This window comes from Pelophylax lessonae (genome assembly GCF_965119305.1).
Source record: "Pelophylax lessonae genome assembly, chromosome: 10".
Taxonomy (NCBI): domain Eukaryota; kingdom Metazoa; phylum Chordata; class Amphibia; order Anura; family Ranidae; genus Pelophylax; species Pelophylax lessonae.
Window position 1 is genome coordinate 82,122,851 of NC_138777.1, and position 72,089 is coordinate 82,194,939.

Here is a 72,089-nt window from a genome sequence, read left to right on the forward strand (position 1 = left end):
ATTGAATTGCGGGATAGTCTGTGTCGGTACGTGTGAGAGAGATCCACCTTTCCAAGTTGTTGGGGTTCATCTCATACTTCTGAAGGTTTGAGGGTGCTGCCTGTTCCATACTCCCCCTACTCCTCATCTAGCCTTTTAGGGGTACAAACAATAGTAATTGGGGCCTAGTGTGGTTGTGTACGTGTGATATACATACACTTTTTTTGGATCATATTTTCTATTCCGCTATTTAATCAAAAACCTTTGGGGATCAGTTAAATTGGGGGATAGTCTGTGTTGGTACGTGTGAGAGAGATCCACCTTTCCAAGTTGTTGGGGTTCATCTCATACTTCTGAAGGTTTGAGGGTGCTGCCTGTTCCATACTCCCCCTACTCCTAGCCTTTTAGGGGTACAAACAATAGTAATTGGGGCCTAGTGTGGTTGTGTACGTGTGATATACATACACTTTTTTGGGATCATATTTTCTATTCCGCTATTTAATCAAAAACCTTTGGGGATCAGTTAAATTGGGGGATAGTCTGTGTTGGTACGTGTGAGAGAGATCCACCTTTCCAAGTTGTTGGGGTTCATCTCATACTTCTGAAGGTTTGAGGGTGCTGCCTGTTCCATACTCCCCCTACTCCTAGCCTTTTAGGGGTACAAACAATAGTAATTGGGGCCTAGTGTGGTTGTGTACGTGTGATATACATACACTTTTTTGGGATCATATTTTCTATTCCGCTATTTAATCAAAAACCTTTGGGGATCAGTTAAATTGGGGGATAGTCTGTGTTGGTACGTGTGAGAGAGATCCACCTTTCCAAGTTGTTGGGGTTCATCTCATACTTCTGAAGGTTTGAGGGTGCTGCATGTTCCATACTCCCCCTACTCCTAGCCTTTTAGGGGTACAAACAATAGTAATTGGGGCCTAGTGTGGTTGTGTACGTGTGATATACATACACTTTTTTTGGATCATATTTTCTATTCCGCTATTTAATCAAAAACCTTTGGGGATCAGTTAAATTGGGGGATAGTCTGTGTTGGTACGTGTGAGAGAGATCCACCTTTCCAAGTTGTTGGGGTTCATCTCATACTTCTGAAGGTTTGAGGGTGCTGCCTGTTCCATACTCCCCCTACTCCTAGCCTTTTAGGGGTACAAACAATAGTAATTGGGGCCTAGTGTGGTTGTGTACGTGTGATATACATACACTTTTTTGGGATCATATTTTCTATTCCGCTATTTAATCAAAAACCTTTGGGGATCAGTTAAATTGGGGGATAGTCTGTGTTGGTACGTGTGAGAGAGATCCACCTTTCCAAGTTGTTGGGGTTCATCTCATACTTCTGAAGGTTTGAGGGTGCTGCCTGTTCCATACTCCCCCTACTCCTCATCTAGCCTTTTAGGGGTACAAACAATAGTAATTGGGGCCTAGTGTGGTTGTGTACGTGCGAGATACATACACTTTTTTTGATCATATTTCCTATTCCGCTATTCAATAAAAACCTTTGAGGATCAATTGAATTGCGGGATAGTCTGTGTCGGTACGTGTGAGAGAGATCCACCTTTCCAAGTTGTTGGGGTTCATCTCATACTTCTGAAGGTTTGAGGGTGCTGCCTGTTCCATACTCCCCCTACTCCTCATCTAGCCTTTTAGGGGTACAAACAATAGTAATTGGGGCCTAGTGTGGTTGTGTACGTGTGATATACATACACTTTTTTTGGATCATATTTTCTATTCCGCTATTTAATCAAAAACCTTTGGGGATCAGTTAAATTGGGGGATAGTCTGTGTTGGTACGTGTGAGAGAGATCCACCTTTCCAAGTTGTTGGGGTTCATCTCATACTTCTGAAGGTTTGAGGGTGCTGCCTGTTCCATACTCCCCCTACTCCTCATCTAGCCTTTTAGGTGTACAAACAATAGTAATTGGGGCCTAGTGTGGTTGTGTACGTGCGAGATACATACACTTTTTTTGATCATATTTCCTATTCCGCTATTCAATAAAAACCTTTGAGGATCAATTGAATTGCGGGATAGTCTGTGTCGGTACGTGTGAGAGAGATCCACCTTTCCAAGTTGTTGGGGTTCATCTCATACTTCTGAAGGTTTGAGGGTGCTGCCTGTTCCATACCCCCCCTACTCCTCATCTAGCCTTTTAGGGGTACAAACAATAGTAATTGGGGCCTAGTGTGGTTGTGTACGTGCGAGATACATACACTTTTTTTGATCATATTTCCTATTCCGCTATTCAATAAAAACCTTTGAGGATCAATTGAATTGCGGGATAGTCTGTGTCGGTACGTGTGAGAGAGATCCACCTTTCCAAGTTGTTGGGGTTCATCTCATACTTCTGAAGGTTTGAGGGTGCTGCCTGTTCCATACCCCCCCTACTCCTCATCTAGCCTTTTAGGGGTACAAACAATAGTAATTGGGGCCTAGTGTGGTTGTGTACGTGCGAGATACATACACTTTTTTTGATCATATTTCCTATTCCGCTATTCAATAAAAACCTTTGAGGATCAATTGAATTGCGGGATAGTCTGTGTCGGTACGTGTGAGAGAGATCCACCTTTCCAAGTTGTTGGGGTTCATCTCATACTTCTGAAGGTTTGAGGGTGCTGCCTGTTCCATACTCCCCCTACTCCTCATCTAGCCTTTTAGGGGTACAAACAATAGTAATTGGGGCCTAGTGTGGTTGTGTACGTGTGATATACATACACTTTTTTTGATCATATTTCCTATTCCGCTATTCAATAAAAACCTTTGAGGATCAATTGAATTGCGGGATAGTCTGTGTCGGTACGTGTGAGAGAGATCCACCTTTCCAAGTTGTTGGGGTTCATCTCATACTTCTGAAGGTTTGAGGGTGCTGCCTGTTCCATACCCCCCCTACTCCTCATCTAGCCTTTTAGGGGTACAAACAATAGTAATTGGGGCCTAGTGTGGTTGTGTACGTGCGAGATACATACACTTTTTTTGATCATATTTCCTATTCCGCTATTCAATAAAAACCTTTGAGGATCAATTGAATTGCGGGATAGTCTGTGTCGGTACGTGTGAGAGAGATCCACCTTTCCAAGTTGTTGGGGTTCATCTCATACTTCTGAAGGTTTGAGGGTGCTGCCTGTTCCATACCCCCCCTACTCCTCATCTAGCCTTTTAGGGGTACAAACAATAGTAATTGGGGCCTAGTGTGGTTGTGTACGTGCGAGATACATACACTTTTTTTGATCATATTTCCTATTCCGCTATTCAATAAAAACCTTTGAGGATCAATTGAATTGCGGGATAGTCTGTGTCGGTACGTGTGAGAGAGATCCACCTTTCCAAGTTGTTGGGGTTCATCTCATACTTCTGAAGGTTTGAGGGTGCTGCCTGTTCCATACTCCCCCTACTCCTCATCTAGCCTTTTAGGGGTACAAACAATAGTAATTGGGGCCTAGTGTGGTTGTGTACGTGTGATATACATACACTTTTTTTGGATCATATTTTCTATTCCGCTATTCAATAAAAACCTTTCTAGGGCAAGATCTTAAATTACAGAAATATGAGGAGACCGTCAAATAAGGGCCGTGGCCTGGGTCGTGGTGCTGCTGGTAGAGCTCCTGTTGCAAGGAGAGGACATGGTCGATCTGTGCCAGCTACACGCACAAGTGAAACACCTTCCTCAAGTGTGAGTAGGCGACAGAACCTGCATCAGTATTTGGTAGGGCATCAAACGCCCCTAGAAGTGATGAGGCCAGAACAAGTTGAGGCGATAGTAGATTGGTTTGCTGCTGACAGTGCCTCCAGTTCCTTCACATTGTCTCCCACCCAGTCTACTGCAGAAAGGTCAGAGTTGGCACCTGCAGCCAATGTCCAACCGTCTTTCACCTCACCCCCTTGCAAATCAGGCCAGCAGTCTGAGCCCCAAGCCATACAGCAGTCTCTTATTCTTTTTGAGGACTCTGTCAGCAGGGTTTCCCAGGGCCATCCACCTAGCCCTGCCCCAGAAGTGGAAGAGATTGAGTGCAGCGATGCCCAACCACTTATTTCTCAAGATGAGTACATGCAAGGATCATCGCAGCACGTCTCCGATGATGACGAAACGCAGGTGCCAACTGCTGCGGCGTTCAGCATTGTGGAGACCGACAAGGAGGGCAGGGGTGAAGACTGGGTGGAAGATGATGTGGAGGACGATGAGGTCCTCGACCCCACATGGAATGAACGTCATGCAGGTGACCTGAGTAGTTTGGAGGAAGAGGCGGTGGTCGCACAGAGCCACCAGCACAGCAGAAGAGGGAGCAGGGTGCAGAAGCGGAGCGGCCGTGCCCTAGACACTACGCCCGCTACTGCCCAACGCAGCAAGGGAACGAGCGCACCAAAGTCAGCTCAAAGGAGTTCTCTAGCGTGGAAGTTCTTTAGAAAATGTGCTGATGACAGGACACGAGTGGTTTGCACCCTGTGCAATCAGAGCTTGAAGCGAGGCATGAACCTTCTCAACCTGAGCACAACCTGCATGATCAGGCATCTAAGTGCAAAGCACGAGCTGCAGTGGAGTACACACCTTCAAAACCAAGAAACGTCTCTGGCTCATCCTGCTTCCTCTTCTGCTGCAGTCTCGGCCGCTCCAGCCACATCTGTAGTGATACCGGCACCTGCCACCCCGCAAACAGACGATCTGTCAGCAACACCACCACCTGGGTCACCAACAACCATCTCCACAATGTCCCGTGGAAGCGTTCAGCTTTCCATCTCCCAAACACTTGAGAGGAAGAGGAAGTACCCCCCTACCCACCCGCGATCCCTGGCCCTGAATGCCAGCATTTCAAAATTATTGGCCTTTGAAATGCTGTCATTCCGTCTGGTGGAGACGCACAGTTTTAAAAACCTTATGTCGGTGGCTGTCCCACAGTACGTCGTGCCCAGCCGCCACTACTTTTCCAGGCAAGCCATCCCTTCCCTGCACAACCAAGTGGGGGAAAATATCAGGTGTGCACTGCGCAACGCCATCTGTGCCAAGGTCCACCTAACTACGGATACGTGGACCAGTAAGCACGGTCAGGGGCGTTATATCTCCCTAACGGCACACTGGGTAAATGCAGTGGCGGATGGGCCTGAGGCGGATAGCAATTTGGCGCATGTCCTTCCACCACCGAGGATTGCAGGGCGCTTCAGTTTGCCTCCTGTTCGTAACTCCTCCTACTCCGCTTCCTCATCCTCTACCGCCTCCTCATCCGGACAGCGTAACACCTTCACCACCAACTTCAGCACGGCCAGGGGTAAACGACAGCAGGCAGTTTTACAACTTGCCTGTTTGGGGGACAAACCACACACCGCGCAGGAGTTGTGGAGGAGCATGGAACAGCAGACAAATGAGTGGTTGCTGCCAGCGAGCCTCAAGCCCGGCCTGGTGGTGTGTGATAACGGGCGAAATCTCATAGCAGCTCTGGGCCTAGCCGGTTTGACGCACATCCCTTGCCTGGCGCATGTGCTGAATTTGGTGGTGCAGAGGTTCCTTAAAAACTACCCCGATATGTCAGAGCTGCTGCAGAAAGTGCGGGCCGTTTGTGCGCACTTTCGGCGTTCTCACCCTGCTGCTGCTCGCCTGGCAGCGCTGCAGCGTAACTTCGGCCTTCCCGCTCACCGCCTCATATGTGACGTGCCCACAAGGTGGAACTCCACCTTGCACATGCTGGAAAGACTGTGCGAGCAGCAGCAGGCCATAGTGGAGTTTCAGCTGCAGCACGCACGCGTGAGTCGCTCTGCGGAACAGCACCACTTCACCACCAATAACTGGGCCTCCATGCGAGACCTGTGTGCCTTGTTGCGCTGTTTTGAGTACTCCACCAACATGGCCAGTGGCAATGACGCCGTTCTCAGCTTAACTATCCCACTTCTATGCCTCCTTGAAAAAACAATTCGGGCGATGATGGAAGAGGATGTGGCACAGGATGAGGAGGAGGAGGAGGATGAAGAGGTAACATTTCCAAGGCTTTCAGGGCAGTCATTCGCAAGGGGCTCCGAGGGTGGGTTCCTGCACACGCAAACGCCAGGGACGCAATTGTCCAGCAGGGGCACAGTTCTGGAGGATGAGGAGGATGAGGAGGAGGAGGAGCTGGAGGAGGAGATGGAACCATGTTCACAGCAGGGTGGCACCCAGGCCAGCTCATGGCCATCACTGGTGCGTGGCTGGGGGGATACAGAGGACACGGACGATACACCTCCCACAGAGGACAGCCTTTCGTCGCCTCTGGGCAGCCTGGCACACATGAGCGATTACATGCTGCAGTGTCTCCACAACGACCGCCGAGTTGCCCACATTCTAACTTGTGCTGATTACTGGGTGGCCACGCTGCTGGATCCCCGTTACAAGGACAACGTACCGTCCTTAATTCACTCACTGGAGCGCGATCGCAAGATGCGCGAGTACAAGCGCACGCTGGTAGACGCCATGCTGCTGGCATTCCCATCTGACAGCGGGGCCACAGTGGAAGCACAAGGCAGAGGAGGAGGAGGAGGAGGTCGCCAACGCAACCAGGGCACCGCCAGCACCTCAGAAGGCAGGGTTAGCATGGCCGAAATGTGGAAAAGCTTTGTCAGCACGCCACAACAAACAGCAGCACCAGCAGCTCAGATGGAACGTCTTAGCAGGAGGCAGCATTTTACCAACATGGTGGAGCAGTATGTGTGCACACGCCTACATGTAGTGAATGACGGGTCTGCCCCCTTCAACTTCTGGGTCTCCAAATTGGGCACATGGCCTGAGCTTGCCCTTTACGCCTTGGAGGTGCTGGCGTGCCCTGCAGCCAGTGTATTATCTGAACGGGTATTTAGCACGGCTGGGGGCGTTATAACAGACAAGCGCAGCCGCCTGTCCAGAGACAATGTGGACAAGCTCACGTTCATTAAAATGAACCAGGCATGGATCCCACGGGACTTTTCCGTACCTTATGCAGAATAGCAATGGATACCGACCTTACCCACCCATTGTTCCATTTTTGCTCTTTCTCACTCTTTTGGGGTGTACCCTCATTTAAAATTTTTGAAAAGAAGCAGTGTTGGCTACCTCGTCCTCCTCCTCAGGGCCAGATTAATGTAGGGGCTATTGGAGCTGCAGCTCCAGGCCCCTACCTTTTATATAGGCCCCGGGTTGGCCATATTCACTGTTACCGCTCTTCTGTCACTTGTAAACACAGAAGTCTGGCTTCTATGCTCGCTTCCCCAGGCAGCACCCTCAGAACCTCCCCACACAGCGTGAAGGCCGGACAAGGAGGGACAGTTGGCGATGCATGGATGTGTTTATGGGCTTCAGAGACAGCATCCCATGTTGAATTAGGCATGCATGGCTGCACCCTTCCTCCTCTGGGTGCATGGCAAGGCACGGCCCTTAAGGCCCTTCAAAATCCTCAGCACCAAGCCCATGATGCTGTTAATCCGGCCCTGGTCCTCCTCCACCGCCGCTTCCACCTACACCGCCCATAGGTGTGCGCAGCCTATTGCATTAAGGTGTGCACCCCAAAGTTGAAATACACATGCATGTGTTTGCCAGCAGGGAGAGTAATGTATCGGGGCCATGTACCTGTAGGCAAGGAGAAATAGAGCAGAGCAGGTCCCAGGGAGATCTTTCCCATCTCCTCACTGGCAATGCTATGTGCCCTAGGTGATTAGGGTGTGCCCAGGCACACCCAGCACACCCTGTGCGCACGCCTATGTCACCGCCACATCCACCACCACCTCAACCTCCCTCCTACTCCATATGGGCCTCGTCCTTCAGAGATGAAGAAGAACATTGTTTTATTTTTCTGTTTTTTTTTTGTTGTTTTAAGTTATTTCCCTATCCACATTTGTTTGCAGAGCACTTGCCATGCTCTTAATTACGTTTTGCTGCCATTTGCAGCACTCTAGCCCTTTCCTTTGGTGTTTTAGAGCCATTTTAGTGCCTTAAAGTTCGGGTCCCCATTGACTTCAATGGGGTTCGGTGTCCGGGAAAAGTTCGGTAAAAGTCCGGGACACGGACCCGGACTTTTTTTTAAAGTTCGGCCGAACCCGTCGAACACGGACATCTAGGTGTTCGCTCAACCCTAGTTACGATCAAATTCAATATTAAGTCCCTGAGGAGAAAGTGTCTGGATCTCAAAAATCCAACGGGATTCTGCTTGGCTAAGAGTTCTTATTCTATGACTCCCTCTCCAATGGGGTTTATATTTTTCAATTCCCAGAAAACTTAAAGAGGAGGGGTCTTTGTTATGCACTTCCAGAAAATGTTTCGATACGCTATGTTTCGGGAAACCTGTTTGAATATTCTGTATATGTTTCCATAACCGTTTCCACAGGGGTCTTTTAGTCCTGCTAAATGGAGCATGAACACATTGAATGGAGGATGAACATTCTAATATATAGACCGACCCCTTCGGTCCAACATGTGATAAAATTATCTATTTTATACACTTTTCCTGTACTTGATGATTTAAATTCATCTTTCCTCTTTTTATTCAATAGTGTCCAGTTTGAGCCCCTCTGAGATTTTCTCCCACTAGCGCCGACTCATTTTGCAATGTGAAATCGATATTGGTATTTAGTGAAAATACTAGAGCTGGATGCGTGTGGGATAGGATTTGATCCTAATCTCATAGCCGTATAAGTTTCTCTATCAGCTGCAATACATTATAGGAATCCCTCCTAATTGAATACCTAAGTGACAGCGCACATATCACCTCTTATCCTTACAACCCCAACAAGGCAGCCATCCTTGAAGAGTTAGAGAGCAGCCATCCTATTCCATCACATTGTGGAGCTGTTATCTCCAGACACCCTTCCCAAAGCTCAGCTATCTGGGCCTTTTTTTAGCACATGTGCAGCCAATCTCACTGTTTCAGTTTGCAAACTTTGTCTCAAGCACATCAAGTATGGCAAATAACACCAGCCATTTGGGTGCCACATACTTGACAAGGCATTTAACCCACCATTCAGCCCATTGGCAAGAGCACCTGAAAGCCACACAAAAGGGGCACAATTCTGTTCCTCTTCCTTACTCACCTCAGTCTACCCCTACTATACCTCATGACCTCTCAGCAGCCTCCAATGACAGAGATGATGGTATTGCACAGGGTGTCCCAGGTCCTTACAGCACATCTGCCAGTAGCACTCCACCAGCTGTAGACTATAACCAGAAAATGTCTCTGCCCCATCTGCTGCAGTGAAAAAAATAAATACAGTTACTGCCACCCATATGCCCAGCATCTAAATGCAAGCTTGTAAAAGCTGATGGCTTTACAACCTCTGCCTTTCCATCTGGTGTACCACAAAGGCAGGTTCTCAGTCGGTATTTCTCTTCACATAAGGCCATTCCAGCTCTGTACCATCACGTGGAAAGCAATGTTGTGGCAGTCAGCCGCAAAATCCACGTTACTGCTGACACGTGGTCCAGCAAGCACGGTCAGGGACGCTATATTTAGTTCACAATACACTGGTTATCTCTGCTTGCAATTCGGAAAGGATGCTTGACAGGGCTCAGTGCTGCAGCTTGTTTTGCCACCACGTCTCCATACAGCTAGTGATGAAGATGCGGGATTTGTCAGCTCTACCCCTTCTTCCTCCTCCATGCCCTCCTCTGATTTGTTGTAGGAACCAGAAGTATCCCCTAAGCATTCAAGGGGCTATTCAATGAGTCAGGCTAAAAGGTGCCATGATGAAGTGCTTCAGTGGGTGTGGGGCAGGCTCAAAAGTGGTTCACGCCAAGACAGCTGGAGCCAGGAATGGTGGTGTGCGATAATGGCACAAACTTCCTGTCTGCCCTTAGACAAGGAAAGTTGACAAATGTGCCATGCCTGGCACATGTCCTCATTCTAGTGCTGCAACATTTCCTACCTAGGTTTCGAAGATCTGCTAAAGCAGGCCAGAAGAGTCTGTAGCCATTTCAGGCAGTCAAACACAGCCAGTGCTCGGTTGGCTGAAATTCAATGGGAATTGCACCTGCTTGTAAACCACCAGATTTGTGACATGCCCACCAGGTGGAACTCAATTTTGGCAATGTTATAGCGGCTGCACATGCAGCAGAGAGTCATTAACAAGTACCGGTGTGAGTATGGCAAAACGACAGCCTAAGAACCCTCAGAACCCTTGGGAATAGTACGTGACTGGGAGGAGACAGTTCCAGATACTGTAATCCTCAGTGACCCTGAGGAGTCTGCTTCTCATGCCTCCACAAACTTGAGGTATATGGGCTACCTCATGCTTCAAAGGACCCAAGAATACGTGGCATCAAGGAGAAGGATCACTATTGGTTGGCAACCCTCCTTGACCACCGCTACAAGGGGAAAGTCTCAGAATTTATCCCATCCCCACAGAGGGTGTAGAAGATGAAATATCTTGAGGACACTTTAAAGAGGAGTTTATCTAATGCTTTTCCCGACTCTGATAGGTTAAAGTGTCGCAGAAAACATCGTTTTGAGGCTTCTGTTGGTCAAGAAAGTAGCAGTGGAGAAGAGTGCCACCTAAGTGATGCATTTCACTATTTTTCTTAGTCCTTGCCGCCCAGGGCTCTCAGCTTCCACATCCCATCGGCAGCATCAGCGTCATATGGTGGACAATTATCTAGGAGTGAAAACAGAGATGGGGAGTTTTCCATCTGACGATCCACTGGGTTACTGGGTCATGAGAATAGAGCACTGGCCAAAACATGCCCAGTATACAATTGAGCTGCTTGGCAGCCCTGCATCCAGCATGCTTTCTGAATGGGCATTCAGTGCTGCTGGAGTTTTTATTACTGATAATACAATGTGTCTGTTCACAGACTTCGTGGACCGTCTGACATTTATAAAAATGAATCATTCCTGGATTCCAGCAGCTATGAAACCCCCCGATGCCGATGTCACTGATTAGGTGTTTTTGGGATATTGATTGAATCTCTGCAAAACTTCTAGGCTGCCTAGTGTTGTGGGTGTTGATTTCATCTGGAAGAAGAAGTTTTTTGGTGTAGGTTTAATGGGTCCAATTAACACCCAAAGACCAATTTTTCTGCACCTGATTGAGAGATGCATATCATTTAAATATTTTGACAGCAAGGCCAATTATTGCTTTCATCAAGAGTACCTCTATAGGTTTATGGTGTGAAGGCGCCACAGACACCCAAAGACCAATTTCTCCGCACCTGTTTGACAGGTGCATATCTTTTCAATTTTTGACAGCAAGGCCAATTCTTGCTTTCATCAAGAGTACCTCTATAGGGTTATGGTGTGAGAGCCCCTCCAACACCCAAAGACCAATTTTTCCCCACCTGTTTTACAGGTGCATATCATTTATATTTTTGACAGCAAGGCAATTCTTGCTTTCATCAAGAGTACCTCTATAGGGATTATGCTGTAAAGGCACCTTTAACACCAAAAGACCAATTTTTTTCCGCACCTGTTACATCTATCCAAAGTCTGAAGAGACACAAGAATGTATCCAAAAAATCTCTAATCTAGTTCCCAGTGCACTACATTGTGGCCTCATCATACAGACTGACTCCCCAAGCTGTTTTTAAAATGTATATAAATGCAATTATTTCTGCAGCAGCGTCTTTACACAGTACAGATGTGCCACTTTACAGGTAGACTAAGGGAACCCCCACAGGCACTATATTGACAGAAATTATTCATTTTTATTGTTATTCCTCATTTTATTTTATATTTTTTAGTATTTAATCTTTTTATTATTGCTGGAAATTACAAGCACTGCATTACATATCATCAATACGTTCCAACAGTACAAAACAGTCACCTAGACTTCATATTTATCCTCGACAGTAATCAAAAAAAAAAACAATACAAGCAATAAACCCACCCAAATCCCTTTCTGTGTAAAAAAAAAAAAAAAGAAAACCACCCCAAAGGTCCCCCTTCAGGATCACCATGGAGGAAACCAGTTTCAAGTCTATACACTGTACTAACTATTAAGTAATAAGGCTCCTTCTTCCAATGCCATAAACCCATCCCAGCCCCCCCAAAGTAAAGTAAATTTCTCATGCTGATGTCTAGCTGCCCAAACTAAATCCTCCATCTTCCTGATAGCTTCTACTTTGCGCACCCAACTCGAGACCGTAGGGGGGGACTTCTGCTTCCAGTATAAAGGTATACAGGACTTAGCTGCACTGAGAAGATGGCCAATAATGCCTTTTTGGAAAACTGATACCGGAAAGTCCGCAATATTTAGTAAGAAAAGAGCTGGGTCATTTGGGATCATATGTTCAGTAAATGTTTGGGTAATCCTACGGACTTCTGACCAGAAGTGTGTTAATCGGGAACAAGCCCAAAAAATATGGAGCATAGTTCCCTCTGCACAATTGCAACGCCAACAACGCTCTGATACTTCTGGATAGCATTTGTGCAGCTTTACTGGTGTATAGTACCATCTAGACAGAATCTTAAAACTCGTTTCCTGCAATTTAGTACACCTTGAAGACTTTAATGTTAGTGCAAGCATACTCTTAATGTGGGCTGGCGAGAATGTTCTACCCATCTCAATCTCCCACTTACGGACCCAAGGTAGAGCAGGTTGTATCTGAGGAACAACTAGTAAACCATACATAAAGGACAGAGTGCCCTTCTTCGGGCCCTGTCTAGTACAATATTCCTCAAAAGCCGTAAGTGGTCGGATATAAGAGCTTGGTGGAGAGAGCGATCTTAAAAAGTGACGAAGTTGCAGATCCTGCCATAATGCTAAAGCATAGGGACCCTGTGCCTCTGTAAGCTCTGATACAGCGGGCCATTGATCCTCTATCAAGAAATGCATGCGTTATTCCTCATTTTGATACTTTCACTTTAAGCATCAGTAAATCACTGCTCATTTAAAAAAGGAAGTCTTTTACAAACTTTTTCTTTAATGATACATGTCCCCCAGGGCAGTACCGGACCCCCATTCCCATTGTATGCCCAATTACTTGCATATAAGCCTTCAAAATGGGCACTTTTGATTTTTACAGTGTGGGTCACATAGACTTCAATGGGGCTTGTTGTTTGGTTCTCAAATGTTCTGGTGTGAACCCGAACAGGTAGTCATTGTGCCCATTCCTAATACGGATTGATCAATTTTCAGATATATACCATAGTTTGTGGACACTATAACTTTCCTACAGACTAAATAAGATGCACTGACACAGCTACACCGGCCGAAGTCGGTGGGTTAACGCTTACTGTGGCACACAGGGCAGCCATCAGAAATGTTGGGGCCCCTTACACATCTTTAGGACTGGCCCCCCGGTGCTTGACCACCAATCTTCCCCATGGCCTGCCCACTGGCCATCCCACCAAATCTGCCCACTGGCCATCTTACCAAGTCCTTCAGTGCACCCACTTTTATTTTATATTATATTAATATATTATATATTTTAAGTCATAGGCACTGATCAGCCTGGGGTATCCTCTCCCTTTGATCTCAAGCCGGCAGCCGCTACCATGCTCACAGTGGACGGAGACTGAAGGTACTGCAGATCTGGAAGGAAGGCAGGAGCTGGCCAACTTAACAAATGGTTACTTATCCGCTTGTTAATTTTAAAAAGGCTCCCACACTCTCTGCAGATAGTCCTGCAGCACCTCCCACTCCCTGTGAGCATGGCAGTGGTGGCTGGCCGGAGACCTAGCAAAAAGGACACAGCTGCTAAGTGGTGCACTGTGGCCCTGACAGGACTTTCATTTGGCATGGACTGTGGCCCCATTTAGTGATTCCTGTGAGGTACCAAGAGCCTCTCATGGGGCCCCCCACTGAAATCGGGCCCTTGGGGCACCTCCCATGGGCCCAAATGTCAGTCCACCCCAATCCCTGTCCACAATGTATCCCCATCCCCACCCAGAATTATCCATCCCTCTCCAGGATTCTGGTCAGGGATGGGAATACATTGTTGAAAGGGATGGATGATTCTAGGTGGGGATGGGAATACATTGTGGAGCAGTGGCGGCTGGTGCTCCATGGGCTGGGGTGGGGCGGCAGATGGACTGCACAAAACCCCCCCCCATGACCACACCAGGTCGCACACCCCGGAACACTGCATGACAGTACAGGACCCCCCCAAGCATGACAGTACAGGACCCCCCTAGCATGACAGTACAGGACCCCCCCAGCATGACAGTACAGGACCCCTGGCTCACTCACCCATCTGCAGCAGCAGGCGACAGCGGCTTCTTCCCCATCATCTGCGTCTCCTCAATGGCATGGCTTCCCCTTTCGGCCAATCGGGAAACGGGTCCGCTTTTTGTATTATTCGGGTCCGTACCGGATAATTGGATTTTTGTTACGCGGACACGGACCCGAAAACTTTACTGTATATTTGGGTTTAAAATCCGTGTTTGGTAATTTTATTTCCTGTTTTGTATGTAATGACGCGGTTTTAATGGCGCGGTTTCAACAGCCAATCAACAAGCGTTTAACTGGTGTGCCATAGAAGCCATCACAGCCATGCCTACTAATGGCATGGCTGTGATTGGCCAGCTGAAGCATGTGACCCAGGTCTTTATAAGCTAGAGACACAACGCGGTGCACGTCAGTCTGTTCTAGTGTAGGGAGAGAGCACACACAACGGTGCTGGCTGCTGCTGATTAGGGACAGAGACAGGAAAAAAAAACATTGTGGCTGTTAGAAAAGAATGTAGGGACAGGTCGGAGTGTAGGCAGGGAAAGATAGAAAAGCATTTTAGGGACAGGCTGGAGAGAGTAGGCAGGGAGAGATTAGGAGACACACTCTCCGAACAATCGTCCGTTAGCGATCTACATCGATTTTGCTGTGTGGGGGGTGGTGCAGTGAACAATCTTTTTGCCCTCACTTGAGCCCACTGAGGAGGAGAAGGAGGAGGGAGAAAAAAAATATTTTTATCAGTCTGTTGTGTGCAGCGTTCAGCTATATTTTACTACACAGTGCTGTTCTAATCTGCTATTTAAAAATTACAAATCTAAAGGGGAATTTTTTTTTTCCCTTCATAGCCTGCTGCTGACCGTGACATAAAACAGAAGACACTGCTGTGTTCACATCTGCTATTGAAAAACCACCAATTAAAGTGAAAAATAATTATTCATTTTTTCATTCATATGTTACTGTGACATACAGCCTTTACACACAGTGCTGTTCTAATCTGCTATTTAAAAATTACAAATTTAAAGGGGAATTTTTTTTTTTTTACATTTTTTCCTTCATAGCCTGCTGACCGTGAGATAAAACATAAGACACTGCTGTGTTCACATCTGCTATTCAAAAATGAACAATTTAAGTAAAAAATAAAAAATATTTAATTCATACGTTCCTGTGAGATACACCCGTTGTATACTGTTGTTCTATTCCGCTATTTAATAAACACCCTTTTGAGGGTAAAAAAAATTAAATTGCGGCATAGTCTGTATCGGTACGTGTGATATACACCTTTTAAATTTGTTTGGCGCATCTCCTTCCACCGCCGAAGATAGCAGGGCCCTTAAGTTTGCCTCCTGTTCCGAACTCTTCCTACTCCTCTTCCTCATCTTCATCCTCCCTTTAGGGTACAAAAAATTGTAATCGGGGCCTAGTCTGTGTTTGTACGTGTGAGATACACCGTTTTATATACTTTTTTCTATTCCGCTATTCAATATACACCCTTTTGCGGTGAAAAAAATTAAATTGCGGCATAGTCTGTATCGGTACGTGTGAGATACACCTTTTAAATTTGTTTGGCGCATCTCCTTCAACCGCCGAGGATTGCAGGGTGCTTCAGTTTGCCTCCTGTTCTGAACTCCTCCTACTCCTCTTCCTCATCCTCATCCTCCCTTTAGGGTACAAAAAATTGTAATCGAGGCCTAGTCTGTGTTTGTACGTGTGAGATACACCGTTTTATATACTTTTTTCTATTCCGCTATTCAATATACACCCTTTTGGGGTGAAAAAAATTAAATTGCGGCATACTTCGCATATTTGACTGTGAGATACACCCGTTGTATTTGTATACTGTTTTTCTATTCCGCTATTTAATAAACACCCTTTTGGGGTAAAAAAAAATGAAATTGTGGCATAGTTTGCATATTTGACTGTGAGATACACCCGTGGGATACTGTTTTTGTTTTGTTCCGCTATTCAATAAACACCTTTCTAGGGCAAGATCATAAATTACAGAAATATGAGGAGAACGTCAAATAGGGGTCGTGGTCTGGGTCGTGGTGCTGCTGGTAGAGCTCCTGTTGCAAGGAGAGGACGTGGTCGATCTGTGCCAGCTACACGCACAAGTGAAACACCTTCCTCAAGTGTGAGTAGGCAACAGAACCTGCAGCAGTATTTGGTAGGGCATCATGCGCCTCTACAAGTGTTGAGCCAAGAACCAGTACAGGCGATAGTAGATTGGGTTGCTGACAGTGCCTCCAGTTCCTTCACATTGTCTCCCACCCAGTCTACTGCAGAAAGGTCAGAGTTGGCACCTGCAGCTGATGTCCAACCGACTTTCACCTCACCCCCTTGCAAATCAGGCAAGCAGTCTTAGCCCCAAGTCATGCAGCAGTCTCTTCTTCTTTTTGATGACTCTGTCCGCAGGGTTTCCCAGGGCCATCCACCTAGCCCTGCCCCAGAAGTGGAAGAGATTGAGTGCAGCGATGCCCAACCACTTATTTCTCAAGATGAGTACATGGAAGGACCATCGCAGCATGTCTCAGATGATGAAGAAACGCAGGTGCCAACTGCTGCGGCACTCAGAATTGTGGAGACCGACAAGGAGGGCAGGGGTGAAGACTGGGTGGAAGATAATGTGGAGGACGATGAGGTCCTCGACCCCACATGGAATGAAGGTCATGCAGGTGACCTGAGTAGTTTGGAGGAAGAAGCGGTGGTCGCACAGAGCCACCAGCACAGCAGAAGAGGGAGCAGGGTGCAAAAGTGGAGCGGCCGTGCCCTAGACACTACGCCTGCTACTGCCCAACGCATCAAGGGACCGAGCGCACCAAAGCCAGGTCAAAGGAGTTCTCTAGCGTGGAAGTTCTTCAGACAATGTGCTGATGACAGGACATGAGTGGTTTGCACGCTGTGCAATCAGAGCCTGAAGCGAGGGAGCCTGAAGCGAGGCATAAACCTTCTCAACCTGAACACAACCTGCATGATCAGGCATCTAAGTGCAAAGCACGAGCTGCAGTGGAGTAGACACCTTCAAAACCAAGAAAGGTCTCTGGCTCCTCCTGCTTCCTCTTCTGCTGCAGTCTCGGTCAGGGGCGTTATATCTCCCTAACGGCACACTGGGTAAATGCAATGGCGGCTGAGCCTGAGGCGGATAGCAATTTGGCACATGTCCTTTCACCACCGAGGATTGCAGGGCGCTTCAGTTTGCCTCCTGTTCCTAACTCCTCCTACTCTGCTTCCTCATCCTCTACCGCCTCCTCATCCGGTCAGCGTAACACCTTCACCACCAACTTCAGCACAGCCAGGGGTAAACGACAGCAGGCAGTTTTAGAAAAACCACACACCGCGCAGGAGTTGTGGAGGAGCATGAAACAGCAGACCGATGAGTGGTTGCTGCCAGCGAGCCTCAAGCCCGGCCTGGTGGTGTGCAATAACGGGCAAAATCTCATAGCAGCTCTGGGCCTAGCCGGTTTGACGCACATCCCTTGCCTTGCGCATGTGCTGAATTTGGTGGTGCAGAGGTTCCTTAAAAATTACCCCGATATGTCAGAGCTGCTGCAGAAAGTGCGGGCCATCTGTGCGCACTTTCGGCGTTCTCACCCTGCTGCTGCTCGCCTGTCAGCGCTGCAGCGTAACTTCGGCCTTCCCGCTCACCGCCTCATATGTGACGTGCCCACAAGGTGGAACTCCACCTTGCACATGCTGGAGAGACTGCGCGAGCAGCAGCAGGCCATAGTGGAGCTTCAGCTGCAGCACGCACGCGTGAGTCGCTCTGCGGAACAGCACCACTTCACCACCAATAACTGGGCCTCCATGCGAGACCAGTGTGCCTTGTTGGGCTGTTTTGAGTACTCCACCAACATGGCCAGTGCCGATGACGCCGTTGTCAGATTAACTATCCCACTTCTATGCCTCCTTGAAAAAATGATTCGGGCGATGATGGAAGAGGATGTGGCACAGGAGGAGGAGGAGGAGGAGGAGGAGGAGGAAGAGGGATCATTTCCAAGGCTTTCAGGGCAGTCATTCACAAGTGGCTCCGAGGGTGGGTTCCTGCACCCACAAACGCCAGGTACACAATTGTCCAGCAGGGGCACAGTTCTGGAGGATGAGGAGGAGGAGATGGAGGAGGAGATGGAACCATGTTCACAGCAGGGTGGCACCCAGGCCAGCTCATGGCCATCACTGGTGCGTGGCTGGGGGGATACAGAGGACACAGACGATACACCTCCCACAGAGGACAGCCTTTTGTTGCCTCTGGGCAGCCTGGCACACATGAGCGATTACATGCTGCAGTGTCTCCACAACGACCGCCGAGTTGCCCACATTCTAACTTGTGCTGATTACTGGGTGGCCACGCTGCTGGATCCCCGTTACAAGGACAACGTACCATCCTTAATTCACTCACTGGAGCGTGATCGCAAGATGCGCGAGTACTAGCGCACGCTGGTAGATGCGATGCTGCTGGCATTCCCACCTGACAACGGGGCCACAGTGGAAGCACAAGGCCAAGGCAGAGGAGGAGGAGGAAGAGGTCGCCAACGCAACCAGGGCACCACCAGCACCTCAGAAGGCAGGGTTAGCACGGCCGAAATGTGAAAAAGCTTTGTCAGCACGCCACAACAAACAGCAGCACCAGCAGCTCATATGGAACGTCTTAGCAGCAGGCAGCATTTCACCAAAATGGTGGAGCAGTATGTGTGCACATGCCTACATGTAGTGAATGATGGGTCTGCCCCCTTCGACTTCTGGGTCTCCAAATTGGGCACATGGCCTGAGCTTGCCCTTTACACCTTGGAGGTGCTGGCATGCCCTGCAGCCAGTGTATTATCTGAACGTGTATTTAGCACGGCTGGGGGCGTTATCACAGACAAGCGCAGCCGCCTGTCCAGAGCCAATGTGGACAAGCTCACATTCATTAAAAAGAACCAGGCATGGATCCCACAGAACTTGTCCGTACCTTGTGGAGAATAGAGATGGATACCGGCCTTACCCAGCCATTGTTATATTTTTGATCTTTCTCACTCTTTTGGGGTGTACCCTAATTTAAAATGACAAAAAAAAAGCAGTGTTGGCTACCTCGTCCCCCTCCACCGCCGATTCCACCTACACCGCCAAATCCACCGCCACCTCAACCTCCCTCCTACTCCATATGGGCCTCGTCCTTCACAGATGAAGAAAATTGTTTTATTTTTCTGTTTTTTTTTTGTTGTTTTAGGTTATTTCCCTATCCACATTTGTTTGCAGATCACTTGCCGTGCTCTTAACTACATTTTGCTGCCATTTGCAGCACTCTAGCCCTTTCCATTGGTTTTTTAGAGCCATTTTAGTGCCTGAAAGTTCGGGTCCCCATTGACTTCAATGGGGTTCGGTGTCCGGGTCAAGTTCGGAAAAAGTCCGGGTCACGGACCCGGATTTTTTTTCAAGTTCGATCGGACCCACCGAACACAGACATCCAGGTGTCCGCTCAACTCTAATAAAGAGCAAACAAGATCAGCATTTGATTTAGCCCGCGTTCACATAGGAGCGACGCTACTTCGCACCGCGACCTCCGAGGTCACGGTGCGAGCGCCCGCCACGGACTTCATAACATTGAAGTCTATGGCGGTCGCCTCTAGGTCGCCCCAAAGAAGCTCCGGACCATTTTTCTAAGTCGGGGCGACTTGTGTCGCTCCTATTAGAACGGGTCCGCAGCTTCCCTATGGGAGGCGACCTACGGCGACCTGTGAGGCGACCAGGTCGCCTCACAGGTCACCTTAGTGTGAACGGGGGCTTAGGAATTAACATTTAAAAACATCATATATTTTTTAAACAACATGGTTATGTGTCTTTATTCTAAAGATGAATTGTCACATTGCTATATCCCCCATATGTTACACAGTACATATCAGTAAATGAATAATGTTATTCTGGACAAAGTATACAGACTCCACAACAATGAAAAAAAAAAAAAAAAAACACTAGTGATAAACTCCACCCTTTGATAATGTCGACTGGATTTAAGCTAGTGTTTACCCTTATAAAACCTTGGCTTGAGAAGAGCACTAGGGAGATTCTTTTTCAAATATCCCTCAGGTGTGAAGTCTAATTTTTTGTCAAAATGAAGTTTCAGATCACTTTATGGATTTTGATTTTGCACACTCATTCTTCAATAAGTAAAGGTACGTTAAAACATTTAAATGCAAGATAGGACTTTTTTTTAATTCTCATTCCTCAAGCTGCAAAATCACTTTTGGTGTAATAATCTGCCCACTTATGCAATAATATTACAGACTATGATATTTCTTAACAGGCAAATATAACATGCAGTGTAAGTCCTTCTGAAGCTTTATCAATCAAATAGTCTAAATATTTTAAGATATTAACATTTATATATAACATATTAATTATTTTGGTGGTAATCAATATTTATTATGCTTGAGTAGGTAACATTACATCGCTGTACTATATACATACAGGTACATACAGTAAGATACATATTACACCTAAGAAAAAAAAATATTCTTTTTTTTTTTTGTAGCTGAATACACATGAACACCTATTTTTTTTTTTTGAATTGACAAAAACAATTTGAAAAAATCTAAATGCACAAACGTTGTATTTTACCAATCAGAACCATATTCTTAATTATACAATGATATTTTTTATGCGTGCTTTTATATAAAAGGTATATTGCCAATAATTTGGTTGAGCTGATTAAGATTGGGCCAAAAGTTAAATGTATTACTTTAAGAAGGCATGCCAAGGAGTGGCACAACAATGAAGTGAAATAATGTTTTAATGTGAAGGAAATGTGTAATAGATCATGTTATATGAGGGTAATTTGTGAAGGTATTTACAGCACTTCTGGAAAAATATAAGTTTCTGTTATGCTTGTGCAAACATGGAAACTGAGGCATTTTTTTTAAAGTTCCTATATACCATGCATGGTTCAGTACTCCATGTCACAAATTAGCAACAATTAGTACCCCATAGCAACAAATCTGCATTTATGTTTATTTAATTTGTCTACACTGAATCAATGATAGGTAGTTGCTATGGCCTGCTGTATACTGCTGCACTGCATTTTGTCTTTTTATGAGAATGTGAAGTTACTATGAATATGTCAAGTTTTAAAAGAAGCAAAATTGAAAAAAGGATGGAATGGTGTTAAAGACTTACAGCAGAATAAATCCTATGCTACATGTATGATGAGTTCTTTCACCGAGTAGCACTTCTTATTTTGTTTAAACATTTAAGTTTTTATTAACCACTTGCCTACTGTGCACTTAAACACCCTTCCCATCCAGGCTAATTTTCAGCTTTCAGCGCTGTCACACTTTGACTGACAATTGCGCGGTCATGCTACACTGTACCCATTTCAAATTTTTATCATTTTTTTTCACACAAATAGAGCTTTCTTTTGGTGGTATTTAATCACCTCTGGGTTTTTTATTTTTTACAAAAAAAAAAGAAAAAAGACAGAAAATTTTGAAAAAAAAAAAGTTTTCTTATTTTCTGTGAGTAAATTTTGAAAATAAATTTTTCTCCTTCACTGAAGGGCGCTGATGAGGCGGCACTGATGGGCACTGATAGGCTGCACTGATGGGCACTGATGAGGTGGCACTTATGGGCACTGATGAGGTGGCACTTATGGGCACTGATGAGGAGGTACTAATATGCCGCAATGATGAGCACTGATAGGCGGCACTGATAGGCGGCACTGATGAGCACTGATAGGCGGCACTGCTGGGCACTGAGAGGTGGCACTGCTGGGCACTGAGGTGGCACTTCTGGGCACTGAGAGGCGGCACTGGCGGGCGGCACTGATGGGCACTGAGAGGCGGCACTGATGGGCACTGGCGGATGGCACTGATGGACACTGACGGGTGGCACTGATGAGCACTGATGGGCGGCACTGATGAGCACTGATGGGCAGCACCATCAGTGCCCACACTCAGTGCCCATAGTGCTGCCAGTCAGTGCTTATCAGTGCCTAGATGAGCAGGCACTGATAGGCACTGACTGGCAGCACTATGGGCACTGATTGTGGGCATTGATGGGGGACACTGATGGCGGGCACTGTGGGCACTGATGGGGGGGCACTGTGTATGTTTTTTACCTTTTAGTAATCAGGGCACTGGTGATCAGTGCCCTGATTACATGTCTCTTTGTCCCTGGCGCTGTGCAGCTCTCCCTCCTTCCTCACACGCAGGCTCTGTGTGAGGAAGGAGCGCCGGCGATGAGAGATGATCTCATATGTTTACATATGAGATCATCTCTCATTGGATGATCCGATCACGTGGTGAATGGCCGCTGTGATTGGCCATTCACCACGATCTGTGATCGGCCGTGTCCAAGGGACACGGCCGACACAGATTCTCCCCGATTCACGCTCGCGGGAGCGTGCGAGGGGCGTGTCACTGGGAGGCTGTTTAAAAACGGCCTCCCAAAAATTCGAGTCCGCGCTGCAGCCGTATATAGGCTGTAGCGCGGATGGGAACTAGTTAAGAAAAGATTATATTTTCTAAACAGCAAATCTTCCTCTTTTTCTATTGACAAAGCCAATCAATTTTACAGCGTTTATTGGCTCCTTGTCCTATCTAACAGTACCAGTTAGGCCCTCAACAAAGATATCTTGGAAACGGAAGTGTCCCTGGCTATTAAATCTTTTAGAATATCAAAAACACTCTGGCCAGATGGTATAACAGTACTTTACTCTACTAAAAATATTTCTCACCTGCTGGTACCACATCTGACTCATCTTTTCAATGCCCTCAATACAGGAGTCTTGCCCCCATCCTTTATTTTTACAGGCGCACATAAATATGATTTCTAAGGGCCAGAGGCACCTTATGATCCCCAACCATTTTTTCTTATTTCCCTATTGAATGCACATAATTGCTAGGTAAAGTCTTTTCTCTCCTCTATAGGGATCATGTGGGGTTTGTTCGTAATATCAAGGCTAGTGATAATTCCGAAAGGCCTTTTACCCTTTTCAGTTCTAGCAACAATGTAGAATCTCTGCTTTCCAAAGCATATGATTTCCTCCCTTTTTATCTGGCCATAGAAACCTTAGCAATGGGGATCATTGACAATCCTTACATCGGTAGAGTCTCAAACACTAGCCTTCATTATAAAGTTAACTTCCACCTGAACCTCGCTAAGCCTCTTACCCCCCTTCTGAATGTTCATCAAGTTCAATCTTCAAGTTCCAAAATAGTTCGGCCATTTTATTTTCAAAATAATGTGATGGGTAGGAAAGTGCGCTGATTCAATATAGGGTGTGCTGCTACCTTAGAGTGTATGTTGTAGAATAGGTAAAGAAATCAGGTGCGCTGACCTAGTGCATATGTGCAACATACAGAATGATGCAAACAAATAAACCAAAAATGCAATAATAATGCAAAAAAATGAAAACGTATGCAATTCATGTAAAACAAAAAATGTCCAGAAGGTGACTAGTGATACACCAATGTGCAATAAACGTCCATGTTATAAGTCCATAAATAAAGTGCAAAAAATGATGACATAAACTTCCAGCTTGGGGAAAGGTGAACTGTGATTGGAAGGTGCAAAGTCCCACCACCAGCTTGGCCTCTTACCAGAAGTTAAACGTTAAGGGCATATATGAATATGACCGCTCCAAAGGTCATGCAGCCAGGTAGAAAAGTTCCCAGAAATACAGAAGGCACTCTGACACACTCGTGCTCCCTAGACTCTTACCGGACAAAAGCCAAACAAGAAGCCTGGTTCTATGGTGATGAGTGGTCCTGCCGGGGGTTACTGGACTCTAGGATGGCTGATGTAGTTGCTTGTGTCCAAGAGGAACAGACCCAGTCAGAAAGCCTGACGAAAGAAGATCCTGCCAAAGGTGGCTAGACTCTAATTGGCTGCTGTAACTCCTTAGTCTGGTTGAACTCAATAATAGGGGACACAACAGAGGGGACCGCAATAGTGCATTACCAACATTAGATTTTTATTAAAACAAATGGTTGCACTTACAGTTGTGAAGACAATAATAGCGAGTTCCCTCACGGAGGAGCTTTATGGCGGGGTCCGCCTGCAGTGCGGACCACTGCCTGGTGGTATTTGATCACCTGTGCGATTTTTTGATCACACGCTATAAACAAAAAAAGAGCATCAATTTTGCAAAAATAACAATATTTTTCACATTTATTTATATGAAATTCCCCCCCAAAAAAAAGTAAAAATCTAAATTTTTTAACATTTTCGGCCAATTTGTTTTATGCTACATATGTCTGGTAAAAAAAATTGCAAAAAGCGTATTTTGATGGGTTTGCGCAAAAGTTATTGTGTTTACTAACAATGGGAAAGATTTTTGTCATTTTTGTTGTTTTTTTTTTTTTTAACGCGTAATGGCGGCGATCTGCGATTTTTTTTGCGGTACTGCGACATTGCGGCGGACAGATCGGACCCTTGACTGACATTTTTGACACTTTTGGGGTTACCAGTGACATTTCTACAGTAATCAGTGCTATATATATGCACTGTTACTGTAAAAATACACTGGCAGTGAAGGGGTTAACTTTATTTGATTGGGAGGGGCTGTGTGTGTCCCTAGGGGCGTGATTCTAACTGTGATTGGCTGTCTGTTGAGCTGTAGTTACACTGATCAATGGTCCTACAGTTGTTTAGTTGTGAAAGATGATGTCACGCCGAGTAAATAGATACCCAACATGTTACGGTTTAAAATTGCACCCCCCCCCCCCCCCGGGGGATGGCGACAAACTACGGTCAATAGAGATCTCAATAGGCGAAGCTTTAAAGTTTTTTAACGGTTAGAGTTAGAGTGTAGCCAGCAGCATTCCATGTGAGTGATATGTGATTTGCTTTTGTTTTGCACTGTTTATGGTTGCTTTAAAATAAACGTACTGCACTATGATTGTATCTTCTGGCTCTGGCGGAGCTGCTTCATTCCTAGTTGGATATTTATGTGGTGATTCAGTGGAGGTCTCTCTTCCATTTGACATCCAGAACGATCCCTGGTCATGTACGTTTAGGGCATTTTAGCTACTGTGATGGTAGCCACATTATCTGATGAGTGTCCAATCTCTGGTGATGGCGGTGATTCACGAGTGATATTTACTACTGCACCTTGAAGTGATAGTCATCACATTTAAGATCTTCGGTTTGGACACCCAATTGCTTGGACGTTTCTTAAAAAATATATTTTTTGTACTTATATAGTGCACTACACTGTTCTTATTCTAATAAAAATTAATTCCTTTAAATATAGTGCCTGGTAGGGTCCCCTTAAGTGTCTGTAAAGTGTAACATGCATAAAACATAACATAACATGCATAAAACATGCTACAGCACAAAATGACATTTCTAAAGAAAAAATGAGTCAAATTGTATGTAAAATGATTCATGGTTACAATTGCCGGCACCTGGCTGTTGAAAAAAATAATAAAACTGCGTGCCCCACCCCCCCCCCCCAGTCCATACCAGACCCTTCGGGTCCAGTATGGATTTTAAGAAAAACTCCAAGCCAAAATTTGAAATAAAATTAGCGTGGGGTCCCCCCCCCCAAAATTCATACCAGACCCTTATCTTGGCATGCAGCCTGGCAGGTCAGAAAAGGGGGGGGGCAAGCGATTTCCCCCGCCTCCTGAACCAAACCAGACCACATGCCCTCAACATGGGGGAGTGGGTGCTTTGGGGCAGAGGGTGCCTATTTGAATCTGGAAGCTCCCTTTAACAAGCGGGCCCCCAGATCCTACCTCCCCCTACAGTATCTCACAAAAGTGAGTATACCCCTTCACATTTTTGTAAATATTTTATTATATCTTTTCATGTGACAACACTGATGAAATGACACTTTGCTACAATGTAAAGTAGTGAGTGTACAGCTTTTATAACAGTGTAAATTTGCTGTCCCCTCAAAATAACGCAACACACAGCCATTAAAGTCTAAACTGCAGGCAACAAAAGTGAGTACATCCCTAAGTGAAAATGGCTAATTGGGCCCAATTAGCCATTTTCCCTCCCCGTGTCATGTGACTCATTAGTGCTACAAGGTCTCAGGTGTGAATGGAGAGCAGGTGTGTTCAATTTGGTGTTATCGCTCTCACTCTCTCATACTGGTCACTGGAAGTTCAACATGCCACCTCAGGGCGAAGAACTCTCTGAGGATCTGAAAAAAAGAATTGTTGCTCTACATAAAGATGACCTAGGCTATACGAAGATTGCCAAAACCCTGAAACTGAGCTGCAGCACGGTGACCAAGACCATACAGTAGTTTACCAGGACAGGTTCCATGCAGAACAGGCCTCGCCATGGTCAACCAAAGGAGTTGAGTGCACGTGCTCAGCATCATATCCAGAGGCTATCTTTGGGAAATAGATGTATGAGTGCTGCCAGCATTGCTGTAGAGGTTAAAGGGGTGGGGGGTCAGCCTGTCAGTGCTCAGACCATAAGCCGCACACTGCATCAAATTAGTCTGCATGGCTGTCATCCCAAAGGGAAACCTCTTCTAAAGATGATGCACAAGATAGCCTGCAAACAGTTTGCTGCAGACGAGCAGACTAAGGACATGGATTACTGAAACCATGTCCTGTGGTCTGATGAGACCAAGATAAATGTATTTGGTTAAGATGGTGTCAAGCGTGTGTGGGGGCAACCAAGTGATGAGTACAAAGACAAGTGCATCTTGCCTACAGTCAAGCATGGTGGTGGGAGTGTCATGGTCTGGGGCTGCATGAGTGCTGCCGGCACTGGGGAGCTACAGTTCATTGAGGGAACCATGAATGCCAACATGTGCTGTGACATACTGAAGCAGAGCATGATCCCCACCCTTTGAAGACTGGGCTGCAGGGCAGTATTCCAACATGAAAACGACAAACACATCTCCAAGACGGCCACGGCCTTGCTAAAGAAGCTGAGGGTAAATGTGATGGACTGGCCAAGCATGTCTCCAGACCTAAACTCTATTGAGCATCTGTGAGGCATCCTCAAATGGAAGGTGGAGGAGCGCAAGGTCTCTAACATCCACCAGCTCCATGATGTCATCATGGAGGAGTAGAAGAGGACTCCAGTGGCAACCTGTGAAGCTCTGGTGAACTCAATGCCCAAGAGTGTTAAGGCAGTGCTGGAAAATAATGGTGGCCACACAAAATATTGACAATATTGGGCCCAGTTTGGTCATTTTCACATAGGGGTGTACTCGCTTTTGTTGCCAGTGGTTTAGACATTAATGGCTGTGTGTTGAATTATTTATAGGGGACAGCAAATTTACATTGTTATACAAGAAGTACACTCACTACTTTACACATTTACTCACTACATTGTAGAAAAATGTAATTTCTGCAGTGTTTTCTCCTGAAAAGATATAATAAAATATATACAAAAATGTGAGGGGTGTACTCACTTTTGTGAGATACTGTATGTGAATGGGTATCGGGTACAAAGTACTCTACCCATTCACCAAAAAAGTGTACAAAAGTAATAACCACACAAGACAGTTTTTGACAAATCCTTTATTAAAAAAGAAAAAAAATAGTGTCCCTCGATGTAAATTCATCATCAATCATGCTGCCTGCCGACATAAAAAATTGAAGAAATGAAAAACGCTCTGCCTCCTGGGAGGCATCCCACGGTATGTCTGCTCCACGCTTTGACATTTCTTATATAGGCACGTCAAGTGATGTCAGAAGTGGGTGGTGCCACCGGGTGATGAGGTCAGGTAGCCCCGCCCCTTGCCTATATGAGAAATGTCAAAGCACAGAGCGGGCATACGGCGGGAGGCCTCCCAGGAGGCAGACAAGTGCCTTTGTACACTGAAGGGTCTGGTATGGACTTGGGGGGGGACCCCCAAGCAATTTTTTTCTTTACCTGCCCTTTCCTTTTTATTCAGCTGTCAGCAGGGACACCTATTAACCACTTAAGCCCCGGAAGATTTTACCCCCATTCCGACCAGGGGGTATTTTGCGATTCGGCACTGCGTGACTTTAACGGACAATTGCGCTGTCATGCGACGCTGTACCTAAACGAATTTGGCGTCCTTTTTTTCCCACAAACAGAGCTTTCTTTTGGTGGTATTTGATCACCTGTGCGATTTTTTGATCACGCGCTATAAACAAAAAAAGAGCATCAATTTTGCAAAAATAACAATATTTTTCACATTTTTTATATGAAATTCCCCCCCAAAAATTTTTTTAACATTTTCGGCCAATTTGTTTTATGCTACCTATGTTTGGTAAAAAAAATCGCAAAAAGCGTATTTTGATTGGTTTACGCAAAAGTTATCGCGTTTACTAACAAAGGGAAAGATTTTTGTCATTTTTGTTGTTTTTTTTTTAACGCGTAATGGCAGCGATCTGCGATTTTTTTGCGGTACTGCGACATTGCGGCGGACAGATCGGACCCTTGACTGACATTTTTGACACTTTTGGGGTTACCAGTGACATTTCTACAGTAATCAGTGCTATATATATGCACTGTTACTGTAAAAATACACTGGTAGTGAAGGGGTTAACTTTATTTGGGAGGGAGGGGCTGTGTGTGTCCCTAGGGGCGTGCTTTCTACTGTGATTGGCTGTGGCTTCAGCTGTAAGGACACTGATCAACGGATCTACATAGTAGATCTATGTGATCAGTGTCTTTGCAGCGAGGAGAATGACAGGCAGCTTGTTTACACAAGCTGCCTGACATTCTCCCTCTCCCCCGCCGATCGCCGAGTGGCCGGCGGACATCGGGTCCGCTGGTCACACGCGCGGGGGGGTCCGTGACCATGCGGGAGCGTGCCTCCGGGGGCGCGCACTCGCTCCCTAGACCCTCACAAGCAAGCAACGTAGCCCTACGTTAGTTTGCCTGTGAGGGGCTGACCGCCGACGTAGATAGTCGTGCGGCGGTCGGCAAGTGGTTAACAGCTGATAACTCTTTGGTTGTTAAGGACGCCGCGGCCGGCTTCCCAGCTCTGCTCCTTACAACCAGCTTACACTGCGTCATAAATGGGTAAAGCTTTGCCCAATCAGGGCGCAGAATGCAGTGTGCAGGTTGTATGTCTGAGCGAACACCCTTGTGAACACCCTTCAAATTTGGGTGTTCGGCGAATGGCCGAACAGGCAAATGTTCGGCCCAAACTCTTGATTGGGCCGAATCGTTCACCCATCCCTAGTCACCAAAAGTGTTCCCTGTTGCCGCCACACAAGTCCCAGTGTCACCAGACCAGTGTAAGCCAACAACAGTGTTTCTCATTATCACCACACCAGTCCCAGTGTTGTGAGACCAGTGTAAGCCAGCAACAGTGTTCCTGATCACTAGCCATATCAGTCTCTGTCTCCAGACCAGTGCAGCCAACAATTATGTTCCTAATTGCTGACCACCACAATCACCATAACTAATACAGCTGGTTTACCCCCTGTTCTGCCTTGCATGCCCCCTGGCCAGAATTCCCCACATGTTGAAGACATGTTGCTCAGTATTGCGGACACTTTTTTCCCACTTTCCTGATTAGTCAGGCTATAAGCACAGATAAGAGTCTGGTATGGATTTTTGATAGGTACCCCTATTTTGTTTTGTTTTTTTTTTTGTGTGGTTTCCTCCTTGACATCTATACCAGACCCTCATCAAGGATAAGGGTCTGGTATGTACTTTTAGGGGGAATCCAACACTTTTTTTTTGTGGGAGCCCTCCATTAAAATGTATACATTTATACAAGACCCTCCTTTCACATAAGAGATGTAGTAGTAGTAGTAATTGAAGGGAATCTTCTGCATTTTAAGAACAGAAGTAAAGCAGCTATTTCAGTTTTCATAATGAATAAAAGCATTTTCCAATGCCATTTCTGGCCCAGCCATCCCAAGGTGCTTTTCTCTCAATTTTTCACTTACCTCACCCACAGAAGGTTTAAAATCTTGTCAGTGTATTTGTTTTTTTAAAAAGGATTCCCAGATTCCATCACTTCCTTAGCTTTCACTTTCTGTTAGTTCATCTCCCAGAAGCCTTCACCTTGTTGCATCCCAGAATAGGGTGTGTTCACCACTCTGGACCACACCTCTCTCATTACAATACTACCTTCCATCCACTTTCTTTACAATCTGATTGTACATTCTCCTTTAGATCTCCCATCAGCTATGTATAACAAAATAACAAATAATTATAGACAACCCGCACTATGATGGTGATTGAAGTGTTCAAAATATATTGGTCACTCTCCCCCACCCCTCTGCACTGGCATCCACATGGTATTGGTGGGGTTACGTCTTGGTCTCTTAGGTTATTTAGCTTTGCCCAATTGGGACTCACTTTGTCCTTTTCTTAGAATGGGGTGGGGGATTATCCCATTACCCTTTTCTACATATCACTTGGTCATTGGTAAGATGCTTTTTAGCTACCTTTGTCATACTTTTAACACTACCACCGTTTTCACCCTTTACTATTTTGATTTGGTATTTACAGTATAATCACTACCAATTTTTTTTCCCCATTGTGGTTTCTGTTCTTCATCATTTGGTCCCTAGTTTTTATCACTGGCGTTCCATTCCACTCCATGATCACCTTGCACTGTCCGATGTCTTTTCCTTTATTGGTCCCAATATTTTTGACTTCTCCTCGGTTCTGTGGCACATATCACCAGGTATAAAAAATTTTTCATTTGATCATGTATTATATATATTATATTTGATTACTCTTTTCTCTTTTTGGATACTATGGGGGAGATTTACTAAAACTGGAGTACACAGAATCTGGTGCAGCTGTGCATGGTAGCCAATCAGCTTCTAACTCCAGCTTGTTCAATTAAGCTTTGACAATAAAACCTGGAAGCTGATTGGTTTCTATGCAGAGCTGCACCAGATTTAGCACTCTCCTGTTTTAGTAAATCTCCCCCTATGTGTGTTCACACCCATCCAAATTATTTGTGGTCTTTACTAGGCCCCCCCAAACCCCCCCCCTTTTTTCATCATCATGCAGACCGATTAGCTTATACCCGCCTCAGCCCCGGGTTAGACATTTGATTCATGGCGTTCCCATTCCCTTATGGTCACTGGGTTTATCTTAGTTACTGAAATGTAAGTAGTAGGATTTTGTTTACATGGTTTATTTAAGGGAGTATTTTGGTGCATTCTTTCCCTTTAATACAAGATTTTCTTCTTCAAAAATTAGTTTCCATTTATAGATATTTTTTAATCAAGCTCCTGATGAGTGGACAAATTTCCACGAAACGCTTAGAGAATATAGATGTGAAGACATATTATCTGGGGATTGACCATGTATTGTTCATGATATACTATTTATTTAATTTATTTATGATATATTTATTTACTGTAATATGAATTGTACCTATACATGGAATATATCTTATTTATGTCTGTTTTTTATATATTTATCTGTATTTTATCTGGATCATGGAATATATATATATATATATATATATATATATATATATATATATATATATATATATATATATTGTGGCAGGGCACATAGATCCGTGGTCGACGGAAGATACGTGTCACCGAGGTTCCTGGCCTCGGTGAGATAAGAGCCGGTAATTCTGTGTCAGCAGCAGCTAGTGCTGTTTGACATTTTTCTATTTTAGTGTGGCTGCAAAGCCGAATCCGGGCCGGCTCTTATTGGGAGCAGTTAAGGTATGGGTGGGTGGCTGCTCCCCACGCTCCAGGCCAGGTCTTGCCTGGGGTTTATAAGGCAGACAGCATAACAGGTGATTGAGAATTATCTCCATGCACCAGAAGGCTGTGGAAGTGAGTGCTGAGGCTGGAAAAGTAACAAGCAGGTGAACTGATCTGTTGCTGTGTGTGAACAGCACCAAAGAGACACAGGTGAATGGACTTGTTGCTGTGTTTAAACCTGCCTTAAGACTGTCGTTTTCCTTTTTGTTGGGTGTGAGTTAACACCAAAAAAGACTGTTACTTTTGTGTTCCTGAAGTGTAAATAAAACACTCCTGATTTACTTGAAGAATCATCTGTTTTGCCTCTATACTGCACCCGCAAATCCTACCTACAAGCGCAAATCCCCACATTTGGTGCTCGGATGCGGGCAAACGCAGTGAGGCTGGCGTAAGACGCCAAAATATTTTTGTTCTGCTGAACGTGAATTTACATGTCCTATATTAAGCCTGCTAAACTGCAGCCACAGGAAAAGATGGAGGAGATGATAAGGCAGCTTGCCCAGGCCAACCTGCAACAGCAAAAAAGACATGAGGAGGCTATGCGTGCACAGCAGGAGACTAATCAATGGCTGCTGCAACATGTGTTGGCTTTGGAAAGGTCTGGGGTGTCTCGGGGAGTGCATGATGTCCGGAAAGCGGTCCGTGCAGCAATACCGAAGATGGCTCCCGCGGATGACGTCGAGACGTACCTCGCCATATTTGAAAAAGTGGCGGTCTGGGAGAAACTACCCCGTGACCAGTGGGCTGAGGTGGTCACTCCGTTCCTGGCATCCGGACCCCAGCAGGTGTTTTTCGATTTGACAGATGACCAAACTGCCGACTACCCGACCGTAAAGGGTGAGATCCTGGCGAGACTGGGCGTAAATGTCTTAGTCCGCGCTCAGCGAGTGCATCAGTGGGGCTACAAAGCGGCCGAACCGGCCCGGCCACAATATTACGATTTACTGCACAGATTGCAAAAATGGCTGCAGCCTGATCTGTTAAATCCCACTGATATGCTGGACCGCTTGTTGGCTGACATGTTTTGGAGGGCCTTGCCTTATCCCCTCCAGCACTGGATCGGCCAGGCTTCTCCTGACAATGCTCTGGATATGGTTGACCTGGTGGAGCGCTATGAGGCCACCAAGAACTTGCAGGGATGTACAGGGGGGAGGGGGCCTGTCAAACCCCGGAAATCTCCACCACAGACCCAACGCTTGGTGGCAATGAGACACACTCCAGACGTACTCCCTGTACGCCCAGCCCCAATAGTCTGCTGGCGGTGTCAGGAGCCAGGTCACGTGAGGGCTGAGTGTCCACAACAGGACGAGCCTATGGAGACTAACTATGGACACCGCCACTCGTTGTATGCACGAAAGCTATGCGCCACAGGCACTGGTGAGGTGATAAACAATAACCATCTTTTTAGGTGGAAGTGGGAGACACTTTGGCGGTGGCTCTGCTGGACTCAGGAAGTCTGGTGTCCCTGGTGAGAACGGCGTTAATACGGCCTGCTGAGTATACCGGCCGCAGAGTCGGGTCGTATGTATTCATGGAGACTTAAAGGACTATCCCACAGCACTGGTAACTTTGTCTACAGCGGCCGGCAAATGGACCCATGAGGTGGCTGTCGCTACCAAGTTGCCACATGAACTAATAATCGGAAGGGACTTTCCAGGTTTTCCGGCGCTGTGGCCTACGGTTAAAGGGTCTGACAAGCCTGAGACAGGGACAACCCTAGCAGAATTGCCTGGTTCCAGTGTGAGGCCAGAGCCCTGGGAGCCTGAGTCCGAAGGGCCCTCGGTAGGGGTGACCACTAGGGATGATCGAACGGTTCGGGTCGACCATCGGTTCGGCCCGAACATTGGGTGTTCGAGGTTCGGCTGAATTTAGAACTTTTTGTCCAAAAAGTTCGGAAATCGGCAACCAGAACCGCCCAAAATGCAATGCTTCAGGAAATGGGCTTTAAAAGCCCGTGATTGGACCAGAACCATTAGCAAAAGCCAATTGAGGGGGCAGGAGAATGCTAGGAATGTGATTGGAGTGACTAGGGGGTCCCTAGACCAATCATTCGTGAATACGCCCCCCAGTATATAAGATCGCCCCCGCCATATTCCTAGCATTGTTATACTGGACATGGAAGAGAGTGGAAGCAGTTCTGTTAATTTTACTTGAAAAGTGTCATTTAGCTATTTATAAGTGTGAGGAAAGGGATATCTAGTGTAGTTAGAGTGCTCCTTTACACTTTAGTTAGCTTCAAAAATTTAGTTTCTGTAGGAAAAGCGTTAAGTGTAAGGGGACCGTAGTGTAGTGTAGGGTTAACTGGCAGTGACTGCTATGGCAGGGTGACAAAACCCTTCCATAGCAGGGTGACCGCTATAGAGAAATGATCATTTCTCTGAATTGCTTCGGCACACCCATATGGCTTCTCACCAGCCAAGCATTTTTAATGCTGCAGGGGCTGCCACTGCCAGTGCTTTTTTGAGGACATGTTTGATGTCAGACATGACATCTGAACATGTGTATAGGGGGTATATATAGACATGTATGTCTGTATATATACCCCTAGACATATATAGGTGTGATAGTAGCAGAAATAAATGCTTGCGCTAATGAAATCATTTACAGTAATATATTTCTGCTACTATCACACCTATATATGGCTAGGTGTCTATATAAATATAATTATGTGTGTATATATACCACTATACACAAGTTCAGATGTTTTGCCTGCCTCAAAAGAACCCAAAAAAATGCCAAAAAAACGCTAGCGTCAAAAAAAAAAAATGCCCAGGTGTGTTTTTGCTGGCATTTTTTGGGGGGTTTTGGAGGCAGGCAAAACATCTGAACTTGTGTATAGTGGTGTATATACACACATCCATATATTTATATACACACCTAGACATATATACCGTATTTTCCGGCGTATAAGATGACTGGGCGTATAAGACGACCCCCCTATTACATGATCTACCGGTAATACTTATACTTAGGTTACCTTGGAGATATTATACTCGGCGTATAAGACGACCTCCCATTTTTGAGGGATTTTTTTGAGGTTCAAAAGTAGTCTTATACGCCAGAAAATACAGTAGGTGTGATAGTAGCAGAAATATATGCTTGTGCTAATGAAATCATTTACAGTAATATATTTCTGCTACTATCACACCTATATATGTCTAGGTGTGTATATAAATATATGGATGTGTGTATATACACCACTATACACAAGTTCAGATGTTTTGCCTGCCTCCAAAACCCCCCAAAAAATGCCAAAAAAAACGCTAGCGTCAAAAAAAAAAAATGCCCAGGTGTGTTTTTGCTGGCATTTTTGGGGGGTTTTGGAGGCAGGCAAAACATCTGAACTTGTGCACAGTACCACTATACACAAGTTCAGATGTTTTTCCTGACTGCAAAGAACCCAAAAAAATGCCTTCTATTAAACCAGCAAGGTGTTACAGCAGAGAAGCCATATTCCTGTGCTGAAAGTTTTCTAATACAAACAATCCTTTTTTTTTCTGGTTCTGGACATGCTACAGAGCTGAAACTTCACAGGTACACCTTTTAGACCCCCAGACACAAAATCACACAAAATAAAGTTCTTAAAAATTGTAATTTTTGATAAAAAAAAGCCAATTATTGAAAAAATTTAAAAAAAAAAAGAGATTTTTTGATTTTTACTTTGGATTTCAGATCTGGGGGGTCTAAAAAGTGTACATGTGAAGTTTCAGCTCTGTAGCATGTCCAGAACCATAAAAAAAAAGATTGTTTGTATTAGAAAACTTTCAGCTCAGGGGGTTGGCTTCGCTGCTGTAACACCTTGCCGGTTTAATAGAAGGCATTTTTTTGGGTTCTTTGCAGTCAGGAAAAACATCTGAACTTGTGTATAGTGGTACTGTGCACAAGTTCTGATGTTTTGCCTGCCTCCAAAAACCCCCAAAAAATGCCAGCAAAAACACACCTGGGCATTTTTTTTTTTTGATGCTAGCGTTTTTTTGGCATTTTTTTGGGTTCTTTTGAGGCAGGCAAAACATCTGAACTTGTGTATAGTGGTATATATACACACATCCATATATTTATATACACACCTAGACATATATAGGTGTGATAGTAGCAGAAATATATTACTGTAAATGATTTCATTAGCGCAAGCATATATTTCTGCTACTATCACACCTATATATGTCTAGGTGTGTATATAAATATATGGATGTGTATATACACCACTATACACAAGTTCAGATGTTTTGCCTGCCTCAAAAGAACCCCAAAAAATGCCAAAAAAAACGCTAGCGTCAAAAAAAAAAATGCCCAGGTGTGTTTTTGCTGGCATTTTTTGGGGGTTTTTGGAGGCAGGCAAGACATCAGAACTTGTGCACAGTACCACTATACACAAGTTCAGATGTTTTTCCTGACTGCAAAGAACCCAAAAAAATGCCTTCTATTAAACCGGCAAGGTGTTACAGCAGCGGAGCCAACCTCCTGTGCTGAAAGTTTTCTAATACAAACAATCTTTTTTTTTTTATGGTTCTGGACATGCTACAGAGCTGAAACTTCACATGTACACGTTTTAGACCCCCCAGCTACTAAATCCAAAGTAAAAATCAAAAAATCTCTTTTTTTTTTTTTCAATAATTGGCTTTTTTATCAAAAATGACAATTTTTAAGAACTTTTTTTGTGTGATTTTGTGTCTGGGGGGTCTAAAAGGTGTACCTGTGAAGTTTCAGCTCTGTAGCATGTCCAGAACCAGAAAAAAAGATCATATAGGTGTTAAAGTTAAAGGAGGGTCCCACATCCCTGTTCTACTGAAAAATTATCTTTTTTTTTTTTTTTTTCATGGTTCTGGACATGCTACAGAGCTGAAACTTCACATGCACACTCTCTTTTTTTTTTTTTTTTTTTTTTTAATTTTTTCAATAATTGGCTTTTTTATCAAAAATGACAATTTTTAAGAACTTTTTTTGTGTGATTAATAGTTAATGGGGCATGACCCAGAACCATATGCACTTTTTAGGGGCATTTATTGGGTTTTAGGGCTTAAAAATGGTGTTTTTTGATTACCGAAGTTCGGGTCCCATTGATTTCAATGGGGTTCTGAAATCCGAACCGAACTTTTGGGAAATTCGGGTGTTCTGGTCGAACCGAACTTTTCAAAAGTTCGATTCTCCCTAGTGACCACAGCTTCTGTGATAGAGGGGGACACCACCCCACTAAATGTAATGGTGGGAGACGTGGAGGACTTGCCATCCGGCCCTGAGTTGGCAGACCTCAATGTCTCCGGGGAAAATTTCGGGACCGCACAACACCGGGATACGTCCCTAAGCAGGGCCTGGGAAAATGTTGTAATCATTAATGGTAAACCAAAAAACCCTGGGGCTGAATTGATGTTTCCACGTTTTATTGTTCAACAGGAAATGTTATATCGAGTGAATCAAATCCGGGGTGAACTGGTTGAACAGTTGGTGGTGCCCACAGCGTACCGCAAGCTTGTTATGGAGCTTGCCCACCAACATGTTCTTGGGGGACACTTGGGGTGGCAGAAAACACAGGACCAAATATTACAGAGGTTTTATTGGCCCGGTGTGTTCAGAGAAGTGGAAGAGTATTGTAAGTCATGTCCGGTCTGTCCGATAACTAGCCCCCAGCCCCATTTCCGTAGTCCCCTGATACCTCTCCCAATAATTGAGGTCCCATTTGAACGAATCGCTATGGATCTAATCGGCCCTGTTCCAAAATCTGCCAGGGGTCACCAACATATTCTAGTCATCCTTGACTACGCCACTCGCTACCCGGAGGCGACACCCCTGCAACATACGTCCACCAAACTTATAGCTAAGGAGTTAATGGAAATGTTTTCCCGGGTGGGTCTGCCTAAAGAGCTCCTGACTGACCAAGGGACACCGTTTATGTCCAAGGTTATGAAAGAACTCTGTAAGCTGCTCCACATAAAACAATTATGTACATCCGTCTACCATCCCCAGACAGATGGCCTGGTCGAGAGATTTAACCAAACATTAAAAAACATGTTAAAAAGAGTAGTTTCCAGGGATGGTAAGGACTGGGACCTGCTTCTAGCCTATCTGATGTTTGCAGTGCGAGAAGTACCTCAGGCTTCCACGGGGTTCTCGCCCTTCGAACTGTTATATGGTAGGCATCCTCGCGGGTTGTTGGATATAGCCAAAGAGGCCTGGGAACAACAACCCACCCCCTACAAAAGTGTTGTTGACTATGTCACCCAGATGCAGGAACGGATGGAAAAGGTGATGCCCTTGGTCCGGGAACACATGGAGGCAGCCCAACGAGCCCAGAGTAGGATCTACAATCGACAGGCTAGGGTCCGGAACTTTAACCCGGGTGATCGGGTAGTGGTACTAGTACCAACAGTAGATAGCAAGTTCCTAGCTAGGTGGCAAGGTCCCTATGAGGTGCTCGAAAAGATAGGGGAAGTAAATTACAAAGTACACCAGCCAGGGCGGCGGAAGCCGGAGCAGGTGTACCACGTAAATTTACTAAAGCCGTGGAAAGATAGGGACTTGTCCGAGAACGACAGCCCCCAGCCAGGGTTTCTAGGTGAAAAGGGTCCAGCCCCTCCTCTTGAAGCCTGTGAAGCAGTAACCTCGGTAAAAGCTGCAGATAGCCTGTCCTCCAAACAGGTCCAGGAAGTCAGGGAGTTCATTAGTCGGAACACAGATGTGTTCTCAGACCTCCCTGGACGCACGTCTCTAATCCTACATGATATTGTCACTGAGCCCCGGGTCAAGGTCCGGGTAAAGCCATATCGGGTATCCGAGGCTCGGCGATATGCTATTGAGGAAGAAGTACAACTCATGTTAAAACTCAATGTTATTGAAGAGTCTAAAAGTGAATGGGCCAGTCCTATAGTCTTAGTACCCAAACCAGACGGGACGTTGCGGTTCTGCAACGATTTTCGTAAGCTAAACGAAATCTCCAAGTTTGATGTATCCCATGCCCCGAGTAGACAAGCTGATTGAGAAATTAGGCCAAGCCCGATATTTTTCAGTGCTAGACCTCACCAAAGGGTACTGGCAAGTACCCTTAACGGAGTCTGCCAAGGAAAAAACGTCTTTTGTTACTCCTCAGGGTCTAAATCATTATAAGGTGTTACCCTTTGGCCAGCATGGCGCCCCTGCCACCTTCCAAAGACTAATGGACATAGTGTTGCGACCTCATCGTCAGTACGCCTCAGCTTACCTGGACGATGTCGTCATCCACAGCCGCGATTGGGAAAGTCATCTGCCCAAAGTGCAGGCGGTAGTGGATGCCCTTAGGAAGGCCGGGCTGACCGCTAATCCAAAAAAGTGTTCAATAGGATTAGAAGAGACCTGGGGTATGTGGTTGGGCGAGGAGTCATCAAACCCCAAGTAAACAAAATAGAAGCCATACGTAGTTGGCCCCGACCAGTCACCACTAAGCAGGTCAGATCATTCCTGGGAATGCTGGGATATTATATGAGGTTCATTCCCCATTTTGCCACCTTAGCTGCTCCACTGACAGGGCTACTAAAGGGACGAAAGTCCGTCATGGTTCACTGGAATGATAAGGCGGAAGAGGCCTTTTCCGCTTTGAAGTCGGCACTATGTGGGTCCCCAGTCTTGGTCACACCAGACTTCAAGAAGGGATTTATAGTACAGACCGATGCCTCGGAAGTAGGTCTAGGGGCTGTACTATCACAGGAGGTCAATGGGGAGGAGCATCCTGTCGTGTACCTCAGCCGGAAGCTCACCCCAGCAGAGACCCGATACAGTATAGTGGAGAGAGAGTGCCTGGCTATCAAATGGGCACTCGAGTCTCTTCGCTATTATCTGTTGGGGAGGAAATTTCGTCTGGTGACCGACCATTCCCCTCTTCAATGGATGAGCCAGGCCAAGGAGAGAAATGCTCGGGTCACCAGATGGTTCCTGTTCCTTCAGAACTTCAAGTTCTCAGTGGAACACAGGGCAGGCCGCCTACAGGGAAATGCGGATGCCCTGTCTCGCGCACACTGTTTGACATGTGTTCACCCCCTGAGGGTTGAACAAAGGGGGGAGGTATGTGGCAGGGCACATGGATCCGTGGTCGACGGAAGATACGTGTCACCGAGGTTCCTGGCCTCGGTGAGATAAGAGCCGGTAATTCTGTGTCAGCAGCAGCTAGTGCTGTTTGACATTTTTCTATTTTAGTGTGGCTGCAAAGCCGAATCCGGGCCGGCTCTTATTGGGAGCACTTAAGGTATGGGTGGGTGGCTGCTCCCCACGCTCCAGGCCAGGTCTTGCCTGGGGTTTATAAGGCAGACAGCCTAACAGGTGATTGAGAATTATCTCCATGCACCAGAAGGCTGTGGAAGTGAGTGCTGAGGCTGGAAAAGTAACAAGCAGGTGAACTGATCTGTTGCTGTGTGTGAACAGCACCAAAGAGACACAGGTGAATGGACTTGTTGCTGTGTTTAAACCTGCCTTAAAAGACTGTCGTTTTCCTTTTTGTTAGGTGTGAGTTAACACCAAAAAAGACCGTTACTTTTGTGTTCCTGAAGTGTAAATAAAACACTCCTGATTTACTTGAAGTATCATCTGTTTTGCCTCTATAATGCACCCGCAAATCCTACCTACAAGCGCAAATCCCCACAATATATATATGTTTACTATGAAATATTCAATAAACCATCATTTTGTCATTCTACAATAATGTCTTTGAGTCAGTGACCTACCTCATCTAAAGTCCCACGACCATTGTCCTCTTTTGCATGTATATTTTAGGGATGGAGGTTTGTCACCGTGTATACTTCAGATCATATTTCTTTCTCTCTTCAAAATATATATGTGAACTAGGGATAGACCGATATGGTTTTTCCAGGGCCGATACCGATAGTTTGGTCATAAAGTATTGGTATCGGCTGATATGGGCCGATATTCTGCACATTCAATCACACATCCAATGCAGAGTGACCAGTGCCCCCATCAATGCAGAGTGACCAGTGCCCCCATCCAATGCAGAGTGACCAGTGGCCCCATCCAATGCAGAGTGACCAGTGGCCCCATCCAATGCAGAGTGACCAGTGGCCCCATCCAATGCAGAGTGACCAGTGCCCCCATCCAATGCAGAGTGACCAGTGCCCCCATCCAATGCAGAGTGACCAGTGCCCCCATCAATGCAGAGTGACCATGGGGATTAGAGCGCCGCCTGATTGCACAGAGCAGGGTTTCCTCTGCTTACCTGGCGCGGGCGCTGTCATACGAAGTCCCGCCTCCTGGACCAGCTCCTATGATAGACGTCACCAGTGTGCTGTCTATCATAGGTAGGAGCCGGTCCAGGAGGTGGGACTTCTTATGACAGCACCTGCACCGGGTAAGCAGAAGAACCCTGCTCTGTCAGGTGGCGCTCTAATCCCCATCCCCCCTTCCCCTCCGGAGGCAACCCAATAGGCCCTACCTTAAGAAAATATCGGTCATATCGGCCAAGTTTGTGGCAGATACCGATACTTTCAAAAAAGTGAATATCGGCCTCCGATTATCGGCCAAACCGATAATTGGTCGATCGCTTATATATATATATATATATATATATATATATATATATATATATATATATATCTCCAAATGAAGCTCATTTGGAGATTCACATCCCACAACCGTTTCAGATCAGCGGATCATGCTGTGTGGACAATCGGCGGACTTGTGTGTGTGTATATATATAGATATATATATATTATTTTTTTTTGTTTTTTTTGTTTTATATATATATATATATAATTTTACTACTCCTGAAAAGTCATCTCGTTTGTGAGTATGTTGTACAACATTCTCTTTTTTAATAAAACTGATGCAAAGTTAATGCGCTAGGCTGGTGCGCTCTCTGTATTGTTTGTTTTTCTAAAGTGTTTTGGGATGTCTGGGGTTAGTACCTCCATTGAAGATTGTTGTAAATTCAGGTGAAAAAACAAATTTGTTTTTATTGAACCCAGAATCTATTTAATTGTGGGCATGTGCACCAGATATGTATCATAGACCCTAGATGACGGAACTGATTCTACAAGTTGCAGGCCATGCTTCTTTGGAATCTAAAGATACCATTAGTATTTGTTCCTAAACTATCATGTAGGGTAGTTTCTGAGTAGAGTAAATTAGTGTTTCTCAACCTTTTTTTTAAATCAAGGCACCCTTTAAAATTCTGCACAATACTGAGGCACCCCATTCTAAAATGTAAAAAAACTATATTTATAATTTTACACAATGCAACAACATCCACACGCGTAGGAGACTTAGAGTTAGGGGCAATTTACTCTTCTAAAGCAAACACACCTTTGCACACTGGTACTGACTATAATTCCATTGTTTTTCTTCTCCCTCAGTTCCGCTCCCTCATTGAGCTAATGTGACCCCCAATGCCGATGAAGAGGGGCAGAAGAGGGACAAACAAAGATGTTGAGGTTCCAGCAAAGAAGAGGTACATACACTATATTGTCAAAAGTATTGGGACACCTGCCTTTACAGGCACATGAAATTTAATAGCATCCCACTCTCAGTCTGTAGGATTTAATATTGAGTTGGCCCACCCTTTGCAGCTATAACAGCTTCAACTCTTCTAGAAAGGCTGTCCACAAGGTTTAGGAGGTTGTCTATGGGAATGTTTGACCATTCTTCCAGAAATGCTTTTGTGAGGTCAGGCACTGATGTTGGAGAGAAGGCCTGGCTTGCAGTCTGCACTCTAATTCATCCCAAAGGTGTTCTTTTGGGTTGAGGTCAGGACTCTGTGTAGGCCAGTAAAGTTCCTCCACCCCAAACTCACTCACTGTGCCCTGGTCCAAATCATTTGTTGGAGGGGGATTATGGTGTGGGCTTGTTTTTCAGGGGTTGGGCTTGGCCCCTTAGTTCCAGTGAAGGGAAATCTTAAACCATCAGCATATCAAGACATTTTGGACAATTTCATACTCCCAACATTGTGGGAACAGTTTGGGGATGGCCCCTTCCTGTTCCAACATGACTGGGCACCAGTGCACAATGCAAGGTACATAAAGACATGGATAAGCAGGTTTGGGGTGGGGGAAGTTGACTGGCCTACACATAATCTTGACCTCAACCTGATAAAACACCTTTGGGATGAATTGAGTGGAGACTGCGAGCCAGGCCTTCTTGTCTAACATCAGTGCCTGACTTCACAAATACGCTTTTGGAAGAATGGTCAAACATTCCCATGGACACACTCATAAACCTTGTGGACAGCCTTCCCAGAAGAGTTGAAGCTGCAAAGGGTGGACCAACTCAATATTAAACCCTACGGACTAAGACTGGGATGCCATTAAAGTTCATGTGCGTGTAAAGGCAGGAGTCCCAATACTTTTGACAATATAGTGTATAAAGTGTGCACAGTGAAAATGCAGCAAAATAATATACATCACCAAAATTCCTCAACCTCTAGAGACCTTAAAAACAACAAATCATCTTGATATTGTCAAACAGAGTTCCTTTTTAAAATGTGTTCCTTTATATACAGCGTGTTATTGGGCACTATCCAAGGAGTAATATGCCCAGAAGAAGCGAAGATACTGTAATGTAATAGTATGGATCTCATCCATACATTAGTACTTCTCTGTTTAAGATTTGGAACTGTTCTAAACCTGGCTTCATTATCTGCATTGGAAACTAGGCGGATGCCTCTATCGTAAACATTAATTTCAGCTTTTGCAATGCTGTGATTCTCCCATATGCCTTTACAACACTATTTAATTGTCCTGTTATTCATAGCAACAGTTACCAACATTGACCTATAAGCAAGTATAGCCACTGGTGAGAACCCATAATCTTTAAACAACACAGTTGTGATATCCCTATAAGCAATGTTGTAAGCACTAAGCATCTTTCTCTGTAAATGACATATGTTACATTTAATGCATTATCAAGTGCTGTTGAGGAATTTTGGTGGTGTGTATTTTTTTGCTCTGTAAACACTTTATACTTAAAGTGGATGTAAACCCCATTCATGAAATCTGACCTGGGCACATACAGTGGGTACGGAAAGTATTCAGACCCCCTTAAATTTTTCACTCTTTGTTATATTGCAGCCATTTGCTAAAATAATTTAGGTTCATTCTTCTTCCTCGTGAATGTACACATAGCACCCCATACTGACAGAAACGCACAGAATTGTTGACATTGTTGCAGATTTATTAAAAAAGAAAAACTGAAATATCACATGGTCCTAAGTATTCAGACCCTTTGCTCAGTATTTAGTAGAAGCCCCCTTTTGATCTAATACAGCCAGGAGTCTTTTTGGGAAAGATGCAACAAGTCTTTCACACCTGGATTTGGGGATCCTCTGCCATTCCTCCTTGCAGATCCTCTCCAGTTCTGTCAGGTTGGATAGTAAACGTTGGTGGACAGCCATTTTTAGGTCTCTCCAGAGATGCTCATTTGGGTTTAAGTCAGGGCTCTGGCTGGGCCATTCAAGAACAGTCACGGAGTTGTTGTGAAGCCACTCCTTCGTTATTTTAGCTGTGTGCTTAGGGTCATTGTCTTGTTGGAAGGTAAACCTTCGGCCCAGTCTGAGGTCCAGAGCACTCTGGAGAAGTTTTTTGTCCAGGATATCCCTGTACTTGGCCGCATTCATCTTTCCCTCGATTGCAACCAGTCGTCCTGTCCCTGCAGCTGAAAAACACCCCCACAGCATGATGCTGCCACCACCATGCTTCACTGTTGGGACTGTATTTGACAGGTGATGAGCAGTGCCTGGTTTTCTCCACACATACCGCTTAGAATTAAGGCCAAAAAATTCTATTTTGGTCTCATCAGACCAGAGAATCTTATTTCTCACCATCTTGGAGTCCTTCAGGTGTTTTTTAGCAAACTCCATGCGGGCTTTCATGTGTCTTACACTGAGGAGAGGCTTCCGTCGGGCCACTCTGCCATAAAGCCCCGACTGGTGGAGGGCTGCAGTGATGGTTGACTTTCTACAACTTTCTCCCATCTCCTGACTGCATTTCTGGAGCTCAGCCACAGTGATCTTTGGGTTCTTCTTTACCTCTCTCACCAAGGCTCTTCTCCCCCGATAGCTCAGTTTGGCCGGACGGCCAGCTCTAGGAAGGGTTCTGGTCGTCCCAAACGTCTTCCATTTGAGGATTATGGAGGCCACTGTGCTCATAGGAACCTTAAGTGCAGCAGAAATCTTTTTGTAACCTTGGCCAGATCTGTGCCTTGCCACAATTCTGTCTCTAAGCTCTTCAGGCAGTTCCTTTGACCTCATGAATCTCATTTGCTCTGACATGCATTGTGATCTGGAAGGTCTAATGTAGACAGGTGTGTGGCTTTCCTAATCAAGTCCAATCAGTATAATCAAACACAGCTGGACTCAAATGAAGGTGTAGAACCATCTCAAGGATGATCAGCAAAGGGTCTGAATACTTAGGACCATGTGATATTTCAGTTTTTCTTTTTTAATAAATCTGCAACAATGTCAACAATTCTGTGTTTTTCTGTCAGTATGGGGTGCTATGTGTACATTCATGAGGAAGAAGAATGAACCTAAATGATTTTAGCAAATGGCTGCAATATAACAAAGAGTGAAAAATTTAAGGGGGTCTGAATACTTTCCGTACCCACTGTATATCTATAGTGTTTACCTATCTTTCTCCAAAGACCTAAGTCCCATATCTTTCTGCTGCTCCATTCCTCTGTTATCAGCATGAAAACATCTGACAAGCTCTCCGACACAAGAGATAAAAGCAGCTGGAAATGTGTATCGGGGAAGGGTCTTAGAGAAAGATAAGCAGATAGATGGTCTATTCACAGCACAGCTCTGCAAGTTTCTTCATTCCTCTGCCTATGTGGAAGCAGGGGGGGGGGGTGACTCGCTTAAAATCAGCTCACACTGAGTCCCCTCCCACTGCTGAAACAGGAAGAAAAATTAGTAACACGATTTGTGACACTTTCTAGAAATGGTAGAAAGCTGAAGACAGCAGATATACACGTAAAATTAATGTAGGGAGATTTGTCTCTTCTCTGTGTATCATCTGAGGCTGTTCACTTCACTGGGTATATATGAGGGTTTACATCAACTTTAATTCATCTGCCAGAAAAAAATATCATAAGAATCGGGTGTGTTTGGGATGTCTGCAGTTAGTTTGTAAAGGGTACCTTCATTGAAGATTGTCGTAAATTCAGATGGAAACGCAAATTATTTTTTGTTTAACTGAATCCAAAATCTATTCATTTTGGGCATGTACTGTACACCAGATATGTATCACGGTCCCTAGACTGCACTGATTCAACAAGTTGCAGGCTATGCCTTGTTTCTTTTGTGTCTTAATATATCATTAGAATTTGTTCCCAAACTAGCATGTAGGGTAGTTTCTGAGTAAAATAAACTAGTGTTTCATAAAAAAAAATTCAGTCAAGGCACCCTTTAAAGTTCTGAACAATCTAGAGTTACCCCATTCTAAAACTTAAAAAGCAAAACTTATAGTTTTACATAAAGCAGCAACATCCACACACATAGGAGACTCAGAGTTAGGGGTGAATTACTCTTCTAAAGCAAACACACCTTTACACACTGGCATGGGCGAAGAAACCGGGGGGGACGGGGGGACACATCCCCCCCAGGAAATAATGCGGGGGGGACAGGTATGGTGAAATCCCCCCCCAGTTTAGTGGGGTTTACGACCCAGAAAGGCGCCGATTGGCTGCCTTCTGGGGGCGTAACCTGGGCGCAGGAAAGAGCGCTTGGCCACCCCCACCTTCGTGATTTCCTGGCTGTGATTGGTCCAGTCTCCAGCCTGGACCAATCATCATCCAGGACATCCGATCGCTGGCGTCGCAATGGGGGCGGTGCCGGTGTGTGCGTCAGTCACTCACCGTCACCGCCGCTCACCTTCCCGCCGGTTCCCGCTGCAGAGAAGAGGAGAGGCTGCCCGCCGGTTCCTGCCGCAGAAGAGGACGAGGGAGAAGCCGCTCACCTTCCCGCCGCCGCCGATAGCCGAGCCACCGCCAGGTAAGTGCATTGGGTTGAAGGGAGCATGCACGCTGGTCTCTGCATTGATTGGGGGACAATGCTGTGGCACTCTGCAATCATTGGGGTACAATGCTGACTGTGGCACTCTGCAATCATTGGGGTACAATGCTGTGGGCACTCTGCAATCATTGGGGTACAATGCTGTGGGCACTCTGCAATCATTGGGGTACAATGCTGTGGGCACTCTGCAATCATTGGGGTACAATGCTGTGGGCACTCTGCAATCATTGGGGTACAATGTTGTGGGCACTCTGCAATCATTGGGGTACAATGCTGTGGCACTCTGCAATCATTGGGGTACAATGCTGTGGGCACTCTGCAATCATTGGGGTACAATGCTGTGGGCACTCTGCAATCATTGGGGTACAATGTTGTGGGCACTCTGCAATCATTGGGGTACAATGCTGTGGCACTCTGCAATCATTGGGGTACAATGCTGTGGGCACTCTGCAGTGATTGGAGACAATGCTGTGGCGCTCTGCAGTGATTGGGGACAATGCTGTGGTGCTCTGCAGTGATTGGGGACAATGCTGTGGCGCTCTGCATTGAAAGGGGCTCGCGCGCTGAACTCTGCATTGATGAGGGCATGGAAAAGCATATACCTGGCGAGTAAAAATGCTGTCCCCCCAGATTTGTGTGGGTTACTATACCCTTGCACACTGGTACTGACTAGTATTTCTTTGTTTCTCTTCTCACTCAGTTTCTTCCCCTCATCCAGCTAATGTTACCCCAATGCTCATGGAGGGGGGCAGAGAAGGCACAAACAAAGATGCTGTGCAAGCTTCCGACATCCTCCTTATCAACCAATGTCATTGGTTGTTTGGATGCTGATGACTAAAAGGTTGTAATGGTGCACAATGCAAACCGTAACTATAGGGCAGGCTTTATCCATCCAGTGGCTTAAATACAATTTTGGGCAATTTGTAAGCATTTTGTCAAGGCACCCCTGAAGAAACCTGAAGGCAACCCAGGGTGCTTGTTCCCCCTGGTTGAAAGAAGCTGAAAAAGACAATTAGGACTGTATATTGTTAGAATAGTACTTTAACTATATAAATTAACATTTTGAAAAGCGTTTTAAAAGGTTTTGGTGCCTGCGATCCAACAATCTTTTTATAGGGAGTTGATAGTGATTGTGGAAGTGTTCTAGGATTATGATCCATTCCCATTTATATAAAGTTGCCATCCTACGGTGACTGTTATATTGTTTTACAGCTAAACATTTAAAGTGTCACTAAATCCACATCATAAAAAAAAAACTATCAATAAATGGTGTATTACATGCTGTTCATACTCACTCAGCCACTTAGAGATTTGTTTCCCTATTCTGCAAAAAAACTGGTTGATCCTGCTATTCTCTATATTAACCTTATGTTCATGTCCCCAATTCAGCTAAGGATTTTGCAATTTTGCAGCTGTGGGGGCAACTCTACACATTCTCACTTTTCTGTGCGTTTCTATGCTGAACATTTCCTCCCTATTACATCTAAGCAGCCCATGTGACTACAGAGTCACACATGTGGGTGTACACACAGTGGTAAATGACAGTGCACTCCCTCCCTCCTCCTCCATGCCCACAAACCAGCTAAACACAATGGGGGCGGGGTATGACACTCAGATTGATGGAAGCATTACCTCTTTATTATTATAAGACACAAGCTGGAGGGGCGTGACACAGCCTGTGCCTGGCAGAAATCTGCCCACATCATTTTATTGTCAGTCTATGAATAATCTTGTGCGAACAGCCAAATGAATGGGTGCTCAGTCAAATGAACCTCCAGATGCAGTGGGAAGTGAAACATTTAGCAGTGGTATTATGACTACCACTAAATGTGACAGCTTTTGTTCTGGTTGTTAGGAAGCTGGGACCTGTTGGCATCCTAACAACCAGTGTCTCATCCTCACCCAGAACATTCAGTTGTCAGTTGAGCATTCCTAATAGGTGATAGTGTAAAAACAAAAAAAAAAGGCATGAGGTTCCCCCAAAGTTCATACCAGGCCCTTTAGGTCTGATAAGGATTTTAGGATGGAACCTAAAAAAAATGGCACATGGTCCCCCCAAATACCATAGCAGAAAAAAATCCTCAGAAAAAATTATGAGGACTCATACCAGACCCTTAACTGAGCATGCAGTCTGGGTGGTCAGGAACAGGGGGTATGAGCATATAACTCCCCTTCTTTCTGAACCATACCACATACCCTCAACATAGAGGAAACCATGCTGATGAACACAAGGACCTCTTCCCTACAACCCTGTGTTGGTGGTTGCAGAAGTCTGAGGGCAGAGGACTTAGTGGAATCTGAAAGTACCCTTGAAAATAAGCCCCCCCCCCCTGCGTGAATGAGTAGGGGGCACATTCCAGACTGACAAGTGAAGGACAATTTGACAGGGTTTTCCCAAATGAATAAGAGGCCTTTAAGGTCTGGTATGGATTTTAAGGGGAGACCTCAAGCAAGTAATAAGAAAAAAAAAAGCATGAGGTCCCCCCAAAATCCATACCGGACCCTTATTCAAGAATGCAGAATGGTTGGCCAGGAAAGAGGGAATGAGCATACGTTCCTCCGTTTCCTAACTCATATGAGGCCACAATCCCTCAACATGGGGGGATCATTGCCAATGGTGCCCTTCTTTCAAAGCACCTTGACCCCATGTTGATGAGGACAAGGTCCTCTTCCCCACAACCCTGTCCTGGTCTGCAGGTGGTAGGCTTATCAGAATCTTGAAGCCCCCTTTAAAAATAAGGAAGCTCCGTATATTGACCTAAAGCACCACGTGAATGAGCAAGGGGCACATAGTACCCCCATTCATTCACAAGCAAAAAAAAGTCAATGGTAAATAAACACACATACATATACTGTTCGAAAAATCCTTTAATTTTATGTTGTTTAGCACGTCAGTCAGGATACCCAATTCGTTCAGCCATTCACAAAAGAGTTTTCCATAGACTGTGCACAGTGTAGGAGTCTCCCACATAATACTTTCCTTGCTGGTCAAATGTTCTTAGACTTTCATGTTAGACTAGTTTCTCTACCGGTGAATCTTAACTCCCATGGTGAAATGTTCTTTTAGCTATTTTTTCTTTTAGGACTGAGTGTTAGGAAATGTTTCAGTCACCCAACAAGTAAACTAGTACACACATATTACAAACATTAGATGTATTATTCGTTATGCTTTCGTGCATTTTGAGACATTTGCAAAGGGAATTTTTAACAAAAAGATCCCAAAGTATTTATATGCAAAATTTCATACTGTAATTATCTGACTAAAGATACAGACTTACTTACATTTTTGTTTGGTTTAAACCAAAATATATAAATAAAATGTATAGAAAAGTCCCTTTTCATTCTTTGAAACATCTCTAGGATGTCTTTTCAGGAAGGAATGTTTACATGTTTCCAATAAAAACGCAATGAACTAATATCTAAATGCTAATTTTTGTTTACAGCACAACCTAATTGCTACCAATCAGAAAACACATTCTTACGTGAGGAAATTGGACATGGTCAGAAGAGAAGCTTTTTCAAATCTGCTCCGGGTAAAAAAAATGTTTATTACAGATTTAAAAAAAAAAAATAAAATTGTAAGGTTTTATGTTTAACCACTTCAATACAGGGCACTTGCACCCCTTCCTGCCCAGGCCAATTTTCAGCTTTTGGCTCTGTCAGGCTTTGAATGATAATTGTGCGGTCATGCAACGCTGTACTCAATCAAAATGTTTATTATTTTTTTCCTACAAATAGAGCTTTCTTTTGGTTGTATTTGATCACCTCTGGGTTTTAACTTTTTTGCTAAACAAATAAAAAAAGACCGAAAAAAAAAATGTTTTTCTTTGTTTATGTTAAACATTTTGTAAATAAGTAAGTTTTCTTCTGCACTGACGAGCACTGATGAGGCTGCACTGAGGGGCATTGATGAGGCAGCACTGATGGTCACTGATGAGGTGGCACTGGTGGGCACTGATGATGAGGCACTAATATGTAACACTGATCGGCACTGATAGGCGGCACTGATATGCAGCACTGATGGGCACTGATAGGTGGCACTGATAGGTGGCACCGATAGGCAACATTGATGGGCACTGATAGGCGGCACGGATGAACACTCATAGGCAGCACTGATGGGCACTGTTGGTGGCACTGATAGGCAGCACTGATAGGCGGCACTGATAGGAAATGATAGGAACTGATGGATGGCACTGATGGGCACTGATGGATGGCACTAATAGGCAGCACTGATGAGGCACTGACATGCATTACTAATGGGCACTGATTGGCACCTTTAGTTACATAGTTACATAGTAGGTGAGGTTGAATATAGACAATAGTCCATCCAGTTCAACCTGTGTAGGTGTGTGTGGCTGTAATCATCTCACATACCCCTGAATGTTCTGATCCTTGAGATGTAAGTCTAAGAGTCTTTTGAAAGCCATCATACTACCCGCAGAAACCACCTCTTGTGGTAGAGAATTCCACAATCTTGTTGCCCTAACAGTAAAGAACCCTCCTCGTTGCCTGAGGTTAAAACGCTTCTCCTCTAATCGCATTGTATGCCCTCGAGTCCTCATGCAATCCCTTCGAATGAACAGCTTTTTTTATAAGCTGGGATCCCCATTAAGATATTTATAAATTGCTATCATGTCCCCCCTCAGACGTCTCTTCTCCAGGGAGAATAAATCGAGCGATTGTAGACGCTCTTCATAGTCAAGGTCCTCCAATCCCCTAATTAGTTTAGTTGCCCTTCTCTGGACTCTCTCCAGCTCCAACACATCCCTCCTGAGGACTGGCGACCAGAACTGGACGGAATACTCCAGATGCGGTCGGACCAGAGTTTTATAAAGTGGAAGGATTATAGTCTTATCTCGGGAATACATCCCTTTCTTTATGCATGCTAATGTTCTGCTGGCTTTGGCAGCTGCCGCTTGACATTGCATGCTGTTGCCTAATCTATCATCAACCAAGACTCCCAGATCCTTCTCCATTTTTGATTCCCCCAAGGGTTCCCCTCCTAACGTGTATTGTGCTTTTATGTTTTTAGTCCCCAAGTGCAAAACCTTACACTTCTCCACGTTAAACCTCATTTGCCATGTCGTTGCCCACTCTGTAATTTTGTCCAGGTCATTCTGTAGGATATCTGCTTCATGCTGTGCAGTTATTGCTCTGGCCAATTTTGTGTCATCTGCAAAAACTGATATCGAACTACTGATCCCTACCTCAATGTTGTTTATGAATAAATTGAACAAGGTTGGTCCCAGGACTGAGCCCTGGGGCACCCCGTTTACTACCTCAGACCAGTCTGAGTATGCGCTGTTTATTACTACCCTTTGGACACGCCTTTTAAGCCAATTCCGTATCCAAGAGCAAACCCTGCTATCGATACCTGCAGACCTTATTTTATAAATTAAGCACTTGTGGGGAACTGTATCAAACGCCTTAGCGAAATCCAAGTACACCACATCCACTGGTCTCCCCCTATCTAGCTCACAGCTCACCTCCTCGTAGAATGTTAAGAGATTGGTTTGACAAGAACGCCCATTTGTAAACCCGTGCTGATTACTGCTGATGATGTTGTTGTCTTTAGCAAACTCTACGATATAGTCCCTTATCATCCCCTCCAGAAGTTTACATACTATTGATGTCAAACTGACAGGCCTATAATTTCCTGGGATATGCCTCTGGCCCTTTTTGAATATCGGAATCACGTTAGCTTTCTTCCAATCCCCTGGTACATCTCCTGTCCTAATACTGTCAGCAAAGATCAGGAACAGTGGTCTAGATATAACCTTACTGAGTTCCTTGAGTACTCTCGGATGTATGCCATCCGGACCTGGTGATTTGTTTGTGTTAAGTTTATCCAGCCTTTCCCTGATTTCACCCTCTGTTAGCCATAGTGGCAAGTCCTGTGTATTACTACTAACCATACAGTCATGGTCAGTGTACCCCTCCGTTTCCTGTGTAAAGACTGACGAGAAAAAAGCATTCAGCACGGTTGCTTTTTCAGTGTCCTCTGTAACCATCCTCCCATCACTGTTAATTATGTGTGCAATATGCTCTGCCCTAGTTTTTTTGCTGTTGATATATTTAAAGAATTTCTTTGGGTTTTTTTTTACTATCCTCTGCTATTTGTCTCTCAAAGTTGATTTTAGCCATCTTGATTTCTTGTTTACTTTTCTTATTTTCCTCCTTGTATTGCTCGAAAGCCGATACTGTGCCCTCTGATTTATACTTCTTGAAGGCCAATTTTTTTCCCCTAAAAAGTTTTTTAACGCTACGGTTTAGCCAGCCAGGTTTGGCTTTGTCTCTTCTAAATTTATTTCCCATAGGAATGCACTGCAAGATGCATTTTCTTAATATGTTCCTAAAGCATTCCCATTTTTCCTCTGTGGTCAGTGATCCCAAGGTTTGGTCCCAGTTTACCCTTTCCATCAATGAGTACAATTTTGGAAAGTTTGCCCTTCTGAAGTTTAGGGTTCTTATGTTCCCCACTTGCCTTGTTATATTGTTATTTATACTAAATGTGATCATCCTGTGATCGCTAGAGCCCAGGTTGTCCTGGACTCCTACCTCAGAGATTATGTCTGGGTCATTAGTGATCAATAGATCCAGGACTGCGTTTTCTCTGGTAGGGGAATCCACCAACTGTGACATGTAGTTGTCCTGTAAGGTTTCCGTGAATAGACGGGCCTTCTGTGAGTGTGCAGTCCCCTCTTCCCAGTCAATGTCGGGATAATTGAAGTCCCCCAATATGATGACTGATCCCAGTTTTGCCACTTTACCCATTAGTGCTAAAAATTCCAGCTCTACCTCCTCCCCTTGGTTAGGTGGCCTATAGCAAACCCCCACAACTACTTTTCCCTTATCTTCTTCCCTATCGAGTTCAACCCACACAGATTCTAAATCCATGCTCATCCCATCCGTAATGTCACTCCTTTCTATCACCTTTATATTGTTCTTGACATAGAGACATACCCCTCCCCATGTGTTTGTGTTAGGACTGCATTTTTTGTATGATATTTCTACTCTTTCTATACTGGTTTTAATTTTGAGACAATCAATAAATACAACATTTTATTACTTATATTTCTATTGGTTTTGTCCCTTAAAATCCCACTGAGAGGGTTTCTTCTTTTTCTCTTTTTTTCCTATTAGTTACCAGGGATGTGGGCACCCTTATAAACCCTTTGCATACAACAGTTAATTTACATTTTAATACAGAAATGTTGGCATACTGAAAAGTATACCAATGTACAGTATAGTATGCACTCAATACTTGTTTGGGGCTCCTTTTGCATGAATCACTGCATCAATGCAGAGTGGCATTGAGACGATTAGGGACGTGCAGACATTGGCTGTTTACCCGTTTGACTACCACCCGAATAATCGGGGCATTCGATTGTTTGTTCAGACCGCCGAATGACCACAATGCACTGCGCTGTCACACAGTGCATTTGAAGCCCTAATTGACTGAAGCAATGAAAGCTTTGCCCAATCAGGGCACAGAGCACTGTTGGAGCCATGATTTAATAGAGATATGATTCATGGCTCATTGCTCTTAGTCCCACCCCACACTATAAAGGTATACTTTCAATAGCGGCCATTTGTAGTGTGATATGAGCGTGGAGAGAGATAAAACAGGGCTCTGTTCAGTACTCCTAGAGAGTTAGTGTGCTATAGTGTGCTATTCTGATTTTTTGTCAGTTTAGAATATCAGTTTAGTGTGAATCTAGTCATTGTTCAGTCAATGTGAGTGTAGTGGCCATTCATTTTTAATTTAGTGTGAGTTTTTTTTGTCAGAGCAGGTTTACTGCATTATAGTTCACTGTATTAGTTCACGTTTAACAAAGTATATTTATGTGTGTTACTGCACGTTTAACACAGTATATTCCAGTGCGTTATGTGCCATTTAACACAGTAAATTTCTGTTAATTAGTGCACATTTAATGCAGTATATTTCAGTGCGTTATGTGCCGTTTAACGCAGTTTATTTCTGTGCATTACTGCACGCTTAACGCAGTATATTTCTGTGGGTTACTGCACATTTAACACAGTATATATATGTGCGTTACTGTGCATTTAATACAGTATATTTCTATGCATTACTGCAGTTTTAATGCAGTATATTGTAGTGTGTCAGAATGTGTCTGTGTAGTGAGTACTCAGGTTAAAGTGCACCAAACACCACTTTCCATTGATTAAAGTGCATCCACGTACACATATTATATTTTGTTAATAAGCACCTTCCCATCATGTCTGGGAGGCCAACAAGGAGAAGCAGATGTTCCCATGGCACTGTGAAGGTGCCAGCAGCTTATGTGTCCACAGACAAAGGTGGACATGGTCAGTCTTGAGGCAGGGCATCATTTCCTCTGTTTAGTGATGTTGCCTGTGCTATCCAGCCACTGCATGCAGAGGAGGTGGTGGACTGGCTTACTAAACCATCCTCATCCTCCTCTTCCTCCTCTTCCTCCTCTTCCTCCTCATCCTCTGCCACTCAAGCAGAGACTAGTGCACAGTACACTGCAGCTGCCAAATCTGCCTCCTTGTCCACAGCTATTCCTGGCATAGCCCCAGCATCAGGCATGGAGGACTAAGCTGAGTTATTTAAACACAGCATCAGTCATGTGCTCCTTGATGATGCACAGCCATTACTTGATGCAGATGTTGGTTCTGAGGTTGAGGAAGGTAGGAACATGAGCCTACAGAGAGGGGAGGGCACTGGTAGACAAATTGGCACTCATGTTTCCCCAGCCACAGCATTTTACAAAGTTCTCTCCAGTGGTAATGAGGATGGAGGAGATGATGATGATGAGTTTACTGACGCGACATGGGTGCCGGATAGAGCAGAGGAGGAAAGTGAAGGTGAGGCACAACCCCAACAAAGCAGCCATCATTGAAGAGTTAGAGAGCAGCCACTCTATTCCATCACATTGTGGAGCTGTTATCTCAGGGGACCCTTCCACCGCTCAGCTGTCTGGGCCTTTTTTAGCACATGTGCAACTGATCGCACTGTTGCAATTTGCAAACTTTATCTCAAGCACATTAAGCATGTCCAAAACACCAACCATTTGGTTACCACAAGCTTGCCAAGGCATTTAACCTTTTACCACTCAGCCCATTGGCAAGAGCACCTGATAGCCACACAAAAGGGACACAACTCTGTTTCTCCTCCTTACTCACCTTAGTCTCCCCCTGCTATACCTCATGACCTCTCAGTAGCCTACACTGACAGGGGTTATGATATAGCGTAGGGTGTCCCAGGTTCTTTCAGCACATCTGCCAGTAGCACACAGCCAGCTGTAGACTATAGCCAGCAAATTTCTCCGCCCCATCTGCTGCAGCAAAAAAAAAAAAAAAATACAGTCACTGCCACCCACATGCCCAAAGTCTAAATGCAAGCTTGTCAAAGCTGCTGGGTTTACCACTTCTGCCTTTCTGTTTGGTGGGTTCTGCCCCCTTCCGTGAATTTGGAGAATGCACTATACCACAATGGCTGGTTCCCAGTCGGTATTTCTTTTCACGTAAGGCTATTCCAGCTCTGTACCTTCACATGGAAGGCAATGTTGTGGCATCGTTGGGCAAGGCAGTCAGCAGCAAAGTCCACATTACTGCTGACACATGGTCCAGCAATCATGGTCAGGGACACTATATTTCGTTCACAGCACACTGGGTAACTTTGCTTGCAATTCGGAAGGATGCAGGACAGGGCTCAGGGCTGCAGCTTGTTGTGCCGCCACATCTCCATACAGCTAGTGGTGATGATGCGAGATTTGTCAGCTCTACACCCTCCCTCCCTCCCTCCCCATACGCTCCTCTGCTGAATTGTCCTACGAACCACAAGTACCCCCTAAGCGTTCAAGGGGCTATTCAATGAGTCAGGCTAAAAGGTGGCATGTAGTGCTTCAGTTGGTTTGTCTAGGGTAAAAGGACCACACCAGAGCAGAGATTCTTGGAGCTCTGAAATGTCAGGCCCAGAGGTGGTTCACACCACGCCAGCTGGGGCCAGGAATGGTGGTGTGCGATAATGGCACAGACCTCCTGTGTGCCTAGCACATGTCCTTAACCACTTTACCTCCGCCCACAGTAATATTACTGCGGCAGAGTGGCTCGTTATCGTCTGACGACGTAGTACTACGTCGTCAGACACTCCCCCTTGTGGGCGGCGCTTGCGCGCCGCCGGAGGCTCGCTCCCGCTGTTTTCATTCACAACGGGAGTCGGGCCAGGGGAGGAGCATCACAGACTGTGGAGAATTTTGCATTTCATTTGAAAATCAAGGTCCCAGGATCTGGAGGAAGAGTAGAGAGGCAAAGAATCCAAGTTGCATGAGGTCTAGTGTGAAGTTTCCACAGTCATTGATGATTTGGGGAGCAATGTCATCTGCTGGTGTTGGTCCACTGTCTTTTATTAAGTTCAAAGTCACCCCCTACCAGGAAATTCTAGAGCACCTCATGCTTCCCTTTGCTGACCAGCTTTATGGAGATGCTGATTTCATTTTTCAGCAGGTCTTGGCACCTGCCCACTCTGCCAAAAGTACCAATACCTGGTTAAATGATCATGCTATCAATGTGCTTGATTGGCCGGCAAACTCACCTGACCTAAACCCTATAGAGAATCTGTGGGGTATTGTCAAGAGATTGATGAGAGACACCAGACTCAACAATGCAGATGAGCTGAAGGCCACCATCAAAGCAACCTGGCCTTCCATAACACCTCAACAGTGCCACAGGCTGATCACCTCCATGCCACACCACATTGATGCTGTAATTCATGCAAAAGGAGCCCCGATCAAGTATTCAGTGCATACTATACTGTACATGGGCATACTTTTCAGTAAACCAACACTTTTTTTATTGGTCTTATGTAATATTCAAATTTTTTGAGATATTGAATTTTGGGTTTTCACTAGCTGTAAGCCATAATCATTAAAATTAAAAGAAAGACATGCTTGAAATATATCACTCAGTGTGTAACACATCTATATAATTTATATGAGTTTCACTTTTTGAATTGAATTAATAAAATAAATTAACTTTTTTATGGTATTCTGATTTTATGAGATGCACTTGTATATGATGTTGTTGATTAGGAGGATGATCTGGAGGGTCAAAATTCTGTATTTTTGTATTCACCCAGAATTGAGTTGGCTGGACAGACAAAGGCAGATACAAATCTTGCACACAGTCTGGTGTGAGGATTCCCACATTTGCTTGTACTATTTTCCAAGCTATTCTCTGAGCTGGAATACTTTAACTTTCACCATTCCCACTCCCCATAAACACACACACCAAACACACAACTTCAGCTTATCTTGCCAGCACCTAAAGTTTGTCAGTTGACCATTCTGCTATGCAATAACACACACACAAAGCCTTGTTGCTGGCAATGAGATCTGTCTGTGTCAATGGCAGATATGATGGCTTCCCCACCCTGGCACTAATCTGCATGCAATCAGATTTGCTATCTTATTGTTTGTCAGCCACCTGCTGCAATTACAGTGAACTATAGATGGGCTCTGGCGTGTTTGGCATCCTAGTCCCGACCCACCTGCTTGGTCCCATCAGGAAGCCAATACTGCACACAACTGATCATAGGCATTGAGACATTTACCAGGCTGTGCAGCTATGGACCGGGAAATGCCTCAATGCCTGTGACGGCTTCCTGGCAGGATCAGGCAGGTGGGTTAGGACTAGGATCCCGAACATGCCTGTGCCAATCTCTACAGAGAACACAAGGTAGAGCCACACAATGCAATAGATCAAAAATTAGCAGTATACTTACAATTTAGCACTAGTAATATAAGGAGTTATAAATGATTTGCTTAGTACACAGAAGGCCACCTTTTCATTTTTATATGTAATAACCCCAAGGTGGGCAGTGTATAGAAATATGTTAAGAAGTAAAAATTATAAAAGACAAAAAGAAAAGGACATGCAGATATGTTGGCTATTTACCCTTTTATTCTGTTGGTGGGGACATACTGTAAAACACAGTAACCTCTGTGTTTTTTCCCAAAGTCACAAGAAATGATCCAGTTTGTTATCAGGCTGTTAGCTTTATAGAGGTATGGATGTAGGACAGAGTCAAATTTATTTGCTTTCACATTTGGATTTATTTTTATTGATATATATGAAATGTGATTGATTAAAATGGTTGTAAAGGCAGAAGGTTTTTTTTTTTTTAATCTTAATGCATTCTATGCATTAGGATTAAAAGCCTTCTGTGTGCAGAAGCCCCCCTCAGCCTCCCTAATACTTACCTGAGCCCCATCTCCATCCAGCGATGTCCACGATTGCCTTGGCCATCCAGGAATCTCCCTCCTGAATGGCTGAGACAGAGCAGCGGGGCCATTGGCTTCCACTGCTGTCAAAGTCAGTTAACCAAAGAGGAGAGAGAGGAGGCAGGGATGAATGGTGGCTCTTTGTCTGAATGGACACAGGGAGCTGTGGCTCAGCTTGGGTGCCCCCATAGCATGCTGCTTGCTGTGGGGGTGCTCAAAGGAAGGGAGGGGCCAGGAGGGCTGAAGAGGAACCCAAAAAGAGGAGGATCATGTGCAAAACCACTTCACAGAGCAGGTAAGTATAACATGTTTGTTATTTTTAACAAAAAAAAAAAAGACTTTAGTATTACTTTAAGTTGATCACTCTTTTCCTTTACATTTCCATTACATTTCCTTTACAAAAAAAAGAGACTTTACAATCACTTTAAACTTTGTTTCATATTAGATTATTACTTGTATTTTTAAAGTGGTTGTAAAAGCAGAAGGTTTTTTTATTTTAATGCATTCTACATTCTAAAAAGCCTTCTGTGTGCAGCGGCCCCCCTCAGCCCCCCTAATACTTACCTGAGCCCCATCTCGATCCAGCGATGTCGATTGAGACTCAGATGTCCAGGACTCTTCCTACTGATTGGCAGAGACAGCAGCGATCTGGGCTGCTCTGTGCAAAACCACTACACAGAGCAGGTAACTATAACTTTTTTGTTATTTTTAACAAAAAAAAAAAAAAGATTTTTTAAGTTGATCAATATTTTTCTTTACATTATTGTTGTTATTATTTGATCACTTTTTAGAAAATAAATTATATTGAATTTTATAATTTTATCATTTTTTTTTATAATTTTTATATTTTTAAGTGAATGATCTACTAGGAGGTGAGTGCTGCACATTTTTTTTTTTTTTTTTTTTTGTGAGAGGTGTGCAACACCAGTACAACAGAATTCATCAGTTATTATTGTGCAGGTAAATAGTTTATTTGGATTATATATATTTTTCCTACATAAGCTTTGTTCATGAGGGATGGTGGTACAACCCCGTATTAGGGATGTGACCATGGCCATCTATTGATTTAGGTTGTATTGTATTTAGGTTGTATGTGATATTAGATATGGCACTCATTAGTAGTGATGAGCCGAACACCCCCGAGTTTGGTTCGCACCAGAACACCGCAAACAGGGGAAAAGTTTGTTAGAACATGCAAACTCCATTAAAGTCTATAGGACTCAAACATGAAAAATCAAAAGTCCTCATTTTAAAGGCCTAAATGCAAGTTATTGCCCAAAAAAAAGTGTATGGGGGTCTGGGTACTGACCTGGGGGACATGAACCAATGAAAAACATTTTTTTAAAACTGATCGTTTTTACAGGAAAAGTGATTTTAATTATTGTTAAAGTGAAACAATAAAAATTAAAAATCCCTTTAAATATCATGCCTGGGGGGTCCCCTTAATGTGCCTGTAAAGTGGTACATTTGTGCGATGTATGCAGCCTGCTGCAGCAATACTGACATTTCTAAAAGAAAAAATGTAATTTAAACTTGTTTGCGGCTGTAATGTATTGTCGGCTCCCAGCAATACAGATAAAAAAACTTTAAAAAAAATGGTGTGGGGTCTGGTACGGATTTTAAGGGGAACCCCATGCCAAAATTGAAAAAAAAAACAGTGTGGGGTCCCCCAAAGCACCTTGTCCCCATGTTGATGGGGACAAGGGTCTCTACCCAACAACCCTGGGCTGTGGTTGTGGTGGTCTGTGGGTGGGGAGCTTATCGGAATCTGGAAGCCCCTTTTAACAATGGATATCGGGTACATCGTACCCCTACCCATTCACCAAAAAAGTGTACAAAAAAAAAAATAAAGACAAAAGCCAGTTTTTGATAAGTCCTTTATTAAAAAAATAGTGTCCCCCAATGTAAATCCATCATCAATCACATTGCCCGCCCGCACCCCAAAAAAAAAAGAAGCTCTTGCCTCTTCAGACGCTTCCAGCGTAATGAGCTGTTTGAGTTTGACAGCTCTTTTATAGGAATCTGACGTCACGAGCACCCCATAATGCATTGCTCAGGTGCAGTGAATAAATTACTGACATCACGTTAGAAGGGGCGGTGCTACTGGGCGGTGTCCCCGCCCCTTTACTATAAAAGAGCTGTCACAGCTCCAGCAGCTCATTACGCCGGAGGCGTCTAAAGTGGCTGGAGCAGCGGCGGGGCGAATTTCCCATCAACGGCCCCATTTGTTCGTGTGTTCAGCGAACACACTAATGCCTGATGTTCGACTCAAACTCGAAGCTCATTCCTTCTCATTAGCCATGAAAAAGCTGCTTGGATACAGAACCAGTGCTACCATAAAACAGCTTCAGCTTCAGCAATTGCTGGTGAGGGCGGCAGGAGCTTTGCAGACCTCCATCCACTCAGCTTTCCTCCTGTACATGGACCAGAAATTGACGTATATGATGTTATTCCTGGACCGGAGCCATCATTCTCCAGGATCAGTGCTGGGAGAAGCAAATGTTGGAACACAGTCTGTGTTCCATCAGCTGCAGTGGATCAGAGAGGAGACATCCAGGGTCGAATAGACCCTAGGTGTCTCCATAAACAGAACCTGTCACCTATATGCTATCACAGAGGGGACTATTGGTTCCCTCTGTGATAGCAATAAAAGTTATGTAAAAATAAATGCATCTTCTCCTAAGTAAATAAAAGGCCTTGCCCCGACCCTGCTTGGATAAGCAGTGAAACATTCAGCATTACAAAAACAAGTCCAGCTGAATGTGACAACTACAATATACTATGCATGTGTTTTGATGACACTTTGGTACTGGAAAGTTTGGGTGAAGTGCATCCTGAAACCACTTACTGAATTTCTTGGAAAAGTTTATTAACCATAAATCTTGGTATGGTTCACAATGTTTTTCTATTTCACAGTCTAATGAAGGAGCATTTTGCGATGCTAAAGGAATGGCCAAGACTATAACAAGGAGTGAAGGAATAGAAGAAGAATAATGCCCAATTCCAGCTGGCCTTGTTAGTTTCTGTGCCTCATAGGGGAGCATGCCTTTCACTTCTTTTATTGGAGACACAACATAAGGATAGAGGAAATCTCCCTGGAGTAAGCAGAAATTTACCCTAAGATTGCTGTCTTCAGAACAGATGTCCACTATTAAAAATATCCCCTCTCCTTTTGGTGAGAACCACAAAAAATATGGATTTTGGGTTGGTGGATTTTCCATTACTTTACATCCTCACTAAAAAGTGAGGGTGTATTCCAGCACTGGAGACACAGGTGGAAATAAAATTCTGATAGAGGTTCTAGCCCTTCCCTTCTCACTCCAAGTCTGAAGTTTGACTGGATCCAAAATGAGAAACCTAAATCACATATTTAGAGTTGAGAAGTTGAGAGACATGATTTTAGTCAGTTCCGTAATTCTATAAAATATATTTCTTTACAGTTTGTTGAATCACATACAGTAAGTGTTACAGTATGTACTCTCATAAATCTAATTTTTCCAGTGCCCAAGCCCAGAGGAAGTTTGGTGTGCAGCATCTGGGGTAACTTTCACTTCAGGACATTTGATGGAAAAATCTATCGATTTCCGGGACTATGTAACTACCTTTTGGCTTCAAACTGTGGACAACCCTACGAAGACTTCAACATACAGATTCATCAAGGACTGGTTAAAAATTTCCCAGTTGTCTTTAAATTATCTATAAAACTAAATTATGTGTTCATAGAAGTTGTTGATCATGTTCCTAAGATTGAAGGACAAAGGTAAATACAATCATGTTTTGGTTTAGCAATGTTTTCTGTGGAAATGTATATTGTAGTATATTATGCACACACATATTATGTACTGAATATGTACTGTATATAGTTCTATTTAGGAAATGTAGAAAAAAAAGACTAAGAAAACGAATGCAGATCAAGTAAGTTTTAAATCTAAAGCTTTAAAAAGCAAGTTATCATACAACATGGTATAATATTTTCTAATTCACTCATACAGGAAAACCCTAAGCTTTTTGAAAAGCTAGCTTCTGTTAAAAAAGATTATAGCTCATTTTTTATGGCTGTGTACACTCATTGTATCAGTGTAGTTTTCTATGCAGATGTGTAGCAGGGTGTGCATTTACTTATTATACAGGTGTGATCCTCTTAAACTCCATCTCCCACAACACCCAAGGTTCCTTAACACACCCAGGGAGTAAAAATTCCTGAGCTTCTGTCATCAGTTCAGAAAGGCCACACTTGATGAGGCAAAGGTAGCTAGGTAACTATTCTGCAGCCGGGTCAGAGGCCCTTCATTGTCAGAACCGGAATGTGGGCAGCCAGACTGAAGTCTAATGGCTACTGTGGGGAGCCCCTCCCAGATTGCTAGTAAAGTACTCAAGTTTCAGTAGGGCAGCCCTTTGTCTCTGGACTCCTCTGGCTTTTCACCTGTGCTTCTAGAGCTACCCTGGACTTCAGTATGAGGGCCACTGTTTTAAGGATAATTGCAGCTGTGTTCTGAAGTTCTACTGAAGTAGTGATTTTCAGGTAGGCTATGTTGTTATTCAATCTTATTGATACTATGTTACACAGCCACATGCTATACTGACTGAGTCACAGCTTCAATGCTGTGAAGAATCTATGTTAGTGCAGCTTTCATAGTCTGTTTTTGCCATCCTGATCCTGTTTTGTTGATCATTGTCTAGTGTGGGGCTGTAGGCAGGCAAAAGCTTGTATGCCTCATTCACATTGGGCTAAAAAAAAAAAAAAAAAACATTTACAAGGGTTTGGCATTTTCTTTGTGTAAAAGCACCTGTATGTAAGCCTGTGTCCATGCACACGTGTTTACAGGCGCATTCGAACAGGAGTGTTTACAGGCTGAAACAATCTCATTCAGGAGAGATGCTGATAAGCATACAAAATGCTGCATCTTGTGTGTAACTCACTCCTGAACCTTGCAACCTGTGTGTAATGCACTCCTTAACACTGCAACCTGTGCACAATACAAGGTGAGTTCCTGCACATATTCTGTGACAACTAAAAGCCCTGTCCATATCTATAGCCCAAACGTTTTTTTTTAATTTTGTTGTAAAGTGGAGAATTATAACTCCTTCACTTCTGTTGGGTAAGGGCTCATTCATGACAGAAAAAAATTCTGGTTTTAGATGCATACAGTGGATAGTTTTGAAAACATCTAAATGCAAAACTATAGCAATCAATGAGCCCTTACACGCAGCTGTGACAACATACAAAAATTTCCAACGAAAATTACAAATAAAAGTTTTGGGTATAAATACATTTTAATTACCTTGACCATTTCAAAACAGTGGCATTATATGGATTTAGCTATTTGAACTCTACATTTACTAGCAGAAAGTACAAAGAGAAAAAAGTGATTCATTTAGCTTTATATATTTCAAATAACATAGATAAGGTCCAAATAACTTAAACAAAGCCTGATATATTTTGTTTGTGGTCCATGTTTTGATTTTATAGGTTACAACTTCCATACAACAAAAATGGTATCTTTATAGAAAATTCTGACGATACTCTGAGAATCAGGAGTACAGTAATGTTAGAAATATTATGGGGACAAGATAACAACATTGAAGTAAGTGTATAGATGATACATATATTTGTGGAAAAATTATGATTCAAGTTGAAAAATTGTGTGAGGATATAGAAAATAATCAGTGGTCTGGCAGTTTCAATAAGTAAGATGGTTTACAAGTGTTTACTACCTAACTAGTTAAAAAACATACAGTATCTAGGGTAGGTCAATGAACAAAGGCACTTATGGTCAAATATAAATGTCTAGAACTGTCATAGAACTGTGTCTAACAAAATAATTTTAGTTAATTTAATACTTCTCATAAAGCTTAAAAACATTGCATAAAGATGGGTATTTAAGGGAACCCTTCAGGACACAAATATGGAAAGTTTCAATGCTCCTAAACTTTGAAAGGTACAGAGTAGGGGATTTGCATAATGCATAAAATACACCTGGAAGAGAACCACTAAGAGAAGGGGGGGGGGGGGGGAGCAGAGCCCAAGGTTGGATCTCTGTATAACAAATTGCACTCCAAATGTTTGCCGGCAAATAATATTTTTATAAAGAATTATTTTTTAGGGATTTTTCTCTGTAGGGGTATTCTTGAAAAGTAGCTTTGGTTAGCTACATTTTTTTTGTTATAATATACTGTGGTCTGTAGACATGCACAGCACAGCTTAACCCCACCCCCAGCTCCCCCCTCTCAGGATTTTATTGACAGCAGCAGGAGCCAATGACTCCCGCAACAGAAGCCGATGACTCCCGCAACACTTGTTTTTTCCCCCATTTTGCATGAGCTGAACTCAAAGATCTAAGAAAAACGGGATTCATCTGTGAAGAGAACACACCTCCAAAGTGCCAGATGCCATCAAATGTGAGCATTTGCCCACTCAAGTCAGTTACAACGACGAACTGCAGTCAGGTTGAGACCCCGAAGAGGATGACAAGCATGCAGATGAACCTCCCAGAGTTTCTGACAGTTTGTGCAGAAATTATTTGGTTATGCAAACCGATTGTTGCAGCAGTTGTCAGGGTGGCTGGTCTCAGACGATCTTGGAGGTGAAGATGCTGGATGAAGAGGTCCAGGGCTGGTTTGGTTACACGTGGTCTTCGGTTATGAGGCTGCTTGGATGTACTGCCAAATTCTCTGAAACACCTTTGGAGATGGCTTATGGTAGAGAAATAAACTGAATGAAATGAATTGAATATTCACGGGCAACAGCTCTGGTGGACATTCCTACAGTCAGCATGCCAATTGCATACTCCCTCAAATCTTGCAACATCTGTGGCATTGTGCTGTGTAATAAAACTGCACATTTTAGAGTGCCTTTTATTGTGGCCAGCCTAAGGCACACCTGTACAATAATCATGCTGTCTAATCAGCATCTTGATATGCCACACCTGCAAGGTGGATGGATTAACTCGGTAAAGTGCTCACTAACAGATTTAGACAGATTTTGGAACAATAGGCCTTTTGTGTACATAGAAAAAGTCTTAGATCTTTGAGTTCAGCTCATGAAAAATGGGGGCAAAAACAAAAGTGTTGCGTTTATAATTTTGTTAAGTGTATTAAGGTTTTATTGCTTTACTTGACCTTCTTTAGGAAATTTCACCTCACTTTCTGTCTCTCTGCATTGTGACACCCGGACCAGAAATTAGAACAGTTTATTTCTGGTACAGTAAGACAAACAGTAGCTTGATAATGTTTCCAGCACTTCCCAGTTTTACTGGTTAAGGCTCCCTTGAGACATAGTTACATAGTTATATAGTAGTTGAGGTTGAATAAAGACAACAGTCCATCCAGTTCAACCTGTGTAGGTGTGTGTGAAAATATTCATTTCCCATAACCCTGAATGTTGTGATCTTTGAGATGCATGTCCAAGAGTCTTTTAAAAGTAGCTATATTCCCCGCAGTTACCACAATTGTGGAAGAGAGTTCCACAATCTTATCGCCCTTACAGTAAAAAAAACCCTTACGTAACTTAAGGTTAAACCACCTCTCCTCTAAACTCATTGTGTGGCCACGTGTCCTCTTACACTCCTTGAGACTAAATATATTTTTTTCCTATGCTGAGATCACCATTGTGGTATTTGTAAATTGCTGTCCCCTCTTGATTCCCCCAGAGGTTCCCCCCCAAAGCGTATTTTGCATTCATGTTTTTAGTCCCCAAGTGTAATACCTTACATTTCTCCACATTAAACCTCATTTGCCATGTAGTTGCCCACTCTGTTATTTTGTTTAGGTCATTCTGTAAGATTTCTATATCTTGATGAGAAGTTATTGCCCCTGCCTATTTTTGTGTCATCCGCAAAAACTGAGATTGAGCTAATGATCCTGTCCTCAATGTTATTTATGAATAAATTTAACAAAATTGGTCCCAGGACTGAGCCTTGGAGGACCCCGCTTACCACTCCAGACCAGTCTGAGTACGCGTTATTCTTCGATATAGTCCCTTATCATCCCTTCCAGTAGTTTACATACTACTGACGTCAGGCTGACCAGCCTATAGTTTCCCAGGCCATGCCTCCACCCATTTTTGAATATTGATATCACCTTGGCTTTCCTCCAGTCACCTGGTACAGCTCCTGCCAAAATACTGTCTGCAAAGATCAGGAAAAACAGTCTAGATATAACCCCTACTGAGTTCTTTGAGTAAACTCACGTACACGCCATCCAGTCCTGGTGATTTCTTTGTGTTAATGTTATCAAGCCTTTTCTTGATTTCACCCTCTGTTAGCCATAGCGGCAAGTCCTGTGATGTGCTGCTAACCATACAATAATGGTCAGTATACCCCTCATTTTCCTGTGTAAAAACTGAGGAGAAGAAAGCATTTAGTACAGTTGCCTTCTCTGTGTCCTCTGTAACCATCCTCCCATCATTGTTAATTATGTGTGCAACATGCTCTGACCTCATTTTTTTGCTTTTAATATATTTAAAGAATTTCTTAGGGTTCTTTTTACTTTCCTCTGCTATGTGTCTCTCAAAGTCAATTTTAGCCTTCTTGATTTTGTTTTTACATTTCTTTTAGATTCCTTGTATTGGTGGTAAGCCGATAATGTCCCCTCCTTTTTATATTTCTTAAAGGCCATTTTTTTTCTCTAATAAGCTTTTTTACATTACAGTTTAGCCACCCTGGTTTGACCTTGGCTCTTCTAAATGTATTTCCCGTTGGAATGCACTGTGAGATACTTTTGTTTAATATGTTCCTAAAGCATTCCTATTTTTCCTCCGTGTTCAGTGTTCCTAGGGTTTGGTCCCAATTTATTTTCTCTATTATTGAGCTCAGTTTAGGAAATTTTGCCCTTCTGAAGTTTAGGGTTCCTATGTTCGTTCCCCTCTTGCCTTGCTATCTTATGATTTACACTAAATGTGATCATCCTGCGATCACTAGAATCATAGAAGCCTTCATTCATTTAACCACTTTACCGCTAAGTACTGTAATAGTACTGCGGCAAAGTGGCTCGTTCCCGTCTGACGACGTAGACCTACGTCGTCAGACTCCTCTCCTGTAGGCGGCGCTCGCGCGCCGCCGGAGGCGCGCTCCCGCTGTTTTCATTCACAGCAGGAGTCGGGCCAGGGGAGGAGCAGCGGCGATCGCTGCTGCTCTGCCCCGATCGTCGGGGATCTAGTGTGGAGATCCGCCCGCCTGTGTAAACACAAGCGGGCGGATCTCCCAAGTGACAGGGAGTGACAGATCGGAGTGTTCAGCATAGCTGGACATCCGATCTGTCCCTGTCTCACAAAGTCACCTCCCCCCCACACGTCAGTAAGCACCAGGCATACATTAACCCCTCCCTCTCCAATAAAGTTAACCCCTTCCCTGCCAGTGTCATTTTTACAGTAACAGTGCATATTTATAGCACTGATTACTGTAGTAATGTCACTGGTACCCCCAAAAGTGTCAAAAATGTCAGTCAAGGGTCCGATCTGTCCGCCGCAATGTCACAGTCCCGCAAAAAAAATCGCAGATCGCCGCCATTACGCGTTAAAAAAAAATACACCAAAAATGACAAAAATCTTTCCCTTTGTTAGTAAACGCAATAACTTTTGCACAAACCAATCAAAATACGCTTATTGCGATTTTTTTTTACCAAACATAGGTAGCAGAAAACAAATTGGCCATAAATTTAAAAAAAAATTGGTTTTTACATCTTTTTTGGGGGGAATTTCATATAAAAAAATGTGAAAAATATTGTTATTTTCTCAAAATAAACGCTCTTTTTTTTTTTATAGCGCAAAAAGTAAAAATCGCAGAGGTGATCAAATACCACCAAAAGAAAGCTCTGTTTGTGGGAAAAAAAGGACGTCAAATTCGTTTGGGTACGGCGTCGCACAACCGCGCAATTGTCAGTTAAAGTCGCACAGCGCCGAATCGCAAAAAGTGGCCCAGACGTAAGACAGCAAAATGCTCTAGTGGTAAAGTGGTTAAGCAGTTCAAATCTTCAGAAATCTTTAGAATACTTATGTAGGTTGTAATATGGGAATTTAGGATCACCAGCAAGCCATTTGTAAAAGCGAGTCTTTACTGTCCACTCAAAAACAAGCAAGCAAAATAACTCCCACCTCAGAGTTTGGGGTTCCAGTCTGCTTCACGATGCGGCAAAGGCTGCAAAGACTGCAGGAGTTCAGCTGGCAGGCAGTTCACACTTGCACATAGCTGTGAACCACTCCATTCCACTTCACAGCCACCTACTGGCTGTTTCCTGTTCCTTTTTTGGACTCTCCTACAGATGGGTTAACCCTTTTGGGACCAAAGTCCCTGTAATCAAGGTTGGAGGCCTTTTCCCACTCAAAGCCTCTCTGTGCCTTTCAATTCTGGGTCCTAAATGAATACTTACTAATCCTAAAAGCATTGAAGATCAGTCTTCTCCAAGTGGCCTACTCCGGAATCCCTCACCCCAAATGGGTAAGAACCCCTGTATATTCTAAAAATTGTCATCACCCTTAAAGAAACCAAAATCAAAATAACGGGGTCACAAATCTTCTTTCAGGACCCATCCTTGGCTTCCTGTACAAAGTGTAATGATAAGGAATGGGGCAGTTCACACAGTTAACTAGGGATAGGTGAAGCAGCGTACAGCTTGGGTTTATTGTAGTTTGTGAACTTCTTGGTGAATCCTCAAATCTTGTTTTTAAATTCTAGAAATCTGTAGAGCTAATAAACTATTGTCAAACAAAATGCAGGGAACCTAAGCACTGCCAAGGAGGACATGTAATAACTTACGATAACACACACTGACAATATGCTGTGAGCCCACCCTTTGGTATTATCCATTCCGTCTTTTTTGATTCAACTGACAAGGGACGAAGGTTAAGCACTTAAAGCGGTTGTAAACCCTATAAAAAAAAAAATAAAAAAAAAAAAACCTGCAAGACAAAGGCATAATGAGCTAGTATGCATCGCATACTAGCCCATTATGTTTAACTTACCTTAAAACGAAGCCCCGACACGGACCCCCGGACATCGATGCGGGCGCTGCCATGATCCCTCGTCGTCTCTTCCGGGTTCGGCGGCTCCGGCGCGCTGATTGGCCGGAAGAGACGGCTCCAGCGCGCTGATTGGCCGGAGCCGCGATGACGTCACTCCCGCGCATGCATGCGGGAGTGATTTTTCCGGCAAGCTCCCGGCAAGTTAATTGAAGGTCCCCCCGGACCTTCAGAGCGCATGCGTCGCTCGCGCGAGCGGCTGCATGCACTGTAAATATCTCCTAAACCGTGCCGGTTTAGGAGATATTATTTGTACCTACAGGTAAGCCTTATTATAGGCTTACCTGTAGGTAAAAGTGTCAAAAAGCGGGATACAACCGCTTTAATTTTAGGTTGTCCCTTATTTCTGGCAGCAGAATTTCAATGTTTACAGGCAAAGGTTTGCAATAAACGAACTTCAAGAATAACAGGGAACAGTGAAACCACAGCGGTGGCAAACCCAAACATCATCCCTACAGTTAATAACTTTATGCTGCTATGTGTTTTACATGGAAGCATAAAACATTAGGTAATTGAAAATGAATTGAAGAAATACAGTATGTCCCAAGTTTTTATGTAACTTCGTAACTAACTAGATTATTTTATATATTTGACCTACATTACATAACTGCATAGAGGTATAAGGAGAAACTGCTTAGAGATAGGTCCATGTTAAAGCATCAATGCCATGGGCAACCCTGGGTAGACACCTTCCAGGAGTTTCCAGCACACTTCAAATTATTGATTTACTTAGAGGATAATCAAGGTGAAAGGAGGAACGTTTCTTTCTCCAGTAAAGCTGAAGTTTAGGTATGGTCTTTCTATATAATTACATTGGTCTATCTTGGACCAATATAAGTATGCATGTGCCATTTCTGGCTGATCCCGGTGAAAGCTTAACACCACTGTAGTAGGCACTGGTACTACAGCAATTGCTGATAACTTCTGGGTCACATGCCAAAATGCTGCCTTGCTGCATGGTGAACACAGGTGGTTAATCACTCAGCATGGGCACTATTCACAGAACATCTTGCATTTTCCTTAATTATTGCAATGCCTTCTCTGACTGGATGAGATGGAGTTTGTGACATCACTGCCCTGCTTCTCCACCTCATCCAACCAGAATACTTTGCAATCATTGAGAAATAGCAAAGTGTTATCTGAATGGCTTCCATGCTGACAGAGCAACCTCCTGGGCCCACTAAGCAGCAGGGTAGCTGCTCGTCACAGGACGAAGAAGCTGGCAGTGATGAGTAGCAATGCCTATTACAGTAATTTCCAGCTTCCACATGGATCGGCCAGGTATGGCACATGCATTCTTACATTGGTCCAAGCTGGACCGATGTAGCTATGCAAAAAAAAAAAAAAAAAACATAGAAAAAAGGAAATAAAGGAAATTTGTGAATTAACTAGATGCCATTAAGTTCAAAGTTATAATAATACAACTATTTTTTAAACTGTGCAGAAAGTTACAAACAGTATTAATAACCTAAAATAAATTCTTACCCTTTACTGAAAAAATAATTGTTTTGCTGCAGTCAAATTCGCGAAAAGGCGGACTTTTGCTAATGTTCGCGGCGGCCATATTAATTTACATTGGGGAGAACTTTGACCCATGACACAGCCGTCAGGTGGAACGGGACAGCCAATTGAAACATTTCAGCACATGGACATGCCCCCTACCTTATAAATAGAAAAGAGCTGGCGGCCATTTCACATTCGGCTTTTTGTCAGCGTAGGGAGAGGTTGGCGAGTTCATCAGGGACAGATTGCCAGTGACACAAATAGCTCTGTTAAGATCCACAAAAGGTCCTTTTCAGGGCTGGTATTTTGTATAGGTGTACTACAGTCTCTTCTCAGTTTAGGGACAGGTATGCTGTGCATCAGGGATAGTATGGCAGTGACACAAATCGCTCTGTTAAGGTCCACAAAAGTCATTTTAAGGGCTGCTATTTGGTATAGGTGTGCAGTGCATTATATAGGGGTGTAATCCACATATAATATACTTTTTAATATAGAAAGCATATTATAATGGATTTGTATTGTGCACTATGCAGCATTGTGACTGGTGTGTTGAGCGTTGCTGCAACAATACTACAAACAGTGACAAAAGCACTTTTAATGTATTATAACTAGTGTGATAGACCAGTGGCCCCCCAAT